The sequence below is a fragment of the Bubalus bubalis genome, chromosome 6 (assembly GCF_019923935.1).
Source record: "Bubalus bubalis isolate 160015118507 breed Murrah chromosome 6, NDDB_SH_1, whole genome shotgun sequence".
Taxonomy (NCBI): Eukaryota; Metazoa; Chordata; class Mammalia; order Artiodactyla; family Bovidae; genus Bubalus; species Bubalus bubalis.
In genome coordinates, this window is record NC_059162.1 from 25,780,925 (window position 1) to 25,852,741 (window position 71,817).

At 48.1% G+C, this 71,817-nt stretch overlaps 1 protein-coding gene and 1 long non-coding RNA gene across 2 annotated transcripts; one reads left to right on the forward strand and one right to left on the reverse strand.

Annotated features, from left to right (window-relative positions):
• Positions 1-12,688: 12,688 nt before the first annotated feature.
• TENT5C (terminal nucleotidyltransferase 5C) lies at positions 12,689-36,491 on the reverse strand. The gene is made up of 2 exons (XM_006049120.4): positions 36,337-36,491; positions 12,689-18,237 (listed from the first exon to the last, which is right to left on the reverse strand). The coding sequence occupies exon 2, from the start codon at positions 18,209-18,211 to the stop codon at positions 17,036-17,038; it is 1,176 nt and encodes a 391-aa protein (XP_006049182.1). The 5' UTR covers positions 18,212-18,237; positions 36,337-36,491; the 3' UTR covers positions 12,689-17,035.
• On the forward strand, positions 35,684-48,414 carry LOC102411665. The gene is made up of 2 exons (XR_003110031.3): positions 35,684-35,845; positions 48,162-48,414. It is a non-coding gene; the product is annotated as an uncharacterized LOC102411665 (long non-coding RNA).
• The last annotated feature ends 23,403 nt before the right edge of the window (positions 48,415-71,817 follow it).

A 71,817-nucleotide genomic window follows, 5' to 3' on the forward strand; every position in this document is an offset into this window, starting at 1 on the left:
CCATGCAGAGTAAATGTGGCCAATGCAGGGTCCTCACTGAGCCCCCAAGGAGCCTAATTTGGGGGACCCCAGGTCAATTCTCAAACTTCTAGACCTGCCATATGCGTGTCTACATGCATGGCTACAGTCCAATATTATATTTTGGACTACAAAGAAAGCTGAGCATGGAAGGATTGATCCTTTTTAACTGTGTTGTTGGAGAAGACTCTTGAGAGTCCCTTGGACTGCAAGGAGATCAAACCTATCAATCCTAATGGAAATCAGTCCTGAATATTCATTGGAAGGACTGATGCTGAAGCTGAATCTCCAACACTTTGGCCACCTCATGCAAAGAACTGACTCATTGGAAAAGACCCTGATGCTGGGAAAGATTGAAGGCAGGAAGAGAAGGGGACGACAGAGGATGAGATGGTTGGATGGCATCACCGACTCGATAGACATGAGTCTGAGCAAGCTCCGAGAGTTGGTGATGGACAGGGAAGCCTGGTGTGCTACAGTCCATGGGGTCACAAAGAGTCAGACATGACTGAGCGACTGAACTGAACTGACAATCCAATATTAGATGACCTGGTGGTATTGTTGAGTTACCAAGAAAGATAAAATTGCCCTTGGTGATTTGTGAGCCTCAGATCAATACTGGATCTCCTGTGTCTGTTCCCTTAAATGGTGGCAACACTTGTACAGACCTCACCGGGTTGTTGTGAGAATTATATTAATTAATACAAGCAAAGTGCTTAAACCTGTGCCCAACTCATCATGTTAGGATTATTACTATCATTGGTATTGTCAACTTACTGCTCTCATTAAGGCAGAAAAGTACCTAGTGCATTTTAGAAATAATTCTATCAGGAAGGTAAAATTTTTGAAGGGCTGATACTCAACGGCTAATCTCTGGGTATGTGAGAACCCAGCTGGTCTGGCACTCCTATCACCTAGGGGCAGGATAACTCAGAGGCGTGGCCCCATAAGGCCACTGGAGGTGAGAGATAAAGGACCAGGGAGTCCTGGGGTTAGTTTGATCTTTCTCAAATTGCCAAAGTAAGATTCCCTAAACAGCAATGCCCCTCCATCCAGTGTCTTAAAGAGATTGAATAGCAACCACTTAGAGGAAACTTTCTATTTATTTATTTTTAAATTTTTATTTGTGTATTTATTTTTAAATTTTGGCTGTGCTGGGTCTTCACTGCAGTGCAGAGGCTCAGTAGTTACAGTTCAAGGGTTTCTTTCTAGTTGCAGCACACAGACTTATGTGCTTCATGGCACATGGGATCTCAATCCCTGGACTGGGGATTGAACCCATGTCCCCTGCACCAGAAGGTGAATTCCTAACCACTGGACCACCAGGGAAGTCCCTGGAGTAAGCTCTTCGATCAGAAAAGCAGTATTGTTGTAATGGTCTTGCTCTCTGATGGTTTCATTGCTCCTTACCCCCATCCTTTTGCTACAGTTTCCAAAGACAGATAGCAGCCTTCTGGCCTTTGGGTGAAATCAAGCACAGCCTCAACTGCTGATTCTCTGGCTCCCACCATGGCAGGTCCCATTGGAAGAGGTGGGTGGATGACATGGGCTTCCTGGCTGGCTCCATCAAAACTGAATCCAACCTCAAGCTCAAGAGTTGTACTCAGTGGACATTATTTCTATCCTGACCAGACTGTTATGGATTCTCTGCCTATGCTGAACATGGCAGGAATAAAGATTTGTTTTTTACTAGTAATTGGTCCAATTCAAAATGAATCTTCAGACTGCCACTTTCAGCTGTTCTTACCCTCTTGCCTGAAACCAGACAAAATATGTGAGAGACACTGGGTGTCAGGCAGTGAAGGGCAGTGATTCCTAAGAGATGAGAAACCAAGGACCTGAGCCTGAGAGGGTGTCATGGGCTTTTAGGAGGTATGTTGGGTGAGGGAGAGAAGACAGCTGATTTGGGGAGAATAGAGATGAATGAGAACATTCCAGGGAGTAAAATACAATGACCGATGAACATAAACAAGTATGCCACATGCCCATGGATTTATAGAACAAATTCTATAAAGCTATTTTTGGTGATGCTCCCATTTGTAAAGGGCTCTGTGATTGTTCTGGGCCCACGTTCACGTCGACACCCACACCCACACCACCACTACAGAGCCTCGCTGGGGCTCTCCCCGCCTCCAGTCTCACCTTTGCCCCTCCCTCCACTGCACAGTGACCACAGTGATATTTGGCAAATCTGATGCTGTCCTCACTGGCTCAAACGCTTTCAGTGGTTTCCTGCAGCTTCCTTGGTCCCCAGAGCACACATAAACTCATTCCATAAGACCTAACTCCAAGGTTGAGTTATTCCCAGTCATTCCTTCCAATGAACCCTAACACTGTACCCCTCCATTTTAGTATGATCCACAGTGTGACTCTTGGGTGCCTTTTTTTTTATTAAAAAAAAGTTTTAATTTTTTTTGACATGGACCATTTTAAAAATCTTTATAATGTGTTACAATACTGCTTCTGTGTTATATTTTGTTTTTTTGCCTGTGGGATCTTAGCTCCTCAACCAGGGATCAAACCCATACCGTCTGGATTGGAAGTCTTAACCACTGGACAAGCAGGGAAGTCCCTCTTGTGTGTTTTATACAGTATTTCTCAGGAGCCCACCAGCTCCTCCCAGGCTGCTTCTCATCTGCCCTTGGACCTCCAGAGCCCAGCACGGAGCCTGGCATGGAGTAAGCACTCCTAGAGCACCTACTGAAGAGAGTTAACCCTCATGAGAAGACTGAGCTCAGAGAAAGGCCCCAGGGCACTCCCATGTGCGACATGGCCAAGGGCCCTACAGTAGGTCAGGCCTCCTCTGAGCACCCAAGTCCTTCACAGCTGTTCTGAGTCACAAAGGTCACCATGACACCAGGCTCAGCTTAGACCTGTGGGCTAAGGCCTCTACAGATGGGATGATCCAACACCTGCATTTTGCAGATGAACAAACTGTGGCCTAGCAGGGGCCAGTGCCTGGCCTGAAGCCACATGGCCTCACATGCCAGACTAGGATGCAGTCTCCTGGGCTCCAGGCCAGTGTCCTGCCAGTTTTTGTACCAGGTTTGATGGGACCAGTGGGAAACTGGTGAGTATTTTCCACATAAAGAGAGAGCTTCACCTCCCTCATCTTCCCTTATCTCCAGCAGTAGAAGGCTAAGGACTGGAAAAATGGGAGGAGACTTGGAAGGTGATGCAAGGCCAATGGTGGAGAATCTAGAGCTTTCTAGAGGTACCAAGGCATTAGTGTAGGCTCTTCAAACAGGCTGACTTAATTGGAACAGGGCTTCCCACTGAAGTAGTGGTCAGTCGTGTCCAACTCTTTGTGACCCCATGAACTGTACAGCCCACCAGGCTCCTCTGTCCATGGAATTTTCCAGGTGAGAATACTAAAGCAGGTCGCCACTTCCTGCTCCAGGGGATCTTCCCAACCTGCGGCATCAAACGACTGTCTTTTGCATCTCCTTCATTGGCAGGGGCATCCCTTACCACTAATGCCACCTGGGAAATGCAGGCCACCAGGGGCCGTGAGGTTGCTGTAGGTGATGGGTCCTGATTTATGGACGCCCCAGCTAGTAGGACACCAGAAAGAAGCAGACTACATCTCACCTGCACATCAAGGTCTTTGCTGGAAACTCTCAGCTCAGAGGGTGTAGAAATCAAGAGAGAAGATCCTGGGTAGAGAGCAGCAGGAAATCTGTCCCTGGATTCTATGGTCTGGACTCAGGAAGGGTCAAGAGGTCAAGGAGGTGACCTTGGAGTAGTGGTGACAATTACTGAGTCCTACCAGTGAAGGTAAGACCAGGAGCCAGTCCCTAGTTGCTGGAGCACAGGACTGGCCAGCCAGGGATGGTGTGGGTTGGAGCCCCAAGGACCTCCCCAGGAACAATTTCTTTAAAAAAAAAAAAAAATCTAAAGTTAAAATGCAAAGTATTAACAATAGTCAACTAAAACCACAAAGACAAAACCATGTTTCTGCATCTGATCTGGAAGTCTAAGAAAATGACAGGCAGGTTGGTCTCTCTTATTGAATATGGGTGGACAACTATTTAAAATTCAAACTAATTCTGAGGGTGTGGATGTCTAGTTTATTGCTTTGATGCTTCTGGTTACCCTTTTTCTTGTTGAGAACTGTGACATGTGATCCCATGAATGAGTGTTTTCTGTACCCTGGAAGGTCATCATAGGAGATTGGGACCCCATTTACGGCTCTTAAGGACCTGCTGGCCATCCCTGTTCTTGTGGTACATCTCCTCAACCCCGAGGGCGTGCGTGCATGTTAAGTCACTTCGTCATGTCCAACTCTCTGCGACCCTATGGACTGTAGCCTGCCAGACTCCTTTGTCCATGGGATTCTCCAGGTAAGAGAAACAGGTTGTCATGCCCTCCTCCAGGGGATCTTCCCGACCCAGGGATTGAACCCACATCTCTTATGTCTCCTGCATTGGCAGGTGGGTTCTTTACCACTAGTGCCACCAGGGAAGCCCAATCCTTAGGGCTGTGGTATCCAAATGCCAAGTGATGAGAATTATCTGAGGTTGATTCTGTGATGTGACCCCGGACCCACTGAATCAGAATCTTGGTGTGGGATCTGGGGAGCCCAATTTTTAACTAGCACTCAGGTGATTTTACCATGCAATCTGAGGACCAAAATGAAGGCTGAAGAATTGCCCTGTTTACTGAAGAATCACCCTGTTTAAACACACAGTAGATGTGCCTACATACACAAGCTATCACTTATTAACTATCTATTTACTGTTAGGGTCTTTACTAACTTTAGCTCCTTTACACAAACCATAGCAGAGAAGCACCCCTCTTCCTACAGCCAAGGAAAGCAAAAGGCTAAATAACTGACCAAAGGACACGAAGTTGGGAAACAGTGCAAAGTCCATCCAGCTCTTCGGCCCCCACCCACCTCTCATTCTCACTGCCTGTTCCCTCTTGAATGGGAAAGACAGGCACCCAGGAGGAACTGAGCGTGCGGGCTGCTGCACGTCATCATCTGCTCCACTTTCTCCTTCCCCAGGTGGTGGGGCTTTGCCCATTATGTTCCACTTAGCGAAGCCCAGCATCTTTCAGATATTCTCTTCATGTCTTTGAGCCCTCTTGGCTGATTCTTGACAGGGCTGAGCCTGTCTCTCATCATGGCCCCTCCATCACTCTGTCCCTTGAACACCTGAATGGCTGTAGTCACACTGAAATCATTAGTGCCCTCCCATCCCCTTCTGGACTCATCAGTTTTCCCGTTTGAAACCTCCATCCTTCTTGAGGGTTTGCTAGGTCAGGCCATCACTTCTCTGAACCTCTGACAACCCATGTGCCTGCTGCAGAAGTGTGGGCTGAGCTCCTGGGGCAGGGCGGCCTGAGCCAGATGGGACAGACCCTGCCGGACACCCAATTGAGGTCACAGTTAGCTGCACTTTCAAACAACAGCCCTAGGGACCCCAGAGAGAAGTGGTCTCTGGAGTCTGAGAGTCAGCCCCCAGGATGCCAGAATAAAGGGCTTATTTTAGCTTCAGGAGAGCATTTTGGGATTCTAGAGGGTTATGGGCAGGAAGGATACATTTGACTCAACACTGAGGGGTACAACTTGAAAGTCTCAAGTCCTCTGAGAGAAATTATAAGGAGTAGAACCAGCCTATCTAATAGGAGTTTCAATATTTGAGGGCTCTATGAAGAACCCGGGCTTCCTTGGTGGATTAGTGGTAAAGAATCCGTCCGTCGGCCAATGCAGGGGACGCAAGTTCGATCCCTGGGTCAGGAAGATCCCCTGGAGAAGGAAACGGCAACCCACTCCAGTATTCATGCCTGGGGAATCCCATGGACAGAGTGGCCTGGCAGGCGACAGTCCATGGGGACACAAAAGAATCGGATACAACTTAGCGACGAAACAACAACAAAAGAACCACCAAGGGAGAAAGTCCAGCCTCTCTGGGAACACAGGAGAAGTTGTGATCCTCATGGGGAGTAGGAGGTATGGTGGAAGCTGGGCCAAGAGGACCACCTGGGGTCAGAGGGCACTGATGTCTATGTGGCTAGACCGCCCCCCCCATTCAAGTTCAGAGTCATGGTGACAGCAACTGACGCTGGCAGGTGCCATGGGTCATCACGATGAGACCCTGAGCAGGGAGCTCGCAAGGAGGCTGTGACATATGGGGGACAGGACTGGTGGACTGCATTTCCATCTGGTTGAGGGACATGGTTGGAAGGGGGGCAAGAAAGAAGAGTTTTTCTCCTGTGCAGCAACCTGTCATCTAGAATAAGAGCTGCCAAACTATAGCCAGGGGCTACATCTGTCTTGCTGCCTGTGTGCTTATAATAACTGGCAAATAAGAATGGATTTTTGCATTTTAAATGGTTGGGGTAAAAAAAAATGGTATTTCACGACATATGAAAATTATACAAGTTCAAATTTCAGTGTTTGGAAATAAAGTTTTATGGGAACACCGTCATACCTGTTTATCTACAGGTTATCTCCAGCTGTTTTTGTGATTTAAAAAAAAATCGAAGAGGAATAATTGTGACAGAGACTGGCCCACATAAACCTAAATGATTGCTAACTGGTGCTTTACAGAAAATGATTGCTGATGCTTCTGCTAGAAAAATCCTTGTAACATCCCACAAAAGTTATTTATCCAATTGGTTTCCACGATGGTGGAATCAAAAACTCCCCCAAGCCAATCCCACGTGGCTGGGCAGAGTGCCCCCTCCACCTGGCTGCTGATGCTGCTAGAAGCCACTGAATGCTCTCTGAGTCGAAGAGGCCCTTGTCTGGCTGAGAAAACATAATAGTGTGTGGGGGAGAGGAAGCACACGTGTGAAATCTCCAGCTGGGAAAGCCCTGGCTCTCTCCAGCTCCATTTGTGCCACTTCCCTGGGCTGCTAGGTCCCTGTGGGGGAGCAGCCCTGATGGGGGATGAGGGGGCTGGCTCTGGGGCTCAGGCAGGAGGAACATCTGAAACAGCAGCTTTGGAGAGAGGAAACACCCCTGCCATGCAAAGTCCTCTTTGTTCATCATCACCATTATTAGAAATGTGCACATCCCAGCAAAACCAGTGGGTCACACAGTTACAAAAGAGCCTACCACACTGGAGCAGGAGGGTTCTGGGCTTTTTCAGCATATAGGTTCTAATTCCTGGTACAGGGAAGTTGTTCAGTGAAAGAACAGAATGACTTCATTGTACAGTGAGTTCACCGTGGTTGTCCAGAACAGTATCTTTCATTCTCTGCTGACCCTCTGCCCAAGGGCGGGGGAAGGAGGTCTGAAGTTCCAGGGAACTGTGTGAGTTGGCAACCCCTCGGAAATGAGGCTCATTGGTTGTACAGCAGGAATTATGATGATATTGCAACCCATGGGCCAATGGGCAACAATGGGGCAGTCTGCCAGGACACAGCACTGGCTGGCACCCCAGCTTCAGTCTAGCAGCTGGGCATGGTCCACATCATCTTGGCTCCAGGTGTGAAACTGTTCAGCCCAGGTTGATCAACCCCTCAGCAGTGGTGTGGGCTGCGACACATCACTTAACATCTCTGAGCCTTGGTTCCTCATCGGCTAAGTGGGAGGTGGGATGAAGAGGGAGAGACTACCCTCACTTACCTGGCAGGGCTATCATAGCATTATCGACAGTAGAGGTGACACCCTTAACTGACCTTGTAGATTTCAATAAATTGTAGCTAGTGTTACCATTAACTTCCTGATGTCCAACAGAACCAGGGAATCTGCAGCACACGTGTTAATGCTTTCACACAGTCTCTCTTAGTGCCCCAAGCAGACTGTAAGCTCCTGGAAGGCAGAGGATATCAAGCAATAGATATCATCTAGGAACATCTGGTATTGGGCTTGGAGTTTTAAATCAGATGCTTGCTTTCCTAATTCTCAGCAACCCCAAAGCGTGTACCACCACCATCGACATCATCCTGAGGAAAGCTGGGCTGGGAGCCATGTATGAGAGCGTACAAGGAGCCGGGGAAGCATACTGAGTTTGGAGCTCTGGCCTTTCTCCTCACCTGGCGTCCCTTGCACCCTGCTAGGTATGGGCCTGGCACTCTGGCAAGAGGCTGGTAGCATAGAGCACACAGCCTCTGATTTGACATTTCCTGAAATAGAGGCTGTGGCCAAGCAGGAGCCAAACTTCTAAAGTCAAAGGCAAGGGAAGAATCCTTTTCCTTTGAGTAGTACCCGCAGTAGGATGGAAAATGAGCCCACTGGAGAGCTGCCTGTAGGACTGAGCTGTAGAGACGGGGGCTTCTCTCCCACCCCACGCTGATCATGTAAAGGCCAAAGAAACTGATCCCTCACCTTGGGGGAGGGACAAAAGGCAAGGACAATCAAGTACATGGAACCAGCCTAACAGAAGGGAAGAAGTGCGGAGGGAACCTGAAATAGCAGGGGTGGCAGAGGAGTAAGCGTCTGCCAGGAGGCTGCTTCCCCCAGCCTCCAGCTGACCCAAGCCAATGTCAAGATTCTTTCTGAAAAAATCCTTGCCTAGCTGGTGTTTATTCAAGGATAAGATGACCCAACTACCACTATATTTAGTGCATGAAAATCTACAGGTGTGTGACTCCAGGAACTGCTTCAGGTTTTGCTATTAGCTTTCTGAGTCCCCTCCCCTGTGGGTTTCTTGTGCCGTAGCTGTGGGTGAGCTGATCTCCTGACTCCTGTACACTCTGCCTGCACTCCCTCACCCCCTTCTTTGGCTTGGGGGTAGTTTAAATACTCCTCTATTGCATAACTTCTTCTTTAAGGGAAAAAGGATGCTGTTTCCATTTTAATTGCGATATTAAACTGTATGCCAACCCCAATCCAGTAGAGGCACCTTATTTCAGCTTAGTCAGTTGGCTTTATTTTTGTTTTGAACTGATCAGTTTAGTCGGTCTCTTCGGCCTCCATTTAATAACATTTACTAACCACAGACTCAGGAGGTGTGCTCTTTGCTTTCCAAACACTCCTGTTGGAAGTTGGGGTATTTGTTTTCCTCACCTCCTCCACATGCTACCCTGTAAAATACAGGTTGAAGGCCAAACAGCATATCATAGAAGGGCTAAAAGCTTGAGTCCCAAAGTTAGACACCCTATAGCCCTGTCCTGGCTCTCTCAGCTGTACGATGGTCTGGTTTCCTCTGTAAACAGAATCGTCCCCTCTGAGTTGTCGTCAGAGTCAGTGCAAATACTTAGCACAGGACACGGCGCTCAGTGACATTCCTGGAACATGGTAGCAAGCCTGCAGTAGGTCCCCCCACCGCCTGTCACCTGATTCACAAAGGAATGGTTGTCTGAGAAAAGCTGCTGGCCTGTCCAAGGAATGCCTTTCCTGCACAAGTGGAAGCAGATCTATTACCAGGCAACTCAACACCTCCTCGGCCCTTAAGAGGGGCTGGCATAACAACTAATATTGTTAGGTGATCTGTGGTTTACAGAGTGCCTTTGGGGGCTTAAGAGGGGGAAGAACAGGGCCTTGGAGTCAGGCTATTGTGAACGGGCTCTGGCTTGGGAGTGCTGGGAACTTCCAGTCCTTGTCTGTAATGTGAGAATACTGCTCCCTACCACCAGGTCGCTGAGGTCCACAAGCTGACAGGCATGTAACGTGGATATGGTAAACACTAAAGCCTTGGTCAAATGTGAGCAACTGCCATTCCATTTTTTCATGGCTTTAGCTTCCAACAGACCCCTTGAGCAAAAACTCAAGACACTACGCATATCAAACAGATGCAAATTGTTTAGGAGAGTCACTGTTCTGTTGCCTGTCTCCATCTCTGTCTGTCTCTCTCACACACACACACACACAGAGTACAGCTTCAGAGCCCTTCTTCCCAGGTAAGACGTCTAAAAGAAGGCAGGTGACACTTGCGTCTCATGCTTTCCCCTGGGACCCCTTGGAAGACACTTCCTACAGGAAAAGGCAGCCTGAGTGGTGACTCTGATGAAACAGACCTGTGACGCAGCCGTGGCCAGAACAGGTGGGCCGGCTTGCTCCTAGCCAGGTGCGGAATCACCTTCCCAGGCATGAAACCTAGCCTCCCACCATGGCCCAGCTTCTGTGGCTTTCTGGTGGCCCTCACAGCCATCTGCTTAAGAGAGGGATGCCGATCAAGCAGCTGAGAGACATGTGGTTCATCTGCCTGGCCAGCACATTCTTCCAGACAGCATTCACCCTCGGGAGGGGGACACAGCCCTGGGGGGCAGGAAGCCAGCACTGTGGGCCCAGCTCTGGTGCTGTCACTCGGGGCAGGAAGTCACTTGACCAATTCCCCCTTAGCTTTTGGGAGGTGGGGGACCAGACACTCACCTTGGTGCTTTCCACCTCTTTACTATGTCCCACCTTGACTTGCTTCTCGGCATCCTGCGCACAAGGAGGGGCAGGCCTTTTGAGAGGATGAAGGTTTAATAGAGGGCGTGTCACAGCTGCCTGTGCTTCTCCCTGAGGCACAGGATAAACCCTCTCAGGTGTTGTTAATGCTCTTAGCATCTTCCAGCAAATGCTAATCCTCAATTACGTGACTCTTCCAGCCAAGTCACTCCTTGGAAGGAGTGAAGGAGGAAAACTGCCCACTAATTACAAGTGTGCTCCTGGAGATCCTGGGTGGCCATGGGAGCAGTCCTCCAAAGCTGAGGAATTACCCTCAGAGGTGATTCAGGAGTTCTACTAAAACACCATAGGGGAAAAAGTCTGTGGGGGCTATTAGGTGGGTGGGGAGTTAGGAAGAAAATAGCAGAGTGTGAAGTTTGCAGCCGCTAAGTATTGACCTTGTTTAGGAGGTCGAGAGCTTGTGGTCAACGGTGTTACAGCATTCGGGAGATAACTACTCATTCCAGAGAACTGAGCACCGCCACTGTCCACATCGGTTGCTGTGTGTATAAATATTGGTCTGGACGATGCCTGGACTCAAATGTCTCCTGGCATGAGAATGAGGCATGATAACACATCCATGTTAGTATCCAGGATTCCGCCTCCTGGTTGCTAGTGGCCCAAGTTCAACTCCTCTAGGGGCGAAAAAAAAAAAAAGCGAAGTTCAACATTTGCACAAGTTCAATCTCTGCCAGTTGTGTGGGAGGCAGGCCGGGGGAAACGAAACAAGCAGGTGTTCACAATTCAGGTGAAGAACTAATGTAACCCAGTAAGTAAGCGAGTAGAAACAGAAGCGGGGGAAGGTGGCCTGGGAAGCCAGGAAGGTTCAACAGCTCAGCTGAATTCAGGGGCTCTGGGACCAGAGGGAGGCCTGCTCAGCAGAGGAGGTACTGATACAAGGCTGAAGCTGGCTTGTATACAAGGTGAGGGACTCTCCCATCCTGGCACAGCAGAACCTTAAGCAGGTTTTAATGTTTGGGAGGAGCAAAGGCAAGTCTGTTTTAGAAACAGCCCTCGGATGAGTCAAGAAAAATGGAGGGGAGACCAATGACCTGACTCATGAAATAAACCAGGCGAGAGGTGGAGGCAGTGCCAAACATTTCAGAAGGAACACTCAGTGCAAACGAGGAGGAAAAGGATCCTGGTGCTGGCTGGTAAGCAAACAGAAGAGTGTAAAATTGCTCTTTGACGGATCCTGATGCCTGTGGCCATGGAGGGAGCAGAGGGAAAGTCACTCTAAGCCTCATGAGCAGTTCGAGGCCCAGACCAAGTCCAGCCAGGGTGCGTTGGTAGCTAGAATGGAGGTAGTCTTCAGTTCAGTTCAGTTCAGTCACTAGTCGTGTCTGACTCTTTGCGACCCCATGAATAGCAGCACACCAGGCCTCCCTGTCCAACACCAATTCCTGGAGTTCACCCAGACTCATGTCCATCGAGTCAGTGATACCATCCAGCCATCTCATCCTCTGTCGTCCCCTTCTCCTCCTGCCCCCAATCCCTCCCAGCATCAGTCTTTTCCAATGAGTCAACTCTTCGCATGAGGTGGCCAAAGTACTGGAGTTTCAGCTTTAGTCCTTCCAAAGAAATCCCAGGGCTGATCTCCTTCAGAATGGACTGGTTGGATCTCCTTGCAGTCCAAGGGACTCTCAAGAGTCTTCTCCAACTAAGACGCCACTGATTCGGTGTTGACAGCGCCGGGATGAAGGGGAGGGTGAGGAGGCAACAGGGACGGTGCAGCTGGGAGTCAGGGCTTCCGAGAAAGGGTCATTAGATAAACAAGCCAAAGCAGTGATCTGGGAGGACCACACATAATGGACTCCAGAGAATTCTCATCCTCAGACTGGAAGGTTTAAGAAGGAGCAGCAAGAGGCAGGTTGAAGAGAAGGGGATGAAGGATTTTACACAAAGGCAAGACAACCACTCATCACTCCATCACTTCTACACTTTCAAATGTGAAGAAACCATGATAACACTGGTATCTAGTACAGCTGAGGTTGATTTGGTTCTTATTGAAACAGGTCTGGGGCCAAAGTCAAACTCCAGACAACCGAGCCTTTAGCACTGAATCAAACAAGATGCCATTGAAGGTGGATTTCACCATCTAATGTTAGCCGTTAATAGAGATGCTGTGATCAATAACAAAGCTTAGCTGAAATCCAAATATTGAAGGAGCTACAGCCCCCAAACGTAACCACACATCCCTTCCCATAGAGAAAGCATCATCTTTCAGACAAGTATCCAAGGCTGATCACGTTGATAAGCACTCACCACCATGCTACATACTTCCTGAAACGTAAAATAAGTTCACCATCCAGGAGACACAAAGAAATGAGCAGAGCCGACATGGTCTTTTTAAATAAATCTTTATTTCTCAAACTCAAAGCTTTATTTCATAAAGTTCTAACACATTTTGCGTTGACAAGTGATTTCACCTGCATCCCATGAGAAGGTCAGTGGCCATTACACCAAAGAGGAAACCTCACACAACCTAGGAAATTAATATTGGAAAGGCTATGCAAGTACAGAATAACAAAAAGCTTTCAATTTAGTTTAATTTGTATCTTTTCATCTATAGTAATTTGGAAATTAATGGATAAAGACTTAATTTTCCTAAAGCAGCAATTTTTTTTAAATTCACTAAAAAAAAAAAAAAAAAGACCAGATGGCTTGAGTTTTAAAATGCCCAGAGAGCCATATTATTTAACGACTTCCTCTTTAGTGGATGGTCTTCTCACCTTCGTATGCAAACACACTTGACGATTTGCACCAACTCCCACTAGCCCAGGCAAAACTCTAAGCAATTTCTTTTGCTTCCACTTAAAACTATTTTTTAACTGATAGTAAACAAGATTTGGAACTTGACCTCACAAAAAAGCATTTTCTTTCCTGATCCTCACCTTGGAAGTCTCCACAAATAATCCTGAAAGGTTGCCTGGTCTTTTAAAATATATCCCCTGCTATACACCCCTCCCTCGGTGCTCTGAATGGAACTGGCTGAACCAGAGTATGTTCCAAAGTCAGCTGTGACATTCTGGTCTCTGCCAGATGAAAAATTCAAATCCAGCCTTGGCAACTGGAAGCTCTTTCACCTCACAGAGTCCACACCAAGGGTTCTTCCCCAGTGTGGAGCCCCAGTCAGATACCCAGGAAGCAACTTCCCTGGGGAGCATCAGGGTCTCTGCTCACAACTACATAACTCTCATTTGTTCTCCGGAAGAGGATGTTTGAGCTCAGAATCCAGCTGCATCCTAAAACAAGGCACCGGGACCAGAAAGTTAACTAAAAAGGAGGTGTTCCTCAAGTTAGGAAGTCGCTTTTGAGTGGCACTATTTCCCAAAGTTCACAAAGCAGTACTAGTTCTAATCTACTGTGAAGGCAATGGGCCAGTGCCAGCAGAGAGGGTGAAGGACAAGAAGATCTGGGCTTTTAGCAATTTGATTACTAATGCATCACCACAAAACACAGGTTTACACACAGCTCTTCTGTTACTCTAATCCCCAGGGGGTAAAAAAAAAAGTCAAACTGGGGGAAAAAAAACAAAAACAAACCTTGAATGCCAAACCACATCTGTTACCACATATTAGGAACCTAGCATCTTACCTACCCACCTCTCTCCATCCGCCAGGTCCCAGCTGTGAGCCATGTCACCTCCCACATGCAGTCAGCAGGAACCCTGATCTGAAGGTGTCAGTGATGTAGTTTGGTTTCAGAGTTGAAATTATGGAGTGAGGAATAGCGTCTCACTGCCAAGGGAAGATTTAAAGGTGAGATGAAGCTCAAGGCCAGGAATTTGATGTGTCCTCTTCTGCCAACGCAAGGGGGGATAGGTACTGCTTTAATCCTGCAGCTGCTCAACCTGACTCCAAGAAGCAGGCTGGGCTAACAAGCTGCATGCCTGCAGAAAGCATCAGAAAACTGCTTGGAGCCCTGAAGCAAAAGTGAGGCTGCTTGCGTTTATATTAGAACTTGCACTTGAACTGTGGTGCCCTTGGCCACTGCCAAGTTTCATATTACTCAATACACAAAGAGGAGGAACCACTGGACTCAGTACAGGTTCTGAGTACCTGGTGCTTGTGTGAGCAGCACGAAAGGCAAGTTCCAGCTAGAATTTCCAGACACCTCAAATTCAAGGTTACCTGGTTTATCCTGAGGCATGCCAGAGGCTCCTAGAGCAGGTAGAGACGCCGCTAACCCAGGAGGTGTTTACGAGTGCAGCTTCGGCGAGTGCACTTTTTTACCCTGGTGGTTCTAGAACACAGGTCTACTCTCCAACTTCAAAATGGCTGGGCTGACCAAGAACTTCAAGTGAAGGGCCATCCTGCAGCGGTGGTAAAGAACTCAGGGGCTTGAGATTTCTAGCAACTTCTGTGCCTCCCTTCATCCTAAAAGGATTAGTACCAGACAGGAAAAAAACAAAAAAAAAAGGAAGTAGAAAGAACTCCAAGGTCAAACTGGAAATTTAATTACTTGATGCAGTTCTGACCCCATCTTCATCTGGACCCTGGTTACCCTGATCCATGAGCCTTCTTCCAGTAGAAGCAATACTGACTTCTGTGAGCAAGTGCTTATGTTGGCGGCTTCATCATATTTCAAAGCTTTGATTAAACAGATCTGTTATCTTTGTGTAAACATGTTGCCATCTGACCACAATGGCAGCCTTTTAAGGTTGTGGATGATCACCTAGTTTTTAAAGCTGGGGTTCACTCTTCATTGCCCTTTTTAACACTGAAGCACCCCAGGGCTCCCTCCATGCAGAACCAGTCTTGACTCAAAGCCAGCAGAGTCAACTGTAACTATCAGCTCACAGGTAACAGGAGCTAGTTACACTAAGAAGTGGCTTCTATTCACCTTGTCCACAACAGGGATACCAACTAAGCCCTGGGTTTCAGTCACACTTGATCTGCTGTCCAGAGGACCAAGACATCACATTCCAGAACAACAACAAGAACAAAAAAACCCTGAAAATATAATCTTTAGAAAAAGGTAAACCACTCCTTTTCTACTAAACATTATTGTAACTTCATTGCTTCAAGCAAGGGGAAAACAATCACTCAGAGCTTGGGATTCTTATGGCCACAGGAAAACATCAAAATCAGGAGTATGGATTTGATTAAATCACTTAAGAAACCAAGCTGGCTGGCACTATGGCGTTTCTCTGCCCTTGATACCCTAAAGTGATGCTTTCTAAAAGATCCCACAAAAAGTCTCAAAACACAAAGTCCCTTATCTAAACCTACTGGGAAAGCAACAGTGGCCTAGAACTCTCCCATTTACTAAGCTTGCTTCAGACTAGAGAATAACACTGTTTTCCTTCTAAAGTGCGAGTATAAACAAGTACAGTCAATCTACCAGCGTAAGGAAGATTCTTTTTCATTCTCTCAATTCTTCCCAAATACACCAGAAATAATCCTCTCGAGGTGCCTTGGGGGCTCGCACGCACACGAGGCCCCACCAGTGGAAGGAGTGTCCACCTCCCACGCAGCACAGGGACAGCAGGTACGAATCTAAAGCAATTTTAAACCAGGTTCTGAGTACCTGGTGCTTGTGTGAGCAGCACAGTCCGCACATGTGCGGAACGTTCCACAGGTCACTTGGATCTATTGACATTCCTGCGTTCACCTGCTGTCCAAAAAGCCTGGAGAAGGAAACCACTATTTTTTGAAAAGAAAACAAAAACAAAAATCAGCCAGAGTACTCCAGAAAAAAACAGCCAGTCATACTTGGAATGTGACCAGAATGGGTTTCCAATTAAAACATGGGAAGCCCCTCATGTCAGTTACTGCAATGACTCTAGACTCGGCGCCATCCTCCGTCTTGGGAAGAGCAAAACAAAAGCGATGAGCTGATAAGCGGGGGGAGTGTCATTCAACAAGAATTCCTTACTTAAGAAAAGAAAGATTGAACATTCACGTTTCCTATTTACAATCACCCCCCACCACCACCACAATTCTACTTAACGTTATGTTGCATATTTTATTTTGTTTTTCAAGTTACATTTCAAGAAAAGGTCATTTTTTTTCTCTCTCAGCAATACCTCACAATTCCTCGAGATAGCATAGCATCTAAACCATAAACCATATCCAACCAGATCATAAATTCTCCAGCTAGCGGCTTTGGTTATTGAGACAAATCCTCAGCTCCGCTGACAGAGAATAAACATAAGCAATTTAGCCCCTTGAACAGAAAATTAAGCCACAAGAGCACCCTCATGTTTATCATTTTTTCTGCCTGACTAAAACAGATACAAGAGAATAAGACCATCCGCACGACTTTCATGTTAAGTGCTGAGAATTCCAAGTGAGGGCTGACATCGCCTCCCCTAGGCTCCAGTGAGGAACCCAGCAACTGAGGCTCCTCCTGCACTGCCCACGTGCTTCCCAGTCTCAACAACTGCCCGGAGCTCAGACGTTCAGAATGTGGCGTGTTAGTGTCTGTTTTGGAAAGATGTGGAGAGGTCATACTTCCTTTAGCATTTTCCGAAGTGGCACTGGAATAGCAGGTCCCTTGGCTCATGATACACTGGAGACCCATTCCAATGGGCACACAAAGAAAAAAAAAAAAGCCGAATCAGAGCTGAGTTCTGCTTTAAAAGCCAAACACCTACATCTAGAAGGAGGCTCCCCTACCTGAGCCTTGCCCTGCCCGGGGTGGAGGTGGGGGGTTCCCCCCTGTGGAAACCCTCAGGTCTCAAGGTTAGTTACAGGGCAGCCAGGTGGGGTAGGGCTGGCTGTAGGTGAGCGGGGGGTGGGCCGCGTAGTAGTTGCTGAAGTTGCCGTCGCTGACGTAGGGAGCAGGCTGGTAGTAGCACGTGACGGTGCTGGCGTTGGGGATGATGTTCTGCTCGGCCAGCACGCGCAGGGCCAGCAGGGAGATGAGGTTCAAGGTCTGCCTGCGCTCATGGCCCATGAGGCACACGGTGCTCTCGTTGACTACCCTGCGCAGGGTCATGAGGTAGTCGTACTTGCTCCTCTCCTCCTCAGCGAAGTGGTTCTGCAGGTAGGTCTCCAGCTTCCTCTGCTGCTCAAGGATGTCGGGGAAGTCGATGAAGAACCGGGAGCACATGTAGCGCTCCAGGGTCTTGATCTCATCCTGGTCGGTGGGCCGGAAGTCCCGCACCAGGAGGTTGCTGTACTTGAGCAGCCCCCCACCCCGGATCTCCTCGGGGTTTTTGGTGGCGATGAGTCTGTTCTGCAGGTGGTCCAGGGCTTCCTCAAAGTCCCCATACACGCTCTCCCCAATGACCGTGGGGTGCAGGTGCTCGGACAGGGGATGGCCAGAGCAGTCGTAGAAGAAAAGCAGGGAGTCCAGAATGATCTGGAATGAGTCCACGCTGAACTCGAACTGGCGCCGGATGGAGTCAACGAACTTGAGCTCCACGTTGCGCCCGTTCTTGTTGGAGAGGGAGATGAGGCTCCAGCGGTCAGCCTCCGTGCACACCTTCACCAGCTTCTGGACGTACGCCTCCTTCAGGGTCGTGGGGCTGATCTTGAGCTTGTTCACGCCCTCCGGCAGGAAGTTCAGGAGAGAGCACAGCACCACATCCCTGACCAGCTGAAACTCGGCCTCTGTGGGAAGAGCCACGTGAAAGATGAGGTCCAGGTCTTTGCAACCCAACCCATTGTCTTTGACCAGGACATGGCCGGCCGCAGAGCCGTTCAGCCGGACATCCTGCACTTTGATGCCTGCCTCCTCCAGCCGGCCACGGACAGTCTGCACGATGTCCTTGAGTGTGATCTCCAAGGTGGGGAAGTTGCCTCGGCCATGGATGGGCACCACCTCAGTCAGGACCTCGTGCAGACGGCTCACCTGGTCCCAGGTGAGCACGCTGAAGGACACGCAGTCCCTGGTACTGCTGCTCTCCTCGGCCATCTTGGGGGATGTTGTTGCCAGGGAAACTGAAAGGGAGGGGGGAGAAACAGAGTTAGGGTTCACTTCTCTGTGTCAAAGCAGCTCCGGGGACTCAGAAACGAGGCTGGTTTCTCTCTGAACATCCTCCTTACTGCCAAGTGGTAAAGTGTACCTGCTGTCGGGTGCTGTGGTGAGGATTAAATGAGTTAAACACGTCTAGAACGGTGCCCGTGTGGAGCGAGGTCAAAATACACATCAGCTTACCCTGTACCAATCCGACAACTTGAGCATTTTGCTTTCTATGCGGTGTGTTTGTTTTGCCCATTTTGTCTTCATGAAGGTAGGGTGGGGGTAGAATTTGTGTGTGAGGGCAAGCAGACAAACTTACTAAACCAAGTAACCAAAACACAGCATTATTCAACAGAGGGTCTATAGGTTTTGCTAATTTTGCCTCTCATGTTTTTGGCTCCCTATCTACATCCTGAGCTGGCTGACACCCAGGCCACAATGCCAACACAGAACACAGGAGCCACAAAAGAAGATTTCTTCCTTCCATGAATAGATGGATTCTCAACTTTAGGCTTAGTCCTGCTAGAATCAAGTATGCTGGTACCCTCTTCACTTTCAGGACCCGTCAGCCCTGTAACAAACACTCCTGTCATCCAGGGCTGGGCCAAGAAATTGTCTGAAAGACAAGATTCCTGAGTAAGAAAGGGTTAGGTCACCTAAGTACTGGAACTGCTGACCCAGCAAGGAGGCCCCACCCAGGATGTGGAAAACCTCCTCAGGGAAGTGTGATTTTTCAACTCTATTTTGAAAAAGAATCCCTTCAACTTACCCAAGGAAAACAAAGTTAGCACTCAGTACTAGGAGAAAAAGGTTTCCCAGGTGGCTCAGTGGTAAAGAATCCATCCACCTGCCAATGCAGGAGCCACAGGAGACGCAGGTTTGATCCCTGGGTGGGGAAGATCCCCTGGAGAAAGAAATGGCAACACACTCCAGTATTCTTGCCTAGGCAATCACATGGACAGAAGAGCCTGGAAGGCTTCAGTCCATGGGGTTGCAGAGTTGGACACAAGGGAGCACGTATGCACTAGGAGAAAAGCATGCTTCTCCACCATCGCCTGCTAGAGCCACAAAGTTACCCCGGCAACTTGCAACTAAGTTATACTGTTCAGAAAACAAAACAACAGATCCCTGGAAATTCTGATGTGGAATGACAAAAACAGATATATTAGAAAGTCCAGGTGCCGTGGCTCCACATGGGTCACGCATTAGCTAGATGGATGGAAGAGACTGAGGTGCTGTCCTCAGACTTCGCAGCAAACAGAGAGGTCTGCCACCCGCTTCACTTTTCTGACTTGCTAGATACACAAAATCCATCCCAAGGACCTGCAGCTTCACTGACTGGAAGCTGCTGCCTTTGCAAGCACACCCAGCACGCGTAGTCCTGGGCTTCCAACTTGGGTTTTCGGTCCTGTGCTGGTGGTGCCCAGGGCCCTTGCCTTATCTACAGAGCTCAGATTGATGGGATGGCTGTTGGTCTGTGTTGGGGGCACTAATGGACACACCAAGACAAGCAGCTTTCCAGGAGCTGGCCAGCAAGAACGAGAGTGAGAACATGACATCTCAGTATGAGAAAGAAAATGTAATATGAAGGCAGAAGAAAGAAGTGTCAGTTGACTGGGGCAAACAGGAAGGTCACAGAAAAGCTCCTTTATGGGGCAGGGATATGAGCCAGCAGAAAGGCCACAAGAGTGCTCCACTGCGGTAGAAGGCAGCAGGCAGTCAAGAACCTGGTGAGTTGTCCAATCTGGCCATCATGAGCCTCTCTCCTCAAGTCAGATCACAGGCTCCCTTTCGTAGGGAGGTTAGGGGACTGAATTTCCTGGTTGGCAGTGGGAAGGTGGATGATCATGTGATCAAAGTAGAGTCCAAGAAGACCGGTGGAGGATGGGTGCCCTTCTGCTTGTTGCTGAAGCATACTTGCCAAGGGGAAGATGAAACTTTCCCTGCAAACCTGTTTGGACAGTGTTAGAAAGCCCTGGGCTATCTAGATTATGCTATCAATACCAACTGAAATTTGTGATGAAATATTTGACGTTTACTGTGGCTGGCCTTTGGATTCAAGTCAAATTTGGGACAGTAGAGATCTCTCTTTAACATGCTCTTATATACACTTGGTTCTTTGTGGCCCCTTTAATGATGATGGGCAGAGCATGAAGTACACTTGTGCCAACTGTGCAGGACACCACACAATTAAGTCCAAATGATTATAGAAAACCATGGCTCCAACTCTGCTTTGACACCCTGCTAAATTATGATTTGGTGACACAGATTTCTGCCAGGTACACTGACTTACCTATAAAAATACAACTTGCTTTACACTGTGTATCAGATCTTAGTGTGTTTCCAAGGTTCGTATTTCTGATATGGGCATGAGAAGTCACAGCAACACAGGAGCTGAGATTCAATCAGTACTTGGAAAAGGAGGAACAATTAATTTTAAGAAAATCTCCAGGAAGAAACTCAATAATGCTGTAGAGGTGAATAGGTGTAGGAATCACTTTTGTCCTCAATTTTAAGGACTTGTTTCAAAAAAAAAAGTCATCTAGAGTTAAAGTCAGGGCTGTTCCACCTCTAGAACAGTGACTCTTAACATTAGAACTAGGACATCTTAGACCTGGGAGAATATGAGGAAAGCTATCACCTGTTCTTGGTTGGGGGAGGGGGCAGTGGGAAGGTGGGGGAGTACATATGCATGAAAATGTTCATATATTTTTAAATCTCTGAACTTGCCATAGATTCAAAGTTAGAAGCTATTTTAGACTGAAAATTTGTAAGGTTCTAATGGGAGGAGGGGCAGGAGCAGTCAAAAAAGTTATGAAAAAATGGAAAGAGGTCTACTAGCCTGGTAGGAGATATGAAGCCACAAAAATTGAAACAGCATAGTACTGACACACAAAGATGGACAAATTTATAAAACAGAATTTTTAAAAATCAGAAGGAAAATCTAGTACATAAGGGGATTTACCGTATAATCAAGAAGGCATTCAAAATAGAAAAGGGAAAATTGAGACATCTGGATAGTTATTTAGATTTAAAAAATAAGATGGCTCTTAGCTTGTGTCAATCTAAGATCCAGAAGATGAATCAAAGACTTCATCTTCTAGTGTAAAAAAGATGAAGCCCTAAGAGTACTAGAAAAAACATGAAATTTATGTAAATTTACACAGAATAGGTATTCCTTTCTAAATCACACAGCAGTCACAAAAATTGATGCATTTGCCTATATAAAAATTAAAATATCTATATGGTGAAAACACTATAAAGAAGTGAGAAGACAAAAGTAGAAAAATACTCATAATATTAGACAAAGTACTCACTTCCTTAACAAATAAGGAGCTCTCATGCATCAGAAATACTAGAACCCCAGATAAAAGAAAGGGCAGAGGATATAACAGTGGCTCAGACACCCATAACATATTCAACCTTACCTTAAGGGATGGGCAAATTTAGACTTCATGCATCAGTTTTATCTATCAGACTAGCAAAGACCAATAAGCAGACACTTTTGGTACACTGCCCATGGGTTCCCTCTGAGGAACAATGTGGGACTCTCAATTTTAAGTGGACCTATTCTTTGGCATGCAATTCTACTTCTGGGAAGTCTACCCTGGATTTTATTCTATGAGTATACTTGCAAGTATGCACAAGGATATTCACTGAAGCATTATTTATAAAGCTACAAATACTCATCAGTAAAGAAGGTTAAATGACTTGATGCATCTATACAACAGGATACAAATGCATGCAGTTGTCCCTAAGAATGGTGGTAGCTCTATCTTTATGAATATGAAATGCTTATCAAGATTAATAAAAAATCAAGTCTGAAACTGTGTGTGTAAAGGCACAAGTCTATGCTTATGCAATCAAAAATCCCTGAAAGGATACATAAGCTCAGCTTACATCAAATACCACTTCCAGGCCAGGGTACAAAGAAAACTTGTTTTATTTCTTTTGAATTTGGAACTTACATATATATTAATTGAAAAAAGTTAAAATCTTATGAGCCATGTTCCAAAATCTCTCCCCTAGGAAACGTCAAATCTGCTACCTGTTTAATCTCTTTAATTCCTTTCCTTGAAGCCCATCCCACCATCCCCATACCCATGTATCAACACCAAATGCACTTAGAAGCTTCCCCCACTTTCAGCCTAAAAACTGATCTCTAGAGAGGCAGGATGAGGAGGAGGGACAGTTCTGATCTGGAAGGGCTTTTATGCAATTTTCTACTTATGCGTTGTCTAAAACAAGACGTCCATTGTGGGTCTTTTACAAAAAAAAAAAAAAAAACTTTCAATGGGTAAGCCATCTCATCTAGTGTCATTCTATTTAACATACAAAAATGTTTTCTGTAGTTTCACAAGAATTACTGTTTCCCATTTCAGATGTACTATAGCTATGTCTACACACATAGCTATAGTGAGAGAGCTGTATGTCTATAGCTATATGTGAGAGTTGGACCATAAAGAAGGCTGAGTGTTAAAGAATTGATGCTTTCAAATTGTGGTGCTGGAGAAGACTCTTGAGAATCTTTTGGACTGCAAGGAGATCAATCTAGTCAGTCTTAAAGGAAATCAACCTTAAATTCTGAAGCCGAAGCTCCAACACTTTGGCCACCTGGTGCAAAGAGCCGACTCACTGGAAAAGACTCTGATGTTGGGAAAGGTTGAGAGAAAGAGAAGAGGGCGACAGAGGATGAGATCATTAGATAGCATCAACTGACTCAGTGGACATGAATTTGAGCAAACTCCGGGAGAGAGTGAAGGACAGGGAAGCCTGGCGTGCTGCAGTCCACAGGGTCAAAGAGTTGGACACAACTGAGCGACGAAACAACAGCAGCTATCCTCATGGTGCTGCTGATTATTGCTTGCAGTTGCAAGAACCTTAATAAATGCAATAAACACTTTTTCAGGAACCCAAGATGCCTATGGTTGGCATCTTCCATGTCAACAACTTCTGACACATATATGAATAATGGAGTTAATTCTCAGAAAAAAACAGTCTATATAAAAGCATGCTACTGCCACTGCTAAGTCGCTTCAGTCGTGTCCGACTCTGTGCAACCCCATAGACGGCAGCCCACCAGGCTCCCCCGTCCCTGGGATTCTCCAGGCAAGAACACTGCAGTGGGTTGCCATTTCCTTCTCCAGTGCATGAAAGGGAAAAGTGAAAGGGAAGTCGCTCAGTTGCGTCCGACTCTTCACGACCCCATGGTCTGCAGCCTACCAGGCTCCTCCGTCCATGGGATTTTCCAGGCAAGAGTACTGGAGTGGGGTGCCATTGCCTTCTCCAATATAAAAGCATAGTGTGGGACATATGCTAAGTCCATGATATAGCTGTTGTTTTTTGTTTTTTTTTTTTTGCTAGCCTTGAATTGGTCTATACACATTTGTCCATTTAGTTACTCTTTAGATTCAGTCATGAAGCCTGAGGTTTTCTCTATTTGTTGCAGATAGATACATCATTTTAAAAACAGCTTTTATTTATTTAATTATTTGGCCATGCCGCTTGTTATGCAGGATCTTAGTTCCCCCACCAGGAACTGAACCCATGCCCTCTGCAGTGCAAACAGAGTCTTAACTACTGGAATGCTAGGAAAGTCCCCATGGTATAGTTTTTAATTCTCTCGATTTACCATGACTTAGATCTGGAGAAGCTCTTGAAGCTATTGAAAGTTCAAATTTAGGTTGTGTTTGTATTTGTGGTTTAGCTTATGAGAAGTGTCCCAAATAAGTTAACGATGCCTATTAGAAATAAATCCTTCGTTTTCCCTCATCCCTCCAAACAATTTCAAATACCAAAGCACATTTACAAGTTACTTAGACAAATGTGGGATTACTAGAATAAATCTAAGTCATAGGCCCCAGTGCTTAGATTACACACCAGAACTTTGTGTAACAGTAGTTTTTAACTACTAGAGATCAACACTGATATAATCCCCATATAAGAGAATTACTTGAAACAGTCTCAACTCATGAAAGGCCCTGGTTAAAGGCAAATTCTAATTAGCAGAATTAACAAAATAGTAAACAGAACACGAAATAATTTGAAGCCTGGTAAATTCAAACTACTTTTTACTGTCTTCTTACTGTCTTTACTGTCTTTTTACTGCCCTTTTACTGCCTGAGAAGCAAATTCATTGAATTTGCTCAATAGAAATTGGGAAAGCTGGCAACCATGATTTCTCATTGATTTGAAAATTTAGGCACCTTTTCAGGCACAAATGAGGATGAGCAGTTGCCTGCTCAGTTTAAGCTACTTAATCTTCTAAAGTTTGGCTCATGATGAACAACTATCTTCAGATCAGATCAGATCAGTCGCTCAGTCGTGTCCGACTCTTTGCGACCCCATGAATCACAGCACACCAGGCCTGGTACCCTTAAATTCCCTTTTCTTTTAGCATCTGGCTGCAGCAGCAGGATAATATACACACACGAGTGGAAAACAGCTTTGCAGAGACAGCAGCATAAGGTAAGAGGAAAAGATGAACTAAAGCCCAAAGATGAGACCAAGCTCCCTGAGGACAAGAGGATGTCTAACTTATCTTTGCTTCCCACTGCCTGGCACACTCAAGGCAGTTGGATCTGAAAACCACTCTGAGCCTTCATTAAAAAGAAAAGAAAAAAAAAAAAGCTATTTCCAGTCCTGGTGGTTCAGAGGGTAAAGCGTTTGCCTGCAATGCGGGAAACCTGGGTTCAATCCCTGGGTCGGGAAGATCCCCTGGAGAAAGAAATGGCACCCCACTCCAGTACTCTTGCCTGGAGAATCCAATGGACGGAGGAGCCTGGTGGGCTGCAGTCCATGGAGTCACCAAGAGTTGGACACGACTGAGCAACTTCACTTTCACTTTCAGTCCTGTTCCCTAGTTTATCTAGACCCCAGAAACAGGAGTGACAGAGACTATGAAAGCATGATGGGACTTTGGGCAAGCAGAAGGACAGGCAGGTGGACAGGTTGGAGACAAATGCTAAGAGCACTGTTAATACTTTCAAGCCTTATGGTCGAGGGCTAGTGTCAAATCAGCACTGATTCCTCTGTGCGCCCGGCATTACAGGAAGAAGCACCCAGAGTCCTAGCACGTGTGGAGAGGTCCATCTGTGAAGTTAAAGAATGGTGTGTATTTAAGTCTAGGTCCCGACACTTGTCATGGACGTCCCAGAAGGTTCTGTGGAAAAACTGCAGTGTGAATCAGGGTGCTCTCGGCTGTGGCAACCTCTCCATCCAGCCCACAGGCATCTGAGCGGCGCCTCTGCCCCGGACCCCGCTGTGGGCTCAGAACACAAAGACACTCAAACACTGTTCAGCATTCCTTTGACGACAACATGTCCTCATACTGTTAACCGGGTGTTACCTCAATGGTCTGGATCTTCCTCATGACCCTTTCCAGCTCAGGGTCAGAGACTCGGCCATGGACAGTGGACCAAGCCTGCTGTCAGGGTCCAAGGGAGGTGTGTGTATATGGAACAAAGACCCTCACCACCACTGGTTCCTGGCCCTGGGGAGACCCATGTGCCCATGGCTGCCATGTTCACATGAACTCTTCTCCTCCGTGGACAACCGAGGGCACTTTAATCAAAAAGGAACTATTTCCTTGCTTATAAAATCCTAGAGAATTTAAATAGAAGTGAAAGTAGATGGCAACACACATCATAACATCCCATCCCACCTCTTCCCTCATCTAGCTGAGTGAATGGAAACCACAGCTCTGGGCCTATTACTTTTTTCCTATAAAATGAAGGTATACAGGTGTGCGGACAAGCAGACAGAGAGCACTTAGTACAAGCCACTCCATGTCCAAGCCCATTAATCCGTACAAGCACTCTACATGAAAGTGAAAGTCATTCAGTGGTGTCTGACTCTGCATGGACCCCGTGGACTGTAGCCCACCAGGCTCCTCTGTCCATGGAATTCTCCAGACAAAAACACAGGAGTGGACTGTCATTTCCTCTTCCAGGGGATCTTCCTGACACAGGGATCCAATGCCAGTCTCCTGCATTGCAGGCAGGCAGATTCTTTACCATCTGAGCCACCAGGGAAGCCCACACAAAGGATAAGGATCAGGAAAGATCAAGTGAATTGACCCCAGGTCCTCAACTCTGGAGCTAATGTTCTGACTCTCAGAACTGGTGGCAAATTCCAGGCAGGTCGAGTTCTGCCAGTAGTGAGTGGCAGGTGGGAGCGGGCAGTAAGCTCATGCTACACACCCACATGTACACTGGGATGACCAGTTCTTGCTGCTACCAAAGTGATCTTTTCTGAAACATAAATTTTATTGGTCTTATCCAAATAAGGGAGAAAGCTGCCTTCTGCTAACTATGCTAACCGTGACACCTTGTCTTCCCATCACCACCATATACACTAAAGACAGCAAAGCTTCAGTCAACCGGCCTTCACTGCCAGGTTGAGCGCAGCCTCCAGCTGAGCAAAAGATGTGAGTCAGGATTCGGTGGCTTAGAGGTGCCCCTCAGAGAGGCACCAGTGAACCGAAGCCCTTGCCAGGGTGCAGGAAATCCCAGGTCTCAAGGGGGGGTGCCTGCACATCAGCTGTTTCATAACAGAAACATTTAACTAATTCTCAACCACATCCTTTCCTCACTGGCTTAATTTTACCATATGCTTAGATGCTCTGGCCAGTACTAAGAGGTACAGAACCTTCCAGGGGCTCTTCCTATAGAGAGGGCCCCAGGTAGGTGCCCTATGAGCCACTAAACCAAATATCTGGCAATGTCCCAAACAGACGGCATCATCTACTCAATGGACATGAGTTCAAACAAACTCCGCGAGACAGTGAAGGATAGGGAAGCCTGGCAAGCTGCAGCCCATAGGGTCACAAACAGTCGGACACAACTGAGCGACTGAACAAAACAACAAACAGGCAGCAAAACAGTGCTGGAAGTTCATCTGGGTCAACCTGTTTGATTCCTTAAACAATCCTGCAAGAGAGATACTATTTCCTTACTTTTAAAGGTGGGGAAGCTAGGGAACAGAGAGACTACACAGTGTTAACTGTCCAAGGACACATCACTCAGAAGAGACAGAAATGGGACTTAGGAGGCTTCCTGGGAGGCAGGTAGCTTTGGCATACATGCTGGGGTCGGAGCACGGATTTGAAGGTAAGCTGGTTGCTCAGGAAGTTGTAGGAAGAAGATGGCAATAAGAAAAGAGAGAAGAAAGGTATGAAGCTTTGTTATAAGATGGTGGGAAAGAAGTTGCCAGAAGTGCTAAGGCCCCCTAGGTGGAGTAATACCATACAGAAACTGGCAAAGCAAGGCCTTTAGAACCAAAGTATCTAACAATTGTCAGCACAGAACTCTCGCCCTCAAAAGCATCATGGATGTGAGGGTGTATCCAGCCTGGTGGGAGCCACCAGAATTGAATGTAACTAAGTACAGACATGCTAAATAGTCATGAGAATGAGTGTTGTAAAGGAACAATGGCTGAGAGGTGAAGGCCTGGGATACTCCCTTCTGAGGAAGCTCCAGGATGCTGGCCAGGTCAGGAGTGGTGGTAATTTCAGAGAAAGCAAGTCAGGAAGGGAGAGGGAAGCCAAGAATGGAAGGAGCTGGGGCAGTCAGCTTGCTGAGCATCAAGAGGAAACAATAATAGCGCAGGAGGGAGCTTTTAAGAATGAGCTGATCCAGGTCTGGATCTGCAGCTAAGGTGCATGCCCCGCTCACAGAATAAAGGAGCAGCCTTTGGGAGTCGCTCTGGTGGCTGGAAGATCAGGACTGTGAATCTGCTGACGAAGCAACAGAACAGGATACTCCCTGCAGACAAGAGGGCGATTTGATGGGATCTGAGAACAGATAACCCCACTGGAGCTGCAGACAGGAGGTAGACAAATTGGCAAGAAGTGACCAGGACTCCAAGGGCTGATGCAGGAAGGAGAGCTGGAACACACCTGAAAACAGAAACTCCTGGAATAGACTGACAAACGCCTGCACATTGAACCTAAGGCTGGACACCTGCCTCTTTTCCCATCAGCATGTAGTCTGACCCCTGACAACCTTTTATCCTCGAAAGAGAGTCATGTGCTTGGAATGACCATGGACTTGATATATGCTGCAGCAGATAAGTGGGCAGAAAGCAGAAAAACCAGGGTCAACAGGGATTCAGTCTTCTGCAGTGAAATCCTCCTTCACTCCTTGAATTCCTAGGGTGGTGAAGGCCGAAGTTATCTAGGACCAGGGGGCAGCCTGAGGAAGCCTTTTGTCTGCCAGCCCCTTGGCAGGCCTCCAGGTGAGCCCAGCACCTGCAAGGCAGCCACATTCTGGAAACTCTCCCACCACCCCAAACCACACTACAAAGTCACAGATAACCAAGATGCACACCTGTGGTTTATGTACATGGAATAAGAGTTTACATTAGTAGACAGCCCAGAGCAACAGAACCAGATACAATAATGCCCTGTTTATTAAAAGTATAAGAAAATACATTCTTTGTTGACTTTTTCCAAGAAATTATGTTTACAGCTGAAGTTGTGATGTTGAAGCTGAAGCTCCAATACTTTGGCCACCTGATGTGAAGAGCCGACTCATTAGAAAAGACCCTGATGCTGGGAAAGAATGAGGGCAGGAGGAAAAGGGGAAGACAGAGGACGAGACGGCTGGATGGCATCATTGACTCAATGGACATGAGTTTGAGCAAAGTCCGGAAGATGATGAAGGACAGGGAAGCCTGGGTGCTGCAGTCCATGGCATCACAAAGAGTTGGACACAACTGAGCAACTGAACAACAACAACGTTTACAGTTGCTTTCTCAACCACCCGCAGACACACTCCACCTCAGTCAGAAGAAAAAGTGCCCCTTGCCTCAAAGCCATGCCCAGTTCTCGGGTCAGTGATACAACAACTCAGCAGGTGGTCTTTTCTCATTCAGCCCCGGCACACTCAGCCAGAAGCCTCAATCTATTTTCTCAGAGTTATCAGCCTCCTCCTGGCCATTTAGCTCTGATGTTTACTAGAGTCAAAAAATTTGGTTCAGTTCTCACAGTGACTGCGATGCTACCTGAGCCAAAGGCAGAGTGTCCCAGGTGGAAGCGGAAGCAGGCACAGAGGCGAGTGTCCCCTCGCTCTGCCCAGGTTTTCCCGGAGAGAGGCACCTACCAGCCGCCCCTCCCCACTGATGCCAACATATAGTTTTCCTAGCTATCGATGCCTGGGCCCCACCCACAGACACCCACCCTAAGATGACTCCGAACAGAAAGCTCGCTCCTGTCTTTCAAAATAGGACGCTTAAGCAAGTGTGGCTGGAGAGATAACGCTGGAAGAAGTCATGCTGTGGCAGCAAAACAGCATGAGACAGAATCAAAACACTGGCCCAGATGTTATAACACCACAGAAGTTCAAGTGCTTAAAGGAATACCCTGAATCGTGGCAAATGCAAATATTAACAAGATCAGAACATAGATATCTTTGGAAGGGAGAGAGGCATAGAAGCCTTGATGTTTCCAAGGTGTTAGCATGATTATACTACATACACAACTGGAACTGGAAATAATCCTTGTTGCTACTGGGTACCTCCCTCCCTCCTACCAAATGCCTCTTTCTAAAGCAGAGATGTTACTGGTCTGAACTCACTTAAAGAGATCCCCAGAGCCGGTCCCACAATTTCAGACATTGACTGGGCTGAGAAAATAGGACGATTCCAAGGAGACCTTACAGTAAAGATGAACAAGTTTACATACAATCCATAGTTTAAGGGCTGAGAGCTTCCAGGTTTTATCAACAGTTATGTCCACAAGCTACTTTACCATCTAACTTTCTGGTTCAGAGCTTTGAACAGTTGTCAGTTGTCCAAAAGGACAACTCAGTCAGCTAAAAGCCCCATCTCATCACAAACAGCATACTTGGGCCTTATCAGCAAAGGGACAATCAACTCTCAGTTGCTCAAATGCAGCACAGCACTTCTCTGACTCTGAACACAGACACCCCCTTCACTGATACCTAGCAGGAGCTGCCTTCATTTCCATGAGGATGCTAGTTACATATACAGTTCCATGCCAGTTTTAGTTGTGCACAGATCCTTCCCTGCACATAGCAGGTATCTGACCTCCAGGTACTGAGCATGGTGGCGGCCAGAGCAAAGACCACCAGGCTCAGTGGCCCCTCTGATACTGCTAAGAACAGAAATTTATTAGGTGGGAGGATGGGGAGGCGGGGAGGGACTGAAGGGATAGGATTTAAGTGAAGCAATGAGACCATGGAGTGATGTCTATTTCTGCACCAAGGGCCAAACCACCCCCTTGTCTTTGGTGTCCCCTATTGTGTGAGCCTGACCATGCATATGGCTCACTGGGATGCTGTCATCAAAAGAGCACTTACCAAGTAGCATCAAACAGCATCATGTGTTGCTGTTATCAGGCATTTTGTAGACACCTTTTACATAACAGCTATTTCTTCTCCCATTTTCAAGTTTTAATTGTTGACTAATTAAATTTTGGATTCCCGCTCCCCAGCCAGTCTCAGAAGATTTTTACCTGCAATTCTTTGAAATTCTATAACGTTATGATTATTCTCTAGGAAACTATAGAAAAACAAGAGAACAAGTGCAGGACTGGGACTCAAACATCCTGTATTTCAGTGTCAGGTCTGACACACACAGTGAATGATTAGATACGCCACAATGACTGAGCTTCCTTTCATTCTTTCGGATATCAGAGTGCCTACAGCATTCCGAGCACTGCTCTAGGAGCTTACAATCCATGAGGAAGCAAGAGACCAAGATATCTGCCCTCACAGAGCTTAGATTCTAGCTCACACTCCTCTCTAAAACCTCCTGTTATTAACTCTTGACTCCCACACACAGGGAATCAGGATTTGAGAATGAAACATTTCTTGCAGATGGCCTGGATCTGTGCCACCCAATAATGCACCACAAGCCGTCGGGCACCTGAAATGGGACAAATCCAAACTGAGATGTGCTGTCTACATAAAATATACACTGGATTTCAAGCACTGCGTACAAGGGGGAAAAGTAAAATAACCCATTCATATTTTTATATTGATTACACATTGCAAAATAGTACTTGACATGATGGGCTAAACAAATTTTTTTTCACCTGTTTATTGTAATGTGACTACTAGGAATGTAATCATGATTCATATCTCTATTGTCCTTCTTACAATGAAGAAACTAAAGAGGTCAAATCTGAAGAGACAGTGGTGCTTCCAGGGCCAGAACCCAGGTGTCCTCACAACTAAGGCGGCTTCAGAGGCAGGGGAGTGGGTAGGGGGAGTGGAGGAGGATGAAGATAACAAAGGGGCTGGGCAAGGGAGACAGCAGAAGTGTCCATGCCTCATCCAACACCCTCAGGCCAGCACCTGGTCACACAGCAGGTGCTCAGTCAGCACCCAGTTCGTCTCTGTGTCTGGATCAGCACCCTTCCCAGGGCTGGCCAAGCCCACGCAGAGTCAGTTGGCTGCGGTGGTCCTGACACCCTCAACCATCACAAGCATGGGTCAGGGATAAACAGGGTATGTCTGGGGGAATGGGGTGGCATTCCAGGCAAGGATCAACCCTGATCCCATTCTAGTAAGGACTATGCAGGGCGAGAAACGCTTACGACGCTGATACAAGATGGGGGGAGCAGTTAGTTCAAGGTTCATGGATAATTTTCTTCTCAAAATGCATTTACAGGGAGTGAATATAGAGACAGATGTGGAATTTTCTGTGCTCATCCAATGTTAAGATCAGGTTTGAAAAAAAAAAAAAAAAACAGAAAATAAGGTACAAGGTAGAACTGAAAAGTACTGATGAGGAGGGGATGGGATATGGGCATCCCCAGGTGGGGTAAGAACATAAGTTTCTGAGAAGGGTCCAGAACTAGGTCAAAACAGAATATGGGGAAGGAGGAGGAGCATTAGCTTGTTCAAATATTTGTGTGTTCCATGAGGTAAGGGAGGGCAGTTAGGAAGGGGGGTCAGGAACGAATGGAAGGTGGAAAGGTACAGGTCCCAGAAGAAGCCAGTCTTTTAGAGGGAGGCGTAGTTCCTATGAGCTTGTGAAGGTGCTGGAGGTGGTGGGTGGAGAGCTGGCCGGAGGGAGAGAGAGGCTCTGGGCTGCCGCTCTCATGAAGCAGCGGTCTGCAGACCGAAACCAGGTCAGCGATGGCAGCGGGAAACAAAAAGTTCAAAAAGAGAAAGACTCAGCAGATCAAGCAGCCGAGTGAACATGGAGAGAAAGGCTGAGTGAGCACTGTGAGGCTGTGCTGGGTGGATGGGCAGAGGGGAAGAGCTTGAAGGGAGTGGGTTCTGGAGCTCGGCCTGAGGACTTCCAGCTGTCGGCCAATTAGTCGTCACTGCCCATGGGCTCCAAACCTACACCCTGGAGGCCTCTGTTTTTAAGAGGCCCCAAAGCCACCCAGCATTTTGGGCCTGCAGCTTTCGATCCAAAAATGTGTTCCAGCACCTTGGCCCACCAGGACACCATCCCCTGAAAGGTGCTTCCCTCTCTGGGAGGAATGGCAGTGGATCTATTAACAGGCACACAGGCCTGGCATCCGGCATTCAGCAATGAGCATAGACTCCTGCCTTCCTGGGGCTCACATGCGAGTGGCTGCAACAAATCAGCAAAATCCGAGTGCCCGAGGACATTCTGAGGCTGGCCCAGCTCCATTTGCATCCAGAGCATTTCCACGGGCCTTTTCACATACCATTCCCTTGGCCTCCTTGGCACCTGGCACAAACGCCTGCCTCGGAAGCACTTAACCACTTACGGACTCGGTCACTGTTATCCAAGAAATAAACACTTTATACACTTGGGTGACCAAGACTCCCAAAGGCTCCGAGACTAAAAAACATCCTACATGGAGAGTTGCTTAACGTCAGCAATTATTTCTTCACATTTGTTTTCCCCTATTGTTCCAAGAGGTTCTGCAAACAGTTCTAGAACAGGCTACAGGGCCCAGCTGCACAAAATCTATGAATTCTAAACAATTCATAAGGATTCCTTACACAGTTGGGCTATTTGGCCATTCCCATTTAGAATTCCTCTAAACAATTTAAACTCCAAAACTGACTTCCTCATTAATCATGTAGTGAAAGGATAAAAAAGTTCGAGACCAGAAGCTCCGGAAGCATCACAGATCAGCACTACTTCTGTACCCAAATGGCTTTAAACACATAAGCGTTTCTTGAAACACAGAGGTTTTGGCTTCATCACAATATTGCTTATGCCAATTTATTTAACATGTTACAGTCAAAACACCAAGATGGCAGAAAGCATTTTTCTATGTTGTCTTGTTTACCTCAGTGACAACACACAAAAGCAATGGACCTTATCTAACCGGAGTAATGTTTTATCCCAAGAAACACCTCAGATTCTGCGTTGCTTCCCTTTAAGTCCCGCCCCCATCCCATAACAACAAGATGCAGCCTAGAGTCTGGGAAACCCAAACACAGAGACTGAGAAACCCAAACACATCACAGGTTTAACTTAACTCATGAAACTAGTCCTGGGTATCTACAAGATGTTTTCTTGGTAACACTGAAAGGGTTTACCACATCCGTTCACTGTTCTTGGCTTGTCATTCTTTAGGGACTGACACCATACACATAACATATCAAAGATGAAAATGCAGACAAGGGTACTACATAATTGAGCAGCTGAAAAAATCATGACATTTTCTAATTTTGTATCGAATGTGCCAAGTTTCTGGCACTGGGAGAACAAGGACGCTATAGTCCACAGGAAGTTATCTTTACTGCCAGGCAGTTCCTCAGACTCTCATAAGTGTGAGGACTTCTCTGTTCTGATGGGCAGTGCTCAATGTGTACAAGCCGGCCTGGCTTTGAACAGGACGACGCAGACTCAGTGGGCCACTGCTGGGGGTGGGGGTGGGGCGGCGAGCGGCTGCAACTCAGGATGTGATTCGGATGGCTACTTGCACTCTCAGGAGAGCTGAGGATGCTAAGTAGGCAGAGCCGGGCGCTCGACTAAATCATGGCCATTCTGACAAACAGGCCAAGTGCCAGCCAATCCTTTCCTTCAATTGCCTCAGCTTAATCTCTGGATACAACGTAGGTATCCTGCAAGAAACTCAAAGAGTGCTGCTGCTTATTCCCTGCACACACAGTAACTTAGGAAATTTGGGACTGTTGTTTGAGTAACAATTTAGAGGCAGAAAAAAAAGTTGTTGTTGCTGTTGTTTTTTTACTTTGATGTTAAAGTTATCCACAGCTACCTGAACAATTATATACAATATACCCAAATCTGCTTTCCAAAAACTTCTTATTGAGAATAACTGGACTCTAAAGGTGTGGGTATACCTTAAGACACAAGCTTTGAGTTATCTCAAGTAAAAGCTTGACTCCAGAGACACTAAATTTTCTATCTTTACAAACAAGAATGTCAAAGGGCAGAACTCCTGCTGGCTCACCTCCAAGCTTCCCTGAAAGGGAGAGAGTCAGCGTTTTCCAGTGCCCACCCCACCCCCTTGGATAGCAGGGTCTCAGGGTCTCCAGTTCGGGACTCAGTCCCTCCATAACACCTCTGCGGATTTAAGAAGGCGCAATTCCTGGTAAGCACTGCTACCCCCCTGACAGCTCTAGCTCACTAGCCAGCTGGCTTCCCTGCCAAGTTACTCACGTTGAAAGGTTAGAGTAGCCAACAATGGCCACTCACATCCCACCCCCACCATCACCACCCGCTGCAGGCAGCTGGGCCAGGCCAGGAGCCTACTTCAGGAGGATTTAATAATCTTCACTTTACTTCCTGGGGAGCTTCAGGTTCCCATCCCACCTACCAAATCTCCTGAATACCAACTGTCACAATACAAATGATTACACGGTCTTTACAAAGGCTTCCTGTAATAAGTGTCCTGCAACACTCCACGGCGTGCATGTTATAACTCCATTACAAACAAATGGACATTTAAATGACAGCAGGTCCCTACCTAAAACAAAGATTTAGTCAACCCTTCAGAAGCCTCCCTTCGGAACAAAAAGAAAAAAAAAAAAGAAGGGGTAGTGGGGCAAGCCAACTGAGCGGATCCCTCCCGCGGGGTCCAGCCCTAACAGTCGGTTCCAGTGAGCCCGGGTCATCTCGCATTCTCCAGAGAAACTCGCCAGTCATTTCCCTGGAAATCCTCCCTTTCCTTCGAGGTAGCTCCGTTCTGTTTTCTCCGGCAAGTGTTCTGCCTTTAGGTGTGCAGGTTACCAACCTGTATCTCTTAAGGTTCGTCCCCCTCGTCCGACTCCCTCCCACCGCCGCGATCTGGACTGCGACACCTCCCGGGCACCGTGCCTCTAAGCCGCCCGCGGCTCCGCTAGCCGAATCGACTGACGGCCGTGGCTTTCAGTAGACAGGCTAAGCAAGTTTCACTCCTACCAGGGGAGGAACCAGATCACCGACGCAGTATTCCCGAGGAGTTTCCGAGAGAGGAGCAGCGCACCAGTCACTCGCTTGGATCGCTTTGCGGCTCTCAGTGTCCCCAGTCTAGTGAAAACCCAGGAAAAGTTAGGGATCTCCGCCCTCTCCCTCAAAACCCGGCTCGGGCTCCCAGGCCACATACAGTCACCGACCGCTGCGTCCCTAACTGCGCCTTCCGAAACCGCCGTATTTGAATTCTCTCTTGACCGGCTGGCCGAGGTATGCACGCCCGCGGGAGCGCCGGGGCGAGCCCGAATGACCGCAAGGGAGGCAGGGGTGGCGCGGGCGCCATCGGACCCGGGGAAGGAGCCGAAGGCCCCCATCACACACTCTTCGGCCGTCAGGCCCGCGCCCGGCCACTGCGCAGTCAGCGGGACGCGCGCAGCAGGAACTCGCTGAAGTTTGCCAGCCCCAGCCGAAGTCTCTGGAAAGTTGTAGCTACCTCTCGGAGCGTCTCGCCTGGCCCACGGGGTTGGTCCGTCTAGGGGGCGGGGGTGACGTCGCGGGAGCGGGAGGGAAAGGGAGCATAGGGGCCCGGCACCTGTCCGCACCTCCCCCTCCGGCCCCGCGCCCCCACCAGGCTCGGCGAAGACTAGAGCTCTGCTGGGCCGGGGTAGACCCCCCACCCCCCCACCCCACCGAAGGCAGAGCGCGCGGCTCTCTGGGACTGCGCATCCTCGCACCTTTAGAGGAGGGGGCCGTGGACTCACCTGGGCGGCGGCGGAGACCACAGAGGCAGGTCCTTGGCGTGGGCAGCCCCCCAGCAGGAGCGGCGCGGTCACTACAGCCCCCGGGCAGCGGCACTGAGTGAGCCGTCTTGCCGCCGCCCCCTCCGTTCTTATACGGCCTAACCACGCCCCCGCCCTCCGCCACCACCCCCACCCCCGCCCCTTAGCCTGCCCTCCCGGGGGAGCAAGGGGCGGGGCGGGGCGGAGCCGGCGCCCACAGGATCCTTCCGCCTGGGCGCTGACGGCAAGGGCAGGGCGAAAGGTGCCCTCTGATTGGCTCCTCGAGTGAATGGTTGCTGAGAGACGAGTAAATCTTCGGCGGCGGGAAGCTGCCGGGGTGCCCAAGGAGGTAGCACTGCGCAGGCGCAATAGACAGGGGCTGCGTCGACAACCCCATAACTTTGGTGTTAATAGGACTCCTTTCTTTCTACTTTCCGCTACCCTCTTTTCCTCCATTCCTATCATAACTTCTCACCCAAGTTTTTTCCATCTATATTCCGCTCCCTCGCAGGCCTGTTTTTCTTTTGCTGCTCTGTGGATTTTCGCTTTAGGTCTCTCTCCAGGAATGGAGAATGAAACCCCCAAACCTACCTCCGACGTGTGTTTTGAAGTCGGAAAAAACTTCTGATGCTGAGCAAGGAGAGCCTTCCTGATTCCCCACGCAAATTGCCTGGAGGTCGTTGGGGAAAGGACCGGCACAGTTGGTTCTCTGGCGCAGTTACCACCTGTGTGCAGTTAGAGGTACTCAGGCCCTGAAGGAATCCATCGCCAGGGCTGGCAACTGCGACAGTGTCAGCCCAACTCGGAATGTCACAGGGCTCAGCCGTGTATGTTATACAACATGCAGGCGGGGCTTGGACGCCGTCCAGGCACTCCATAGCGAGTGGTTTCGAGTCCAGATTCTAAATTCAGATTAACTGAATCTCCATTCACCACCTATCTGTAAGGCCCTGGGCAAGTAACTTAACCAACCCTCCATAAATCTCCGTTTCTTCACCTGTACGGTGGAACTAAAAATCAAACAGCTTTGTAGGGTTATATAAGTAGTAAATAAGAAAATGGGAAGCTAGCGGTGCAGTCCTGATATAAAGTGGTTGGTAAATGTTATTTATATCAAGTAGTAGCTGTTGTTATTTATCAATAAACATTTTTGGAGCTTGTACTAATCTGCTAGGTTGTGGGGAAAAGATTACTTCCTACACGCAGTATTTCTCTACCTTGCCCCTTCCCTCCGTGCCTGATACAAGTGTGGTTCTCACTGTCTACGAGGATAGAGCTCTCAAATATATGCCTTCCCTGGGGAGGGAAAGGTCCCCTGGAACGCTAAGGAAATAGGATATCAGTATGAATGCTTGTAGAGAAAGCCACAGTGACTATTACTGTACATGAAATCAGGATGGATGGTCTAGTTCTCTTTTTCTTTTTGTTTTTGAGGGTATAAATTTGGTTAAGTGCTTATGTGCACTGACAATTTCTACGCATGTGTCAGTTCAGTTCAGTCGCTCGGTCGTGTCCGACTCTTTGCGACCCTATGAATCGCAGCACGCCAGGCCTCCCTGTCCATCACCAACTCCCGGAGTTCACCCAGACTCAAGTCCATCGAGTCAGTGATGCCATCCAGCCACCTCATCTTCTGTCGTCCCCTTCTCCTCCTGCCCCCAATCCCTCCCAGCATCAGAGTCTTTTCCAACTTCCAGTCAACTCTTCGCATGAGGTGGCCAAAGTACTGGAGTTTCAGCTTCAGCATCATTCCTTCCAAAGAAATCCCAGGGCTGATCTCCTTCAGAATGGACTGGTTGGATCTCCTTGCAGTCCAAGGGACTCTCAAGAGTCTTTTCCAACACCACAGTTCAAAAGCATCAATTCTTTGGCGCTCAGCCTTCTTCACAGTCCAACTCTCACATCCATACATGACCACAGGAAAAACCATAGCCTTGACTAGACAGAACTTTGTTGGCAAAGTAATGTCTCTGCTTTTCAATATGCTATCTAGGTTGGTCATAAATTTCTTTCCAAGGAGTAAGTGTGTTTTAATTTCATGGCTGCAGTCAACCATCTGCAGTGATTTTGGAGCCCAAAAAAATAAAGTCTGACACTGTTTCCACTGTTTCCCCATCTATTTCCCATGAAGTGATGGGACCGGATGCCATGATCTTCATTTTCTGAATGTTGAACTTTAAGCCAACTTTTTCACTCTCCACTTTCACTTTCATCAAGAGGCTTTTGAGTTCCTCTTCACTTTCTGCCATAAGGGTGGTGTCATCTGCATATCTGAGGTGATTGATATTTCTCCCGGCAATCTTGATTCCAGCTTGTGTTTCTTCCAGTCCAGTGTTTCTCATGATGTACTCTGCACAGAAGTTAAATAAGCAGGGTGACAGTATACAGCCTTGACGTACTCTTTTTCCTATTTGGAACCAGTCTGTTGTTCCATGTCCAGTTCTAACTGTTGCTTCCTGACCTGCATACAGGTTTCTCAAGAGGCAGGTCAGGTGGTCTGGTATTCCCATCTCTTTCAGAATTTTCCACAGTTTATTGTGATCCACACAGTCAAAGGCTTTGGCATAGTCAATAAAGCAGAAATAGATGCTTTTCTGGAACTCTCTTGCTTTTTCCATGATCCAGCGGATGTTGGCAATTTGATCTCTCATTCCTCTGCCTTTTCTAAAACCAGCTTGAACATCAGAAAGTTCATGGTTCACGTATTGCTGAAGTCTGGCATGGAGAATTTTGAGCATTACTTTACTAGCATATGAGAGTGCAATTGTGCAGTAGTTTGAGCATTCTTTGGCATTGCCTTACTTTGGGATTGGAATGAAAACTGACCTTTTTCAGTCCTGTGGCCACTGCTGAGTTTTCCAAATTTGCTGGCATATTGAGTGCAGCACTTTCACAGCATCATCTTTCAGGATTTGAAATAGCTCCACTGGAATTCCATCACCTCCACTAGCTTTGTTCGTAGTGATGCTTTCTAAGGCCCACTTGATTTCACATTCCAGGATGTCTGGCTGTAGGTCAGTGATCACACCATTGTGATTATCTGGGTCATGAAGATTTTTTTGGACAGTTCTTCTGTGTATTCTTGCCACCTCTTCTTAATATCTTCTGCTTCTGTTAGGTCCATACCATTTCTGTCCTTTATCGAGCCCATCTTTGCATGAAATGTTCCCTTGGTATCTCTGATTTTCTTGAAGAGATCTCTAGTGTTTCCCATTCTGTTGTTTTCCTCTATTTCTTTGCATTGTACCCCCTAATAATTGCCACCCAGATCAAGATATAGAACATCTCCAGCTTCCTCGTGCCCCTTCCCATTCAGTGTCCCACAAAGGTAACCACTCTCTGATCTCTGTCACCAGCATCTGAACTTGATTTGGATGGATTACATAGGATGTGCACTTTTGTGTCTGGCTTCTTTCACTCAACAGTGTCTGTGAAACTCATCTATGTTGTTGCATGTAACAGTGGTTCATTCTTTCCCATTCCTGTGTATTATTTTATTATGTAAATATTCAATAGTTTATGTACATATTCCACTGGTGGATGTTTGAGTTCCATCAGAGTTTTTACCTATCATGAATGAAGCTGCTGCAAACCTTTTTTTTTTCCAGTTTTAATGAGGTATACAAAAATTGTATATTTTTAAAGTATACTACATGTTATGTTGATATACATGTACATTGTGAAGCTAGTTAGCCAAACTAATTAACTTATCCATCATTTCACATAGTTACTTGTGTGTGTGTGTGTGTGTGTGTGTGTGTGTGTTTAAGCACAGAGAGAAGTGAGAATGATTAAGATCAAATTTCAAGTATATAGTACAGGATTATTAACTATAGTCACCATGGTGTTCATTAGTTCCCCAAAACTTGTTTTGAACCTCTTTACCCTCTCACCTACAAACATTCTTATATATGTCTTTTAGTGGACATAACATCCATTTATGTTGGGTTTACACTCAATGATTGGAACTGCAGGATCATATGAGGCTTTAAGTATATTGCCAAACATTTTTCCAAAATGACCTAACAATTTATATTCACATTTAGACCTATGATTCATCTTGAATGAATGTTTTATGTAGTCTGGAATCAAGGTTTATTTTTCCCATATGGATATCCAATTAGTCCAGCAATGTTGTCCAGTAGCTTTGTTGAATGGTTGAATGAATGGATAGTTATTGAATGAAAAATTCAATTAAAAAAACAAAGTGACCAGTTACTTAAAGTTTAGAATGCCCGGAAAAATCCAGGATACATGATCATAATAAGTTGAATGCCAATTGTTATATTACATTGGCCCTAGAACGATTTCTACTTTTTGGATATGTCATGCATACCATTAGCACAAGTAACCTCAGAAATTCTAACCTAGAATTTGATCTAGCCTGATTTGGTTATACCTTTGCTTAGATCAAATTTTGTTCAACTCCCAGACCCTTAGTCAGTTTTGTGGTAGGAAGGAGGGAAGAGCCAGAAGAGAAATTCCTTATTTGTATGTGTATATGTATTTTTCTTTGAGCCCCCTTTTTTTCCTGGGGCATTACTTGACTTTTATAGAATTTTATGTCTATTTTTAAAATTTGTTTTTTTTGTTTTTGAAAATATATACTATTCTTTCTACCCCATGTGGCATCCTGGAGCTTAAGAAGTCACCAGGTACCACCCGTTGGACACAGAACCACATATTGAAACTGTCGTTCCAAGACTCCTCCTTACCAAATCAAAATGGTTTAAACACCCTTGCTTTCTGAGCAGCTCACTGATCTGTACCTAGAAAAGTTGAGAAGAGGAAAGAAAAAGGAGGAAATAGACTTTAAAATGCAGGCGTGACTCAACTTTGGCCATGACATTGGAAAAGTTGCATGTCTCAATAGGATTTAATTTAAATACTTAAGGAAACAAAGAGATGCTGTCATTAATCCTGTTTTTTAAGGCAAGAAAAACCTTTTGTATAGTGCCCAGCTATCCTCACTTAGCAGTTTTCTGAATTCTTGTGTATTTGTATTACCTTATCCCAAGATGGATCACCTCAATAAGCATTTATTAAAATGCCCTTGTCTAAATATCTTATCTTAAAAGGATTCTTAAAGTTTTCATTGACGTAAGAGAAGCACATAGAGAAGCACACAGATCGCAAGAGCACAGCTCAATGAGTTTTCACAAGCTGAACAAGCCTACCACTAGCACACAGATCAAGAAACTCAGGAGCAGCACAGCACTAACAGACCTGTTTTAAAACCACTACAATGGCGTTGTCTACATCCTTGCAAGTCTCTGGTGGAGCCAAGGCATGACTTAACTTTCCACTTCCCACCTGGAACTCTCACCAGTAAACCCCTGTTTCTTCTCAGGTTTCTTTAGGCCAATATTTTTCTTGGGTATTGCAGAATGAGCGCTAGGTTAGATTACAAGGTGTGAGTTTTATTGGGAGCAAAGCACAGGAGGAAAGGACCTAGAATGTCAGATCTCATGGGGCAGGGAGGAGAGGATGGCTGTGTCTTTGGGCAGGGCTATGACAGCAGCCTGAAGTACAGCATGGCAGGGGAAACGCCGGGGCACAGAGGCAGCATGAACCAAGAGAGGGGACCAGAAAGGGGAATGGAGTGATGGTGGCTCTGCCAGAGAAGCAAGCGCGCCCAATACGAGCAGAGCTGACCTCATCTCTCTGAGCTAGTGACTCTAGACACCCTTCCCACTCAACACCCTAAAGGGATCCCTGGAGAAAGGATGTAAGATGTATCCAGAGGGCTAGTATCTCTTTCAAATGGCTTAACCCCTCTGAGTCTCAGCTCCCTAATCCAAAAATGGGAAAGATAACGAACTTCCCAGCTTCATGGAGGTCTCTGTGTGTGCTGATCAAGTGAGGTAGTGAATGCATGTGACAGCAGTTGCCGTGCTCACAAAATCGATCTCTTTGCCAGCCTTGGACTCTTTTCTCCCTTTATTTAGAAGAGCTGGGCAAGCAAGTTGGATGAGAGCAGAGGAGGGTAAATTCTCAATGCCTTCCTGTGACTGCCTTTACCTCTAGGGCTCCAGATCTCTTATCTAAGGATTAATGTTTTCAAATGTCCCTTCAAGGAAAAGGGATTCCATCAAAGTGTAAATTGTTAACTGGCCATTTCGTATCTGTTCGGAACCTGCTTTACATTTAGGCCCCAGATGTCTGTCTCGCCAGCTGCCATAATGCGCGAACCTCCCAGGACAGGAGTCTGTGTCTCCTGAGAAAGAGGCTCTTGCCATTCTGGTGCAGCTTGCCAGAGGAAGATGACGCCCACCTGCTAGTAATGTCTACCTCACCTCCCAGGGGATCGCAAACAGTGTCCTCCAGCCTACATATTAGTCCAGATTTTTAGTTGCAAGCAATCACAAGTGACTCTGGATGATGTAAGAAAAATCAAATTTATTTTAAAGATTTGGGGGAGCCCACAGAATCAGCAGAATGGCTAGAGAACTTGGCTGATTGGCTGTGCTACCAGGAACAAGGCTTAAAAATCATACTGTAGGGAAGTAAAAATCATACTGTATGTCCAGGGAAGATGCCATGATGTCACCATAGATGTAGTCAATGCATGTTGCTGCTGCTGCCTCTGGAAATGATCTAATTGTCACTCTGAACACTGCTGCCACTGCTGATGGATGGAATCTTTGTGTCCCATAGCTAGTTTCTGATTCCAAATCTGGGTGAGGGCAGCTGATCAGCAAAGCCAAGATCATGTGCCCAAGCCCTAGTCGCAAAGAAGGCTCAAAACCTTCTGATTACTTGATGTTTTCACCTTTAGCTCTGAGAAGTGGGCTCTCCCTCTTCAGGTAGGGAATTCTCCAGACAGAGGAAGGAGGTCCAGATGCTAGATGGCCAGAACATGTGCCTCTTCCTCCCAGCCTTTACATCCATCTCTTGTGAGCATGTCTTGAATGAGTAAGCATCCTCTGGTCCATCTAGCTCTGGGACACAGATCCAGACAGATTTGTGAAGTTCTTAAGTTGGAGGACCAGGAAATGGATGATTGGGAAGTTTTGGGGATGGAGGTCATCCAGCTGGCCCCACCTTGCTGATACTCTCTGCTCTTGGTCCAGTGATACTTTTCCTCTTCAAACTCCTTAAAATAGATCCTGAGTGGATGATGTTCATTAAAAGAAAGACAGAAAGAAAGAAGGGAAGGGAGGAAAGAGAAAGAAGGAAAGAAAGAAAATACGGAGGGAGGAAAGGAAGGAAGGAAGGAGCCTTGAACACCCATCCTTCCCCAAGTCTCAGATTTTGTCCTTAGCTCTGCATTGCTTTAACCACTGCTCTGGGCCTCAGTTTCCCCATATGTTAACAACAACAACAAAAAGGAACCCAGTTTGGCTCACGCTCAGCACCTCCAGCTCCAGCCTCATCATGAAGGAGGTGAAGAGTGTGTGGCATGGCTGCCCAGCACACCATGGGCTTGGCTGTGTATAATGACTGTCCCAGAGTTGGCGCTTGTGTAACAGGCGGATTTACTGAGAGGGTACGACTGTTTGCTCAGCAGCTGAGAAGTCTATAATTAGACTGTCACAACATCAGCAAAAGTACAGGATCAATGTAATCAGAGAAGAAATGGAAAAGAACACAGCATCAGTCAAAGTCTCCAGTGGGTCCCCGTGGTTTCCGGAGCACTAATCGCCCAGGCGGTTCAATGTCCCACTTGTGGGTTTCCTTCTGGTGATGACCAGATTGGTTTGGGCATGACTGCCTCTCACCACCACAGAGCTCTCCTCCTCTTCTTCCCCTTCTCCCTTCCTCTGCTCTTAGGATGAGAGTCTTAGGATGAGAGTTTGAAGGAGGCAGAAACGGTGCCCCAAACTCAGTGCCTGGGGCACCTTTATTCCTTGTGATGTGTATGTGTGTGGGAGTGGAGGGCAGCCAACTATAGAATGCAGATGCCTCAGCCCCATCTTGGCTCTATTGGGTAAGTGCCTTAGAATCTGCATTTAGCACATCCTCAGATGCTTGTATGGGCTTCCCTGGTGGCTCAGATGGTAAAAAATCTGCCTGCAATGCAGGAGACCCTAGTTCAATCCCTGGATCAGGAAGATCCCCTGGAGAAGGGAATGGCTACCCCCTCTAGTGTACTTTCCTGGAGAATTCCATGTACAGAGGAGACTGAAGTGCTATAGTCCATGAGGTCACAAAGAGTCAGACGTGACTGAGCACACACACACACACACACACACACAGATAGTTCTGTGTGTGCTGAATCTTGTAGGCTACCAGGCTGAGCCATCCTCCCTGCCCCATGACAGCCCTGCCCTCTTGCTTCTACTCTGCACCTGGCTTGGTTATAACACCATCAGGATGGCAGCAAGATTCAGGGCAGCCAAGATTGAAGGGCCCTTCCAAAGCCAAAGAATGATAATGGGACTCTTATTTTCTTTTTAATCACATTAAGAATTCCAAGCTGCAGACATGTTTATCTCATTAATCCTCACGACATCTGATCTACAGGGCAATGGCCAGTGTTTTTAGTTTCTTTCCATCAGAGTGGATCATGGCTCAGCTCTGTCCCCAAAGGATCTGGACCTGATGGCTTCTGGTCTCCCCTGACTGAGCCCAGTCCTTCTAGATAGAAACCACTGGATCTCATAAATCTGTGAATATTCATTTTTCACACAATTTTTTTAATATAAATAATGCACGTTGCCTTGTATAAAAATCAGAAAGTGCAGAGAAACAAAAGAAAGAAAGAAATCATGGCTAGTCCCACAGCAACAATTCTGTGAATACTCTTGTGTTTATCTTTTCACACTAGCGTGTGTAACACACTCTCACACATGTATGCTGTCTCTGCTTTAGTCAGGTTCCCAGAGAAAACAGATGGCACACTCAATCATGGTTCTTGAGGAGAGCTGGATCAAGGGACCATTTACCTGGTCTTGGGCAAGGTCCAGGGAAATCTTAACAAGGGGTGGGGGGCCGTGAAGGACAAGCAATGAGCCATTTCCACACTACGCCTGAAGGGATGAGAAGAGGGAGGGAACCAGAACCTGGGACAGCTAGTAGACAGACACCTAACAGGAGCTGTACCCACTGGTTGGACAGCAGTCTGCTCCCAGCAGAAAGGGAGCCAGAGGAAAACCACCTGACTGCTCGTTCCTCATGCCCGCCACCCTCCTGCCGGAGCCTCCCTGTGCCCCGACTCAACAAGAAGGCAGCACCCCTCCACCCCGTGATGCAGAGTGGAGAGTTATTGATAGAAGAGTGGCCGGAGGGTCTGGATGGGCAAATGGACACTGTCCAACACACTTTCATAAGTGCACTTATGAGCGTGACGATTGGTTTTGAATTTCTACAATGCCAGATCTAGGAAATGCGGTGTTCTGAGTTAATTCTCTCTTTGACCACAGCCAAAGAGTGAACTGTTGGGCCTTTCCTGATGGTCCAGTGGTTAGGACTCCACGCTTTCATTGCAGTGGGCACAGGTTTGATCCCTGGTCAGGGAACTAACATCCCACATGCCATACAGCCAAAAAAAAAAAAAAAAGAGAGAGAGAGAGGGAGAATTTCTTAAACAGAATAAAAATACAGTATATCAACTTAAAATTATATGGGAAAAATGACAAATTAAAAAACAAAAGTGAACTGTTGTTGTGGTATCGCTCTCAATACAGTGAGTTAGGAGCCTGGCAGCTGGCTCTGACTCCTCTATTTCTCATTTGAAGCAGAGTCAGTTATTGACTTCTGCAGCCAGTGTGGCCTCCTCCATGACGTAAGACCCAGTACTGGAGACTAAGGTAGACTTAGAGCAGACTGGCCCCCATGAACCCACATGTTCACAAGGAGCTTAGGGTCCCAACAGCAGTATCATAAGCCAGGCAGAGGGACAAGTCCCATGGGGACAGCACAACCATCTATACTAACAATAGCGAGATGGTGATAAAAGCTAATGTTTTCAGCCAATAGCAACTAATATTTATCAATAATAGATAATGTTTACTATATACTAGTCTGTTCTAAAATGCTTTATAGGTATTTGTTTTATTTAATTTTCCCAGCAGCCCAAAAAGGCAGGTCATATTACTAGCCCAATTATTGAGCTGAAGAAACAAGTATGGAAAGGTTAATGAACTTACAGAGAAATTGAGGCATGGTTTTTAAGCTCAATTAAGAAATTGAGCTTAAAGGGTGAAGCCAGAGGGTGAACCCATGCTATCCAATTCAAAAAACCCGCTCTCTCAAAATCGGTGTTCTATTTCAGTGAGTCTGGCACCAAAATGATGTTGACGATGATACTAAGCCATCATTTGCCTTTTGAACTCCCATCTTCTCATGAATGCCTAGGGAAGCTTCCAGAAGCTGCATGACGTGATGACATTGGGATCATTGGGATGCTATTGGGATGTTCTTTGTTTTAAAACTTTCTCCATTTGAGTTTCTGACACAGTCGATACTCACAGACAGAACTCACATAACTAAGCTCCTCCATGTCTTCAGCTGGGTCCTGCAGGGTCCTTTCAAGGAGTCTTGAGACCAAAAAGTTTGAGAACTACTGCAGTACTGTTTACCTGTGGGGTTCAGAGGAGGGCATCCCGTTGCATTATGAGATCAAATTTATTATCACTAGTTTCCTTGCCTAGCTCACAGGACAGTATAAGATAGATTCTACCCTAGAAATTGATAGAACCTGAAAGTCCCCAGAGAGGTCAACAGTCCATTTTCTTGGTTTGAGAAGATGGCTCCAGCTGGGCTGTGAGTTTCTCTGCCCCTGGTTGCCATGGGGGCTTGCTGATAACAGAGAGTGCCTTGCTGGTATTAACCAGGACCCCTGGGCCAAGTCCAGATCATGTCAGGGTTTGAAATTCTCCAGGGGAATTGAGAGCATCTGGTTTTAAGACCACACAAGTAGTATTTGTGATCTCATTTGTGAACAAGAGTGGAAGCTTAAGGCTTTGTGATTTTTCAGTTCAGTCACTCAGTCACGTCCAACTCTTTGTAACCCCATGGACTGCAGCACACCAGGCTTCCCTGTCCATCACCCACTCCCAGAGCTTGCTCAAACTCATGTCCTGTGAGTCAGTGATGCCATCTAACTATCTCATCCTCAGTCGTCCCCTTCTTCTCCTGCCTTCAGTCTTTCCCAGCATCAAGGCCTTTTCCAATGAGTCTTCAGTAGAAGAGTATAATTCTAATTATCTGTCAAGATTTATAAAACATGACTGCAAGGTACCTTATTTTTTTTCAGTCTATGAAATGGGGAGTACATAATAATAATAATTGCTTTTTAATTAGTTGTTTTTGTTGTTTAGTCACTAAGTTGTGTCCGACTCTTCTGTAACCCCACCAGGTTTCTCTGTCAATGGGATTTCCCAGGCAAGAAATTGGAGACGGTTGTCATTTCCCTCTCCAGTGGATCTTCCCCACCCAGGGATTGAACCTGCGTTTCCTGCATTTACAGGCGGGTTCTTTACCAATGAGCCACCAAGGAAGCCTTTCTAATTAGTAGATAATAGAAATTATAGCAAATGAAGTTTAACCGATCATGGGGAAAGACTAGAATCTAACACTCGGGATGGCATAAAGTAATTGATGTTCCTTATTTAAAAGTGAAGAGATGATAGAAAAATGTGTATAGTAGGAATTCTACACTGGTGCCAAACATCCATTTTTCCTTTCCCAGCTGGGAAGCTGCCGTGTTGTTTGGGTTGAACTGATGTGGACATCTCAATGTCCTAATGATGGACCTATGGCCATCAGCATAATCCTACCCCTTGCCCTTGATGAGTCAGGGATGAGAAGTTATCTCAAGTTCATGTTCACCAAGCCACAAATTCTCATCTCTTTTTGGACAGGATGGTATGCAGATGAGTCCTGGAATCTTGTTGCCATTTAGCTGCCATGAGAGAAGCCAATGTGTGAAGACGTTTATATGCCAGAAAGAGCAGAGCCAAAGAAAAACCCAAGGACTAGCAGCCAGAAGACCACACTGCCACTGAGCTCTTCTCTTCCAGAAGCCCATGATTCCCTGTGTTTTACCCAACTTAATTATTTTCTGATACTCAGCAAACAAAGCATCTGATATAATTGAATACCTTTTTTTCCAACTTAAATACTGTCAGATAGAAAAAGTAGGACTATCATGTTGACCAGTGTCAGATCTGACAATTTAAGGACAATCAATCCTGATTTTTCTTTCACCTTCACTCAAGCCCACCTTCTAAACCTTCCACTGTCCCAAAGTGCCCTGGCCCCATCTTCCACATAAGCATTTTGTATTTCAGTCTTTCTTTCCAAATACAACACTCCTTCCCTCTTTTCTTGTGTAGTGACCAAGTATCAGATACTTAAGTCTCAACATTCAAAGCTGATCAAGTGCAATGGAACACGGGGGCCTAGAAGGACAGCACCACATGTGTCATGAGCATCATTTGAGATGAATTCTCTGCAACAGGATGGATGCGGCAGGGCACGGGGCAGACTCATCGGACAGTTGAAAGCAGGGGGTGGGGGTGGGGGGCGATTCCTGGATCAGACCTGCTGGCTTCAAGCTCTGCCTTCTGTCCCTCTAGGAGAATATTTGACCTTGCTAAGTAGTCTCAGCTTCCTTATCTCAAGATAACAAAGATGGTAATAATAAGAGGACCTCTCACCTCTAGATGTATCGTGGATTAAATGAGATAATGGATGTACTGTGCCTTTGTGGCAACCAGGAATTTTCCCCAAAATGTCAGTTAGACACAATCCAAGAGACTTCCCCTCCCTGGGACTCAGGCTCCTCTCCTAGCGAAGGAGGAGGGATGTCCAGGGTCCCCTCCAGCTCAACGTGCTGCCCTTGGCAGAGACAGGAGCCAAGGGTTTTCTGGTTGGGCAGCAAGGGGCCCGAAGCAGATGGCTCTCCTGCAGGGAAATACCCCCTGTGCCCTCAGAAATGATGCATGGGCCATCCGTCAGGTGACCTTCTGGGCCTCTGGAAAGACACCAATGTTTGTTTGGTTTTGGTTTTAAGTGTAGAGGCTGCAGCAGAAAAAACAGGGCAGTCCATGCTGATCCTCATGTCCACAGCACATCAACAGCAGGAGCAAGCACGCAGAGAACATGGGTTCAAAGGTCTAAAATACTGTGCTGTTCATTCTAAAATACTCTCACGTCGTTCACCCACGTATAAGGACACCCTTTCCGTTGCTCAGAGGCACTGTGTTCATTACAGAAGATAAGCCACGCGATGTGGGAAAAAGCCTGTCACACTTTGGTGCTTTGGTGTCAGCGCTCTCCCTCCCTCTTTCTGGAGCCGAAGGCCACCAGCTGCCACTTCAGAGGGGAAGAGAGCTGGAAAGTGCCCCCACTGGGGGTTCTGCTGAATAAGCTCTCTAAGCTTCAGGTGGAGAGTTGCTGGGATCCTGTGAAGGCAGGCATCTCACTGAGACCCCCACCAGGGAAGAGCTGAGTCTGGGTCCTCACGGCACCCAGGATCCAGTGTGGGGTCACACATGAAGGGGACATCTGGGACTCACATTCCTCATTGCCCTCTCAGCAGTAGATTAATGATTCTGCTAGCTCCTGAGACTGGCGACTTACTTTTGGCTCAGCTGGTAAAGAATCCGCCTGCAACACAAGAGACTTGGGTTCAATCCCTGCGTTGGGACGATCCCCTGGAGAAGGGAAAGGCAACCCACTCCAGTATTCTGGCCTAGAGAATTCCATGGACTGTATATAGTCCACAGAGTCGCAAAGAGTCAGGCACGACTGAGCGACTTTCACTCTCCCTCCATAAATCCCCAACTCCTATGCTATTTAAAATTCAAACTCCCATAGATGGACATGTACACACTGCTATATCTAAAACAGATAACCAACAAGGACCTGCTCTATAGCACAGGGAACTCTGCTCAATGTTATGTGGCGGCCTAGATGGGAGGGGAGTTTGGGGGAGAATTAAGTACATGTATATGTATGCCTGCAGATGGTCATTGCAGCCATGAAATTAAAAGACACTTTACTCCTTGGAAGGAAAGTTATGACCAACCTAGATAGCATATTCAAAAGCAGAAATATTACTTTGCCAACAAAGTTCCGTCTAGTCAAGGCTATGGTATTTCCAGTGGTCATGTATGGATGTGAGAGTTGGACTGTGAAGAAAGCTGAGTGCCAAAGAATTGATGCTTTTGAACTGTGGTGTTGGAGAAGACTCTTGAGAGTCCCTTGGACTGCAAGGAGATCCAACCAGTCCATCCTAAAGGAGATCAGCCCTGGGTGTTCTTTGGAAGGAATGATGCTAAAGCTGAAACTCCAGTACTTTGGCCACCTGATGCGAAGAGTTGACTCATTGGAAAAGACTCTGATGCTGGGAGGGATTGGGGGCAGGAGGAGAAGGGGACGACAGAGGATGAGATGGCTGGATGGCATCACTGACTCGATGGACGTGAGTCTGAGTGAACTCCGGGAGCTGGTGATGGACAGGGAGGCCTGGCATGCTGCGATTCATGGGGTTGCAAAGAGTCGGACACGACTGAGCCACTGAACTGAACTGAACTGATATGTATGACTGAGTCCCTTTGCTGTTCACCTGAAACTATCACAACATAGTTGATCAGCTATACCCCAATACAAGATAAAAAGTTTAAAAAAAAATAAAATTCAAACTCCGAGAGGGAGAATCTGAGGGGGAGGCTGGCATCAGCCGTCTCCATGTGAGCGCCTCCCCTCTGGTGGCCTGCCTGGACCAGGCGCTCTCAGTCGAGGTTGCAGGGATGGGATCACAGGCACAGGTGATCAAGGGGCAGCAGAGGGGGGCCAAGAGCCTGAGGCTCCACAGCTGAATAGGGCTGCAGGGATGCAGAGCGACACAGCTGTCACCAGCGTGGTGCCTTCCCAGGGCTGCTTCCTCCCTCCTTCCTCCTTGTCTCGTTCTGGGACAACTTCACTCCCAGCGAAACAGCCTCTCCTGTCAAGGTGGTGCCATCCCCAGAGCTAAAGGGATCATGCTGCGAGAGCCTGGAAGCCATCGTAGCCAGTCTCCTTAAGGGCTTGTTTCTGTATGAGTAATCACAGACCTGGTGCTTGCAGACTATGATGGTGACGATTTAGTCGCTAAGTTGTGTCCGACTCTTCCCGACCTTATGGGCTGTAGCCCACCAGGCTCCTCTGTCCATGGAATTCTCCAGGCAAGAATACTGGAGTGGGTTGCCATTCCCTTCTCCAGGGGATCTTCCCAACTCAGGGATCAAACCTGGGTCTCCTGCATTGCAGGCAGATTCTTTATCGACTGAGTCACCAGGGAAATCCATTTGCAAACTATACCAATCTGTTGGCCCTGATCTGTACCCAGTGGTAAACCAGAAGATGAGATGCTGCTGTGGCCTGGCCTGTGGGGGGCAGGTTTCCTGCCCCGGTGTTTAGAAGTCTGTTTCTGAGCTGTTCACAATCATGCACACAGGCTGAGCTGACCCCTCTCCCTTGTTCTTGCAGGTGGGACTGGGGCAGCCTAGATAACTGAGCAGCACAGCACTAAGGGATGGCCCCCTGTAACCATGTGGCAGAAAATGCTGTGGTCATTGTGCTGAGCCAGCATGCAGAACATACGACTGGGGACAAGCCTGCGCCTGTGAGGAGGGGGTGGCCACATAGCAGGGTGGGATAGGGAAGAGCTGTGTGTCTCAGGCTGGAAAGAGCTGAGCTTCAGGGAGAGAGCCCATCCCTGGCATCTGGACCTCAGTGCCTAGAGAGGGCATCCCATCTGTGGGCATCAACTTTGCTCCTTCAATTAGGAAACTGTTCATCAAACTTCAAGACCTACTGTTAGAACCCCTCAGGGTATTGTTAAAAAGGCACATTTCCGTGTTCCAATCCAGAGGCTCCTATGCTATAGCTCTGAAATGGGACCCAGAGGTCTTCAGACTTGACAAACACCCCTAGGAGGTCTGATCCAGATGACCATGGACCACAACTAAAGAAACCTGGTCTAGGCACTTTCCTGGTGATCCAGTGGTTAAAAAAAATCTGCTTCCAATGCAGGGGACATGTGTTCAGCCCCTGGTCAGGGAACTAAGATCCCGCACGCTGCAGGGCAGCTAAGTCTAGACACCACAACTACTGAGCCCACTCGCTTTGTGAGCTGTGATGAAGAGCCCATGCACAGTCGGAAATAAATATATAAAAAGAAAGAAGAAAGCTGGTCTAAGAGAAAGGTTTGGGTGTCAGGTGGGCTTGGATTCATAGTTTGGCTCTGCCGCTTGCTTGCTGTGTGGCCTTTGGTGAGCTCTTTAATCTCTGTGCCTCACTTTTCTCTTCTGAGAAATGGGAACAATCATGTCAACCTCACTGAGGCAGTAGGGAGAATAAATAAAGTGAGGTGCTGCTCTCAAATTCTGGGGAGGGTGGGCAAGGATGATAGAGCCTGACCACAAGATCACTTGCAGAGCTGTACTTGTCAAGGGACGCGTTGCAGGAATGAGTGGTAATTCGAATGTCCTGAAGAAATGCCAGCCCTGAAATGACAGTCTTCATTGATAACAAGGCAATCCTAACACACGTCACCCCAGGCACAGGCACAGCCTCCTCTTTTTCTCTCTCAGTTGGCCAAGCCCTCCATCTAGAAGCCCAGCGCCCCACTGCCTAGTCCATGGTCTACCCTGCAGCCCCCAAACAGACCACCTGTCAGCAGGGGGCCTGTCTTCTGTGCTGACCTCCCAACTGTACAGCCACCTTGAGTACTCAAGTCTTGGACTTCTGGTTTTTTAGATAGTATTCCAAGAATGGGTATCCAGCTTTTGGAGAAATAGGATATTCTCTGTGGTCAAATACCTGGGCACCTTGAGAGATGGTACAGTCAGTTTTTTTTGGATGATTTTATAGACATTAATATGTGAGAATAGTTACTTTATACAGACTTTGCTGACAAAGGTCCATATGGTCAAAGTTATAGTGCTTCCAGTAGTCGTGTACATGTGAGAGCTGGACCATAAAGAAGGTTGAGCATGGAAGGATTGATGCTTTCGAACTGTGGTGCTGGAGAAGACTCTTGAGAGTCCCTTGGACTGCAAGGAGATCAAACCAGTTAAATTTAAAAGAAATCAACCTTGAATATTCACTGGAAGGATAGTTGCTGAAGTTTAAGTTCCAATACTTTGGCCACTTGAGGCAAAGAGCCAACTCACTGGGAAAGACCCTAATGCTGGGAAAGATTGAAGGCAGGAGGAGCGAGCGGTAACAGAAGGTGAGATGTTTAGATAGCATCACCGACTCAATGGACATGAATTTGAGCAAACTCTGGGAGACAGTGGAGGACAGAGGAGCCTGGTGTGCTGCAGTCCATGGGGTCACAAAGAATCAGACATGACTTAGCGACTAAAGAACAACAAAAACAACTATATATAGAGTATCTGGCAGCTCCCAAACTCCTCTAAACAAATTGAATGTTCAAGTTAGAAAGTTAGAAAGTAAAAAAAAAAAAAAAGAAAAGAAAGTTAGAAAGTTACATTAAAATCTTCCAAAGTTCTGTTGTTCTTATTAGGAATTATGATTATTATTGTATCGGAGAATCCGGAAATGGCATTTCTAATCATTAGAATTCAGGGAAAGCCAGCTTCTACCTCATTAAGCCTAAAGCCCTGGCAGACATCCAAGAATTATATCAACCCCAGACAAACCAGCTGAGGACCCGGGTGGGGAGGTTTCAGAGACCTGGGTCCCCATTCTTGGCTCTCACCTTGCTGTGTGACCTTGGACAAATGTCTCTGAGCTTTGGGGGCTCCCATCCACACACCGAGGGGGTTATCCCTCAGTCTCATACCTTCTAACCTAGAGTCTGTGTGTCTGGGTGAGCTGACCTTTGTGTTACTGTAGAATGACGCTTGGTCTTGGTTCTAGTTTAACAGGCCAGAGGGCAGTTAGACTCCATCCTTGCTGCCAATGATCCAATACAAAATACATTTCTATTTGTTTTGCACTGAACCAATTCCCCAGGGCAGCCATCCAGGCAGAGCGGAGTTGGTGGTAATGGAGAAAGACCAAGATGAGGACGTAGTTTCCAGCACTAAGGCCAGTAGCCAAGTCTTCTTGACGCCAGGATGGTGAGAGGAAGAGTGGACCACTCCTCCAGGCACCCACTCTTTGAGCCTGACCTGTGCCTTTGGCCACTGTGCCAACCGAGTCCTGTGTCTCTGGCATTGTGTAGAGGGGACACAGCTCTGAGGGGGCAGCTGAGCAACCATGGGTCCGTGCCACCCATGCTCCTGTCCTGCGGTGCATGTCCAGGAGAGCAAGGTCAGCTTCTTAATGACCATCATTCCCAAGATGGTGCTTGGCAATGTCAGTCAGAGGGTGAGGGCTCAGTCCGGCCTGTCCCTTCATCTGGCCAGTGTTCCATGGGCCCTTGGTCACACGGATGACAGGGGAGGCTCTGTAGACTGCAGGGAGGAGGCAAGGCAGATTACAGAGCTTTGGAGCAAAGCTGGCCCACCCCTTCTGCAGAATTTGCCTCTTCTCCACACTCATCCTTGTGCCGATTTATTCCTGGCTGGGTCTGGTCATGAGCTGTAAAGCAGTAGCAGCTGAGAAGGAGGAGAGGCTGCTGGGGTTGGTGGTAGCGATAATCTGAACAGTAGCTCACAGTTATTTAGCGCACCGGGAGCCGTACCAAGGGCTGTTTCCTAGAGGTAGGATCTTTTGTTTCACATGGAAAAACTGATGTGGGAGAGTAAATGACATGTCAAACCCACAGGGCTAGTCAGCTGGGAAAAAAGATTTGAATTCAGGCATCCAGCTCCAGCTCTGGCGTCTACTGAAGAGCAGCACCTTTCTTGAATTTTCGAGGGCGGAACGGCCTCCAGACACCTCCTGGGCAGCTCTGGGCACACTGTCCTTCAGTCCCTTTTCTTGGAGCTTAACGCCATGGACAAGGGGAAAGCAGACCTCTCTTTGAGAAGTTCTCACCATTTGCTCCTTTGTTCCCTTGTCAGAAGCTGCCAGCAGGGGGCACAACCTCTGCCGTCCTAGTCCCAGCTTTATAAATGCTCCCCAGGCCACCATCTGGGGGGACTGTTAGAGAGATCAACACCTCACACCCACCTTACAGCTCTGAACCTTAAGCAGGCAGAGCGCCTCTTTGGGGAACAGTGACCAGCTTCAGTGTGGAAAGACCTGGGCTTATGCGCTATCCAGCCGGCTCCAAAACCCTCTGCACCTGTTTCCTCTGAAAATGTGGATAGTGATGACCGCAGCATGCCTACTGCAGCTTTACTTCAAGGGTGAAATCGGATGTGACAGCTTCTTCATGAACTTTGATAACCAGCTCACCTTGACTGAACTTTCAAACTAAGGACTCGACCATGAGTGCTGTGTTCATTTCGTTTAGATGCGCAGAAGGAAACACAGAGACGTTCAGGGATGGCCGGGAACCTGATGCTTAGAAGCCGTAGGCCCAGGCTTGCTCTTGGCTCTGAGTCAGAGCTTTCGCCTCCCTCCCCAAGCTCCAGTGTCCCACAGATGCAACGTAATGGTGATTCGGGACCCACTGGGAAGCGAGCCCAGTGCTCCAGAAAACAGGGTGGAGTGGAGACGCTGTGGAGAAGTGTGAGAGCCATTCCAATCAAAAGCAGGCCTGAAAAACGTCTCCCGCTGATAGAATCTGCCACTTCAGTGACTGGGTGTGGCTGTGTCACTGCTCTGCCTGGTGACTAGCATCTTTGGCCAACCCCAAGTCCATGCTCTGGGCAGTGCTTCACCCACTGCCTCCCTCACCCCTTTTGTCGGAAGCATTGCCAAAGAGCAGGGGGACACCGAGTCAGAAGGGCATCCCCTCTGTCACCTCTGCCACCCAGCTCCTCATTGCTGAGTCCAATTCACCCCCAGCAGGCTTCTGCACCCCAATCTTCCAGCCTCACTGGCCTGAGGGGCAGCCTTCATTGCCTCCACCCCCACTGAGGAGCTTAGCAACCTTCCCGAGAACCCAGACACAGGTGTTTGTACTCTCTTGGGAAGCCCGGTCTGTAGCCGAGCTCTTGTCCCTGAATCTGCAAGCACCAGTCCTTCTGGGTCCCAGGGTGTGCAACGAACATGTTATTATTTTATAATAATGTTGGTTACAAAGGAATTGTTGCTGTTTTCCAGAGGACTAAGTCCACGTGGGCACTGTGCTGTGTCCTTCGCTTGCATTTTCTTAGGGAATCGTCCTAACTAGGACACTCTTATTCCCTTGGGACGGATCGGGAAACTGAGGTGCAGAGGTCAGAAGTGATTAGTCAAGCTCAGCAAACTAGTAAGTGACAGAGGCAGGGAGCAAGCCAGGCTGATGGGCACCCAGGCCGCACTGGCATGGCCACTGTCCTTGCTCCTGGTCTGATCATCTGCCCGTGTCCAGACTCTGTCACTCCTCTGCCCTCCTAGAGATCGGAGTATGGGACCCACGCAGAGACCCCAGGACTCGCAGGTCCCCTCTTCTCGGACTTGGCTCCTTTTCCAGTCTCCCAGGCCTCCACATCATCCATTTGCCCAGGCTCTGGCTAGCCCTTAGCCAAGCCCAGCATCTCTCCAGAGCCTCCCATCTTGTCTTCAGGCTTCCAGGTTTCTTATGCTTCAATACATTCTCCGGTGGCTGCCAAAGGCCTCCTCCTGAATTACGCATACCCCTTCCTCTCTCTGATGAACCTAGATGGCATATTAAAAACTAGAGACATTACTTTTCAGACAAAGGTCCATATAGTCAAGGCTATGGCTTTTCCAGTAGTCATGTGCAGATGTGAGAGTTGGACCATAAAGAAGGCTGAGCACAGAAGAATTGATACTTTTGAACTGTGGTGTTGGAGAAGACTCTTGAGAGTCCCTTGGACAGCAAAGAGATCAAACCAGCCAATCCTAAAGAAAACCAGTCCTGAATATTCATTGGAAGGACTGATGCTGAATCTGAAAATTGAATACTTTGGCCACCTGATGCGAACAGCCGACTTATTAGAAAAGACCCTGATGCTAGGAAAGACTGAAGGCAGGAGGAGAAGGGGATGACAGAGGACAAGATGGTTGGATGGCATTACTGACTCAATGAACAGCCTGAGTCTGAACAAGCTCCAGGAGATGGTGAAAGAGAGGAAAGCCTGGTGTGCTGCAGTCCATGGGGTTGCGAAGAGTTGGACACGACTGGGTGACTGAACAACAACAACTTCCTCAGCATGATTCTTCAGCCTCAGGCGCAGGTGACAGAGCCAGGCCCAGACGTCAGGCCTGGCATCTGAGGCCTCACGGTTCGACCTGAACTCCCTCCAGCCTGTCTCCTGCCCCGCCCCTGCTGCCTTCAGTCTGACCATGCCTGCCTTCCCCTGCTCCTCACTGGGTATCTACGATTTCTCCCTCCAGTCACATCAAGGCACAAGATCACTCACTCAGCCACTCAAGAATACTCATTGAGCATATACACATGCTAGCATCATTCGGGCACTGTGGGGACCAAAATCCCAGCTCCTGTTGCATGGAGCTAATAGATTTGCCAAGGAGACAGAGTTTGGTGTCTTTGAGGAGCTAAGGATTGTGGTGCAAGGCGGGCTGGGGGCCTCTTGTCAAGTTTGATGGCAGCCACACTGAGGAGGCTCCAGTCAGTAGAATGCAGCAGAGCTGAGAGACGCCACAAGGGACGGCAGTCAGTGGAAGCCACAAAGCACTAGACAGCATGAGCAGTCAGAAGCACAGGAGACAGAGAGGAGGGAAGGATGGAGGGCAGGAGCCGTGGGAGCAGCAGCAGCTGAGAAAGGTCGAGTTGCAAGGATGCTGAAGACATAGGAGCAGGGAAGAGATGTTGAAGCGTCTGAGGGACCAGAAGCTGCAGGGCTGAGTGGGGAGGAGCCCAGAGGCAGTACTCCACAAGCCCTGCCGAGCCAGCCAGAGCTTCATTCCTGCTCACAGACTCTGCCAGCGATGCAGGAGGTTGCCCAAGCATGCGTCTGGTCCTTGCACCCCAAGAGCACCAAACACAGGCCAAAGCTGCCAGGAGCTGCCAGGAGCTGGCTACAGAGGCGGTTTCTTCAAGGCCTTCTGTGACAATTACCCGGACTGACCACAGTAGACCAAGATTCTGCCCGGAAAGTCTTCAGTGCAAGGAGCATTGGGTGGTAAATTGCAGGATTGGAGAGCACAGAAAGCCACAGGAAAATTCCGGTCAGGGCCAGGAGCAGACGCAAGGGGAGAGAGGCCATGAATGGCTCCCTGGCTGGGAGGGGATAGAAGCAGCCGGAGCCCAGCTAGATGGTATGGAGGAAAATAAAGAACTGATGGAACAAATGCCTGGAATCCCCGAGTGGAAAGGCTGGCAGGGAGGAAGGGAACTATGTGACCAGATGTTTGCTTTGCCTCCTGGATGGCAAGCACTCAAGATGGAAAGATTTTCCGGACCGGTGAGGTCAGAATCTCTGAGCAGTCCCTCTTCCAAAAAGCAAGATGGCGGTGTGGACCAGACCCTTGGGACCCCTCAGGAAGGACGCAGGGGCCAGAGAGCAGGCAGCTCGGTTGAGACCTCAGCCCTCTCTGTCTTTCGTCCCCTCTGAGAAAAACCACTTCTGGACCGGAGGGAATGTGGCAACACACCATTTGCTCCCCAAGTTTACAGACCTGGCTCTGGAAGGAAGACCCACGGGAAGGGAACGGCATCCAACCGGAGGCCGGGAAGTGTTTCCGTCGGTCTGCGGCGGGGGCTGGAGTTGGCGTGCCGCCTGCTCGTCCACAGCAGGATGGCATAAGTGAGGGCAAACAAAACGGGAGCCAATGCAGATGGCTTCTTGGGCTTTCTAATGAGAGTGACCCAGAAACCAAGGCCAGGAGCAAGGGAGGAGCCCCCAGGGTGGGGTGGGGGCGAGGCGACCCTGTGGGAAAGCTGGCCAACTCCAGGGACTTGCTGAGTAGTGCAGGGTCTTATGGAAATAAAGGGCAGACTCTGCTGAGGGTTTCCTTGTGTTTCATGTGTGTGTGTGCACATGCATGCGTGGGCACACAACCTGCGTGTGCATGTGTTTTGTCTACTTCAATCCCCTCCTTGACTTCTGCTCCAAGAGCTGGCACCTCTCTTCTCAGTAGGTGGTGGGACATCTCCTTAGAGACCCTTCCCTCCTTCCCCTCCTCCACTTCCTCCTCCTTGCTCTTCTCCGCCTTCTTTCTTTTCCCCCAGCTTTACTGAGATGTAACTGACATCCAGCACTGTATGGGCTTCCCTGAAGGCTCAAACAGTAAAGAATCTGCCTGCAATGTGGGAGACCTGGGTTCGATCCCTGGGTCAGGAAGATCCCTTGGAGAAGGAAACGGCAACCCACTTCAATATTCTTGCCTTGGAGAATCCCATGGACAGAGGAGATTGTGGTCTACAGTCCGTGGGGTCTCAGAGTCAGACACGACTGAGCAACTAATCCAGCACTGTATAAGTTTAAGGGGTGTGACAATGATTCGACTTACATGGATCATGAGACCATTACTACAATAGGTATAGTAAACATCCATCATCTCATACAAGACAACACTTGAAGAAATAGAAAAAAAAATGTAGTTGTTCCTTGTGATAACTCTTAGAATGTATTCTCTAACAACTTTCATTTAAAACATACAGCAGTGTTAATTATCCTTACTGTGTTATGCTTCACATCCCTAGTATTTATTTACCTTATAACTGGAAGTTTGTACCTTTGACCACCTTCATTTTATTCCCCTTCCCCTGTTTCCCCCCACTTCTGCCTTTGGTAGCCATAAATCTCATCTTTTTTTCTGTGAGTTTGTTTTAGGAGTATATTGACCTACAACACAATGATTTGATATTACTATACATTTCAAAATGATCACCACCATAAGTCTAGTTACAATACATCACCATACAAAGACATTACAGAATAATTGAGTATATTCCTCACACAGTGCGTTTCACCCCTGTGACTCACTTATTTTGTAACTGAAAGTCTTTACCTCTTAATCTCCTCACCTATTTCTCTCCTTTCCCCTACCCATCTCCCCTCTCACAACCACCTGTTTTTCTCTGTATCTATGAGTCTATTTCTGTTTGGTTATGTTTATTTAAGAAAGCTGAGAGCCAAAGAATTGATGCTTTTGAACTGTGGTGTTGGAGACGACTCTTGAGAGTCCCTTGGACTGCAAGGACATCCAACCAATCCATTCTAAAGGAGATCAGTCCTGGGTGTTCTTTGGAAGGAATGATGCTAAAGCTGAAACTCCAGTACTTTGGCCACCTGATGTGAAAAGCTGACTCATTTGAAAAGACCCTGATGCTGGGAAAGATTGAGGGCAGGAGGAGAAGGGGACGATAGAGGATGAGATGGTTGGATGGCCTCACTGACTCAATGGACATGGGTTTGGATGGACTCCAGGAGTTGGTGATGGACAGGGAGGACTGGCGTGCTGCGGATCATGGGGTCACAAAGAGTCGGACACGACTGAGCGACTGAACTGAACTGATTTGTTCATTTTGTTTAGATTTCACATACAAGTGAAATCATAACAATATTTGTCTTTCTCTGTTTGACTTATTTCACTTGGCATAATACCCTCTAGGTCCATCCATGTTGTCGCAAATGGCAAGACTTCATTCCTTTTCATGGCTGAGTGATATTCCAACCCTTCTTCTTCCTAACAAATGTGTCAGTTTGGCTGCAGTAATAAGCAGCCACAGCATCTCATGGCCTCACAATCATGCACATTTCTTTTCCCCGCACGTCACCTGCAGCAGCCTGTAGGCTGTGGCTGCTGTGGCCTGGCCCCATGACTCCTCATCCCTGGGCCCTGGCTGTAGGAGCTGCCCCAGGGTCAGCTCATTTTTCTGACACACTTCTGAAGCAACTGCAATGATGGAAACTCTCTTTAAACTTCTGCTGAGATGTGGAACACCTCATCACATGTATTCACAATCCATGGGCTGAATTGTGTTACATAGTCAAGCCCAAAGTCAATGGGGTAAGAATGTACATTTCTCTCACAAGGAAGTGCAAACTACTGTGTTATTACATACTGAATGTTAATACATCTCCCTCCCTTCCAGCAGATCTTCCCACAACTCAGCAGTCTCCTTTGAGCAAGCCTCTTCTGTTCCCCTAACAAGCTTACAAAATAATAGCAGTGGCAAAACACACTTTCTTCATGTCATTCTAAGTGCTTTATGGGCATTCTTTGAGTTAAAACTCACCAGTCCCGTGAGGTCAAGACCAGTGTTATCCCCGTTTCACATGGAAGAAAACTGAGGCTGAGAGTTTAAGTGACTGACCCAAAGTCACACAGCTGCTGAGGATCGGGTCTGGGATTCACTCTGAGGGCACCAAAGACCGGACGGACTTTCAACCCCAACACTATACAGCTTCTTCCTATGAGGCTGTGCTGGGGTAGCAGCCCCATATGACAGATGTGAAAACTGAGGCTCAGAAAGGTGATTTGACCTGACCAAAGATACACATTGTAAACAGAACTAAAATAGAAATGACCTAGTATCTTCTCTTCCTCCGCACCCCCTCCCCTATACCAGGATGGGGGCACTGTTGTCCAGCAATATGGGGAGGCCGACTCCCTTCCTGACCTAGAGCCCTGCAGAGGGAGGGCCTGGTGATGGTGCCCACCCAGTCAGTTCGCTTTTTTGCACTGGTCAACCTAGAGACCACGTACTGATTTGACTGCTGAGGGCCTTAGCAGTTTCCTCAACCTCTTTGAGCTTCACCATCCTTGTCTACGACATATGCCCACCTCTAGTGACTGGCCTCACTTTTACTTGTCAGCTCCTCCACGCTATGGTGGTGGTGGTTTAGTCGCTAAGTCTTATCCAACTCTTGCGACCCCATGGACTGTAGCCCACCAGGCTCCTCTGTCCATGGAACTCTTCAGGCAAGAATACTGGAGTGGGTTGCCATTTCCTTCTCCAAGGGATCTTCCTGACCCAGGGATTGAAGCTGGGTTTCCTACATTGCAAGCAGATTTTTACCAACTGTTCCCCCAGGGAAGCCCCCTTCACTCTCCTGCTGAATTTCTTTGGTTAAAACACTCTTGGCCCCTGCCTTCACTTTCTAACCCACACTCCCTCCCTTCTTCTTAGGTTCATGTCACCTCTACGTCTGCTTAGACGGTTTTGAGAGAAGGTGTGTGATGAGGTTGGGACCACAGTTCTACCTGGGCTTCAATAAAGGACCTAATGGGCTAGCTGTCTGCACTATCCACCCAGGTACGCATATAGACGTCTGCACACACATGCACACATCAGACGTACATGTATAAAATACACAAAACACATATATACTAGTACACAAAATTGCATTCACACATGTCTCTATATGCACACATGTGTGCACACATACACATATGTACATGCACACAAAAAACACATGTATACATATACACAGACACAGGTACACATATATGGAGACACACATATGCACATGCACACACATATCCGCACAAACGCCACATGCATGTACACATCTACACAAGACACTGGTGTATATGTGTACACACGTATCCACAAACACACACATGCACATATCCATTAATAGACACATGTATACACAAAGTTATGACCAACCTAGATAGCATATTCAAAAGCAGAGACATTACTTTGCCAACAAAGTTCTGTCTAGTCAAGGCTATGGTTTTTCCTGTGGTCATGTATGGATGTGAGAGTTGGACTGTGAAGAAAGCTGAGCGCCGAAGAATTGATGCTTTTGAACTGTGGTGTTGGAGAAGACTCTTGAGAGTCCCTTGGACTGCAAGGAGATCCAACCAGTCCATTCCGAAGGAGATCAGCCCTGGGATTTCTTTGGAGGGAATGATGCTAAAGCTGAAACTCCAGTACTTTGGCCACCTCATGCGAAGAGTTGACTCATTGGAAAAGACTCTGAAGCTGGGAGGGATTGGGGGTGGGAGGAGAAGGGGATGACAGAGGAAGAGATGGCTGGATGGCATCACTGACTCGATGGATGTGAGTCTGAGTGAACTCCGGGAGCTGGTGATGGACAGGGAGGCCTAGCATGCTGCGATTCATGGGGTCGCAAAGAGTCGGACATGACTGAGCGACTGAACTGAACTGAACTGATACACAAATATCACAGATACACTCACTCCATGCATGCACAGCCACTGGTTGGGGTGGCTTGTGGAGTATATAATGCTGTCTGTCAGCCTCTCCTCCCTTGGAGGGCAAGAGCTCTTCTGGGATTGGGTCCCTTTCATAGCCAGAGAACTGGACAGGACAGGAGGGCTTTTGGTGGTCAAGACCCTCTCCCAGCTGCATCTTGCAGGTGAGGAAACCGAGACTCAGAGAATAATTACAGCTAGTACACAGTGCTTCAATATGCCAGGCTTGGAAGTGTCCCCGCTCTTCATAAGTATTAAACCACTGAACACTCACAGTCCCCCATTATCTTTTTTTTCCAAACTGGGACACTCAGATTCAGAGAGTTACAAGTTAGTGGCCGCCCAGTGTGCAGTGGAGTCGGGCTCCGGCCCTAGCCTCGGTGCCCCTGCTCAGCTGAGCTGCCTCTCTGTCACCGACTACCATGGAGTGAGCCCAGGCAGAAGAACTGTGACGCCAAGTCAGGAGTCAGGGTAGACCCTGCTTCTGACGCCTGCTGCCTCAGCCAGCCTTCCCGAGAGGCACCGTTCACCACGAGGTAGTTTACCGGGACACAGGACACATGCCAGACCGGCGGGGCTGAGGAGGGGGGTGCCTGGGCTGTGGGGCGGTACGTGCGCTGCTCTGTCTCTGCCCCTCCTGCTCTCGGGGTGTGGACGCCCCGCCTCCCTGCCCTGAGAGGGGAGCCCAGTGTCCGAGCAGGCCACATGTCTGGTTTCTTTGGCAACTCAGCTCACATTCTCCTGGCTGTGCTTCCTGGGGCTTGATTTAAGTTTAATTCCAGCCGGAATGACTGGAAATACCAAGTATTTCACTAGGATTAGTGCTTGGCTGGAAGAGTGAACTGCCTCCACCGCAACCAGGTATCATGGACCTCAGAGGAGTGTTAATCCTGAGGAAATCTCTGTGACTCAGCCCCGGTGGCTTCTCAGCCCCAGGAGGGCCAACCCAATTTACAGATGCCCAGGCTGGGGCTCTGCTGAGCTGGGAAAGGGCAAGGGCCAACAGGATGGCTTGCTGAGTTCAGAGCAGCCCAGCTCTCCCCCGCTCCCACCACAGGGACCCATCCTGGCCAGCCTCCACAGCACAGGCTGCAGGGAGAGTGGGGAGCAGAGGGCACAGGGCAGGCACACAGGATGGGCACTGGGGTTTCCCTTGCCCTGTTCCCTGGGGACAAGAAGGCACCATGCGGTGGTCCAGGGCACAGCTCCCAGTCTCACCAGCACTTACAACTTCTCGACCTTGGCCACCACATCTAACCGCCCTGAGCTGCGGTTTCTCATGTCTATGAGAGATGATAACAGCACCTCCCACACAGAGCAGAGCGGATGAAGATTGAGTGAGGCAGTGTTTTCAAAATGCATAGCACAGTGCCTGGCACATGGAAAGCCCCAGATAAATACTAGGCATCCGCGTGAAACCTTCAGTTGTCACATCTGCCAAGCCTTCAGCATTCTGTAAAGGAAACAGTCCAAAATATGAAACACACCCCTTCTCAAAGGAATGGAGCTAGTTTTCCTTCCTACTTATCGGCTCCAGCCTGACGAATGTCTCTACATCAGAGGAAGGTCTTCTAGCTGTGGACTCAGGCCCACCTGGCAGCTCCTAACTCCCATGTAGCACTCGGAGCCTCCCTGTCACTGCCCAGGGCAAGGCATCCTTAACTGATGCCTTTGCCCTACCTCATGGACCTGGCTCCATCTTCACTGCCCTGGTTCCCATGCCTGGCTCTGAGCAGACCCCTGCTGGTACCCCAGGTACCCTCCGAGGTGGAGCCCTGCTCTGAGCCCCACTTGGTGATCAGTGATCAGCTGGGAGGATTGACCTTCCTTCCGTATGCTTAGCTTCACAGCTGGGGTCCTGTCACCCACAGACAGATCTCCACTAGTTCACTGGGCCTTAGCTGCCCCCTGGAGTCCTTGCTCTGCACCTGTTCTCTCCACAAGATGCTGAAGCAGTTCCAGACCCTGCCGTGTGGCTGAGGGAGTCCTGCAGTGCCTTGCACCCAGGCCCAGACTATCATGGAAGGGGCAAACCTATAAAGAGGCAGGTGCATTAGAGGGAAGAGAAGAGAAGGCCTTGGGGAAAGGATGGCAGATGCAGAACGCCAAGGAATGCTAATCCAGAATTTGAGGCTGAAAGCAGCCAGTGAATGATTGTCTACACTGCTCTCCAAGATGAATGTCTGCTTTCTCAGAATTTTCTGGTCACCCCAGTAACCCAGCAAGGACTTTATCAATGATCATAGCTTTGTACCCATCATGGACCTTCAGTCCTCCAGGCCCTGCAAAACCTATTTTTTCTGCTGGCACCATGTGCAAACTCCTGTTTATCCTTCAAAATCCAGCTCAAATGTCACCTCCTCCAGGAGGCTTTCCCTGAATACTCCCTCCTGTGTTCAATCACACCCTCTTGAGGTGTCCCTCAGTATGCTCTGTATCTACGTATCTCTCTGTGTTGTGGTTTATTAGTTCATATGTCATCTTCTCTGTTTTTCTCAGGACAATGAGTGTGTCTTATCCATCTCCACGCCCCCAGCTCCTGTCACAAAGCTTAGCACTGACTGAAGGCTCAGCTAAAATTTGCTGACAGGGAAGGCAACAAGAACAACATCTTTTGACTCATCCTTCACACACACACACACACACACACACACCCATTCCAGCAAGGCAAATCTAAAGACCCAGCTCAAGGCCTCTGAGGGGCTGGATGTGTAAGATGAACATCAAGACAAGTTCCAAACATCACACAGCCTCACAGGCAGGATGTGCCTGCCATCTGGAAGGGTGAGTCAGAAGGAAGCTTCCAGAATGGCTCGGAAGTCACCCACTGGTGTCCTGCAGTGAGAAAGCCATCCTGGCAGGTGGAGATATGAAGCACCAGAAGAATGAAGAATACAAAGGCAAGAGTTGCCTGGTGGTCCAGTGGATAAGACTCCACCTGCCAATGCAGAGGACATGGGTTTGATCCCTGGTCTGGGAAGATTCCGCTGCGGGGCAACAAGCCCATGCACCACAACTCCTGCGCCCACGCTCTGGAGCCTGTGCTCTGCAGCGAGAGAAGCCACCGCAATGAGAAAGCTGCGCACCACAACTACAGAGTAGCCCCTGCTCGCCGGAACTAGAGAGAGCCTGCACGCAGCAACAAAGGCGAATTAATTAATTAAAAGTAAAATAGTGAATTTGCTGTATGACTCAGGGAACTCATACAGGGGCTCCATATCAACCTAGAAAGATGTGATGGGGATGGAGGGAGGTTCAAGAGGGAGGGGATGTATGTATACCTATCGCTGATTCATGTTGAGGTTTGACAGAAAACAACAAAATTCTGTAAAGCAATTATCCTTCAATTAAAAATTAATTAATCCATAAAAAAAATAAATAAAAGAATGAAAAAGCAGAATGTGGCCAGAGCTGAGGCTGTACTTGCAGGTAAGAGCAGAGGAGGAGCCCTGTAGGAAAAAGTGAGCAAGGTGTGACCTCTAGCCCAGGGGGCTCCAGGCAGAAGGACAGCCTGGTAATGTCAGTCAAGCTAGGCACCTTGTGGGGACTGAAACTGTCTCCTAAGAGCACTTCGCAATGCCACAGCTCCAGGCCTGACTCCATCAAGACTGTCCTGCCGGGGCCACCACCGGTAGGGGTTGGCAGCTCCAAGTCTGCCTCTTGGCCCCTAGCACATGCTGCTGCCACCTAATGGGGTCCTCTCCTCTCCCACCCACTGCCCAAATCCAATCTCAGTCACCATCGCCTCCCAGCTCCTAGCAGCCAGCCTCTGGGTCTGTCTCTCTTCCAGGCTTGCCCCCACGATGCAGCCAGATAGTCCCTGTTAACATGTGGATCAGAGCCTATTTAAAATTCTCCCACACAGCCCCTCCTCTGAAGGAGGCTGCTTTGGGGGAAAAGGCAGGGGGTCTGATGCATGAGAAACTCCCTGCCCAGCAGACCTGATGCCCTCTGCTCACCTGTCCAACCGCTTCTCATCAGCCCTACCAAACGACCTCTGAGGCTCAGATGACAAAGCTCCTTCCTCCTTTTTCCACCTGCTGCCCTCCAGGTCTGTCCCCCCAACTGAAAGAGACCCCCCAATATTCCCCAACCCTCCACCCCTTCTCTGTTATCTGTCTCTCTGGACTGGGAATTCTGAGCTCCAATTCCTCAGCACCACCAGGAATACGACAGTAAACCAAACAGAAAAATCACGTACTGGATGGAGCATACTTAAGATGCGTATGTGAGTGTATATATGCACACAAGATGTTTGGTGCTGGGGAAAAATATAAGCAGGACAAAGGGGAGTAAACACTGGTGGTGATTTAAACAGGATCTGAGGAGGGAGGGCACCAGTTGTTGGGACACTGAGGGAACTTCGTGCTGTGGGAAAATGTTCTGTATCTTGACTGTAGCAGTGAATACACAGTTGCATACATTTGTCCAAATTCGTCGAACTATACACTTTAAAGCGATGACTCCTGCCTATATAAATTATATTCCTCAATGAGCCTGACATGATAAAAGAGTGCCCCAGACAACAGAAACCCAGAGGCAGGAGTGTGCCCAGCAGATCGGCACAGGATTGGAGAAGCCACAAGCCAGATGCTGTGTCCAGTACGTGTATATATGTGGTGTGTATGCGTGTGTGCACCTGTGTTTGGTGCTCTGGGTGGACCCGGGCATCAGTCTCCTTCCAGCTGTCTGCCCGGGGAGCACCACTTAGGTAGGTGGTGCTTGTCAGCATCTACACTGGCAGCCCCTGGAGGGCAGGGATTGTGCTCCACTCATCTCTGCATCTCCAGGAGGAACCGAGGAGGTGCTCGGTACACGGCGGGTAGAGATTAAATGGCGCTGACTCCCACTAAACCACGTTGCAGGAATCCGAAGCTATCTGTGGCAGTGGACGCCACCTGCCCCCACCCCACCCCCTGCCTCCAAGCTGGAGGGGCAGGGCCCAGCAAAGTTCACTGTGGATTTGGCCTGGGACAACCCTGTCTCTGAGGCTCACCTGTCCCAAGAAGATGTGTAAGGAGGGGCCAGTCAAGTCGTTTTGTCTGTCAAGTGGATGCCAAGCTTGCTCCCCTTCTACCTGACCCCGAGGGCTCCAGGTGGGGTGTGGGCTGACAGCCCTAAACCTGGACTCTCTCATCCTCCTCTGTCTTCAGGGGCAAGAAGTAAAAGTGTTAATCTCTCAGTTGTGTCCCACTCTTTGCAACCCCATGGACTGTAGACTGCCAGGCTCCTCTGTCCATGGGATTTCCCAGGCAAGAATACTGGAGTACGTTGCCATGCCCTCCTCCAGGGAATCTTATCGACTCAGGTATGGAACCTGGGTCTCTTGCATTGCAGGTGGATTCTTTACCATCTGAGCCATCAGGGAAGCCTAGAGGGTAGAAAAAGGCTGACAATCTATTCAGACACCTCTCCTCCTCAACTAGTCTCACATGAATGATGTTGATGGCAGTGGCTTATCTGTGTGCACACTTGAGGGGTCGGGGACTTCGCTTTGAAGACTCTGAGAGCTTACACTGGGAGAGGAGAGGAAACCCCACATTTCTTGAGCAAATGCCATGTTTCAGGCACTGAGCCAGCACATCACACATGTCATTGCTTTATCTGCACTGCAACATGCAGGGCGCTGGGGTCCTCACTTACAGACAGGAAATGGGTCAGAGTGGTTGAGTCACTGTCCACAGCGAGCATGAAAGACAGAGGTCTTTCTGTTCCTAGGGTATGAGTCCCCTCTGAGGTGAAGGGAGGAAGGGGCCACTGGGAGGAAGGCCACTTGCCAGGAGGCGCTGGGAAGGGATGGGGTAAAGGGTGGAGGGGGGAGGGGTGCGGCAGTGGCCGCACATAGGCTGCTTTGGCTGGAAACCAAGGGATGTCCCTGGGTACTGAACAGAGAGGCTCTGTTTTCCCCAGACTAATCGTGGTAAGTCTGGTAGTAGCCTGGGGTGGAAGTAGGGTCAGCTCGAGGCAAGGACAGTGGCCACAGCAGGGGTCTGAGCCAAGGGTGACTGGAGTACAAAGTGGAGAGGAGTCTGGGAGACCTCACTTCCAGCCTGAGGACCATGAACCCTGATTCACTGGCTACACAACCGAAGTCACACTTCCTGAGGGCTGCAAGGCATGTGGCATTTTCCACAAACCTTCCAAGGGTCCACATGTGACCACGTTCCATCTGGCTAGCAGCCACCCAAGGGTGTCAGGGAGGTGAAGCAACAAGGGATGGAGGGGTTAAGTGGCTGCCAAGATCACACAGCAGTAGGTGACAAATCAGGGCTAGAGCAGCCCCCTCAAAGGGCAGCATCCATCTCCCATCCATCCATCTGTATAATCATCTGTGTGCTTCTGGAAGGCCTGGATAACCAGACTGGGTTGCCCTGGATGGAACTGGAAGAGTGCTAGAGTCTGAGGGTGCCCCCCACACACCCAGATTCATATGTTAAAGCCTAACCTCCATTGTGGGCTTCCCTGGTGCCTCAGACAGTAAAGAATCTGCCTGCAATGCAGGAGACCCAAGTTCAATCCCTGCATTGGGAAGATCCCCTGGTGAAGGGAATGGCTATCCACTCCAGCATTCTTGCCAGGAGAATCCCATGTACAAAACATCCTGGCAGGCTACAGTCCATGGAATCTCAAAGAGTCAGACACAGCTGAGCGACTAAGACACACACAGCCCCCAGTGTGATGGCATTTGGAGTTGGGGCCTTGGGGAGGAGACTGGCTCCTGAGGGAAGAGCCCTCAGCAGCAGGATTAGTGCTTTTGCAAAAGAAACCCTGGAGAGCTCCTTGCCCCTTGCACCACGTGAAGCCATGGCGAGAAGACAGCTGACTATGAACAAGAAAGTGGGCCCCATTAGGCAGAGTCGGCCAGCACTTTTGCTGTTGAACTTCCCCGCCTCCGGAACCATGAGAAGTAAATGTTTGTTGTTTAAGCCACCCAATCTATGATGTTTTTGTTACAGCAGCCTGAATAGAGTTCAGCCAGGCCAAGGGTACCAGGACCTTATAGTTTGGAGCAATAATGTCAACCTCCCTGTCTGTGCTCCCTGGGGCTCAGAGCTGAGCTGGCCCAAGCAAGTTGAGTCAATGGTCATTTGGTTTGGGAGCTGCCAAGAAAACATCTGTTTCAGCACTGGGGCTGGCAGACACATTGAGACTGAAAACCATCCATCCTTCCCTCTAGCCAGCCAACAGCCAACAACCAGAACTCTGGTGTTTGCATGTGTATATGAGGAGACCTCTAACCCTGGGGTCATCAGGTTATTCATGATTTCTCATCAGTTACCCCTTTGGGAGTGAGGGGTGAGGACCATGCTGGTAAGCGCCTGGAAGGAAAGGAAACCCTGTCCGTCCCTGAACACAAATGCTAATGCCTACGGAGCTCTGCTAGGAAATAAAAACTGCCTTCCACCCTCTCCCACCCCTGTAGGTTGTCACAGACCCCCAGTTTGAGTTCCCTGAGTCATACAGCAAATTTCCATTGGCTATCTATTTTTACATATGGTAGTGTGTATGTTTCCATGCTACTCTCTCCTGGGAGGTAAGAGGGAGGTTCAAGAGGGAGGGGACATATGTACACCTATGGTTAATTCATGTCAACATATAGCAGAAATCGAACCAATATTATAAAGCAATTATCCTTCAGTTAAGAATAAATAAAAAACAAAAACTTCTTTCTGTCTGGTCTCCACATTTACCTTCTCCCAGGTTCCCAGACAGGTATCCAGCAGATGGACCTTGGGGCCGATAAGCTCAGGGCTTGGTCCTCCAGGCCTGAGCTAGCCGCTCCCTGATCCAGGCTCAGAGACGTATCCTTTATACAGGGACCAGAGGACACTTAGTCACTCCTGTGCTTCCCAAGCCTATCATTCCCAGGTCCCTGTTTTGGGTGTGCAGTACTTTTTAGCCTGGGACACCAGCTGCCACAGAACTCCCTGTATATCACCATGCCAGAAAAATTTCCTGCCTAAAGGCTTCCATTCCCTATTTTGGGTCAGCACTCGAGGGCTTTGCATGCACACCTGCAGGGCTCCCAGAATCAAAGTGCTTTTCTCATAAGAGGCGTTTTTGAGTGTGCATCACGGAGAGTAGCTTTTGTGTTCCCCTTTTCAACAAATATTTATTGAGCTCCTTTATTGCTTTTCCCTTTGTTAAATAATTGCTTCATATGTACTCTGCAGCTGGATCCACAGGAAGCAAGCATTTCTCACCAGGACTAATGCATTCCTGAGCCCTCAGCCCTTCCCTTGCTGCTCTCTTCATGGGCTAGAGGAAAGCTCTGGATCAGGGGTCCTGGCCAAACAAAGAACCAAGCCAGATCAAGCCTTCTGCCGGTGAGGTGTGTGGGAGAAGAGGGGGAGGGCTGGGGTTTCGGAGATGCCAGAGACCAGCCTTACAAGGTGGGAGGTGATCATGGGGTGATCATGGAGA

Bases quoted from the DNA above. Each gene is read 5' to 3' on its own strand.
- TENT5C (XM_006049120.4), bottom strand. From the start codon at position 18,211: ATGGCCGAGGAGAGCAGCAGTACCAGGGACTGCGTGTCCTTCAGCGTG.